This window comes from Trichosurus vulpecula, chromosome 5 (assembly GCF_011100635.1).
Source record: "Trichosurus vulpecula isolate mTriVul1 chromosome 5, mTriVul1.pri, whole genome shotgun sequence".
Classification (NCBI taxonomy): Eukaryota; Metazoa; Chordata; class Mammalia; order Diprotodontia; family Phalangeridae; genus Trichosurus; species Trichosurus vulpecula.
Window position 1 is genome coordinate 272,040,706 of NC_050577.1, and position 71,065 is coordinate 272,111,770.

The 71,065-nt window shown below is 42.7% G+C and overlaps 4 protein-coding genes across 5 annotated transcripts in view; all 4 read left to right on the forward strand.

Moving 5' to 3' along the window:
- KRT78 (keratin 78) overlaps nt 1-1,083 on the forward strand; it is an 8,111-nt gene extending 7,028 nt beyond the window's left edge. The window contains exons 7-9 of the mRNA XM_036760382.1: nt 32-252; nt 512-546; nt 661-1,083. Of these exons, the coding sequence (XP_036616277.1) occupies nt 32-252; nt 512-546; nt 661-878 (474 nt within the window). The 3' untranslated portion in view covers nt 879-1,083. The remainder of the gene's footprint in view (nt 1-31; nt 253-511; nt 547-660) is intronic.
- Nucleotides 1,084-13,263: 12,180 nt separating this feature from the next.
- Nucleotides 13,264-27,305, forward strand: KRT79 (keratin 79). Its single transcript, XM_036760107.1, has 9 exons — nt 13,264-13,698; nt 18,353-18,570; nt 20,063-20,123; nt 20,211-20,306; nt 22,688-22,852; nt 23,179-23,304; nt 24,017-24,237; nt 26,126-26,160; nt 27,085-27,305. The coding sequence occupies exons 1-9, from the start codon at nt 13,264-13,266 to the stop codon at nt 27,303-27,305; spliced, it is 1,578 nt and encodes a 525-aa protein (XP_036616002.1).
- A 19,606-nt stretch (nt 27,306-46,911) lies between these two features.
- Nucleotides 46,912-55,197, forward strand: KRT4 (keratin 4). Of its 2 annotated transcripts, XM_036759895.1 has the most exons (10): nt 46,912-47,418; nt 50,243-50,457; nt 51,606-51,666; nt 52,200-52,295; nt 53,096-53,260; nt 53,548-53,673; nt 54,175-54,395; nt 54,775-54,809; nt 54,989-55,072; nt 55,109-55,197. In XM_036759895.1, exons 1-10 carry the CDS (start codon nt 46,912-46,914, stop codon nt 55,195-55,197), a joined length of 1,599 nt encoding a protein of 532 aa, XP_036615790.1. The 2 variants fall into 2 exon arrangements, with proteins under 2 accessions (XP_036615790.1, XP_036615789.1); XM_036759894.1 differs by having other exon boundaries at nt 54,989-55,197.
- A 13,986-nt stretch (nt 55,198-69,183) lies between these two features.
- KRT3 (keratin 3) overlaps nt 69,184-71,065 on the forward strand; it is a 7,699-nt gene continuing 5,817 nt past the window's right edge. The window contains exon 1 of the mRNA XM_036759821.1: nt 69,184-69,759. Coding sequence (XP_036615716.1) covers nt 69,184-69,759 — 576 coding nt within the window. The remainder of the gene's footprint in view (nt 69,760-71,065) is intronic.

A 71,065-nucleotide genomic window follows, 5' to 3' on the forward strand; every position in this document is an offset into this window, starting at 1 on the left:
AGCTATTATAGCCAATGCTTTTCCTTTACAGAATGCCACAATCCAGTCTGCCATCACTGATGCTGAACAACGTGGAGACCAGGCCCTCAAGGATGCCCAGGTCAAGGTGGTGGACTTAGAGGGTGCACTTAAGAAAGCTAAGCAAGACATGGCAAGCCTGCTCCGAGACTACCAGGAGCTGATAAGCACTAAGCTGGCCCTGGATGTGGAAATAGCCACCTACAGGAGACTACTGGAGGGCGAGGAGTGCAGGTGACTGCTGGGGCCTTGATGATCTAACAGCAATGCCATATCTGATAGGGAAACTTCCAACGAAATGCTTACCTTCATACCTTGGGTCATTTCCCCACTTTGAGTCACTATCCAGATCTACCAAGAGATTATGAATTGGGGACTGGGAATTCTGCTTGCCCTGTGGGTTGGTTGCCTTTAGAGAGACCTCAGAGCCCCAGAGGGATGGATACAGTGGATGCTGACTGAGATTTTCCTTCCCTTGTCCTTTTTCCAATAGGATGTCTGGGGAATACATCGACAATGTCAGCATCTGTGAGTCCTGGTTGGCTTCTGGGAGGGGGTAGGTGGTTTGGTGTTGCTCTGGCCCTCCAAGGGGAGGCAAAAAAGAAGTCCTAGTATTATTAACAGATGCACCTTTTTTTGTAGCAGTGGTTGGTGGAAGTACCACAAGCTCTGGAGTATGTGGGAACTCCGGGTTCAGCTGCTCCAGTGTTGTGGTTGGAGGCTCCAACTTAGTCAAAGGCTCTGGTTCTGGCTCCATCTCTGCCTCTGGTTCTGGCTTCTCTGGATCCAGTTCAGGTTCTGTCACTGGCACCATCTTGAAGAAGACAACCATGTCAACTTTGAAGACTATCACATACTGAATGAAAAGTGGTTCCCCAAAAACAAACCCTTTAATGGCCCAGACAGAATTCCACAATCCAGAGCTTTCCCTCCTCAACCAACTCAGTTCCTTTCATGTTCCTTCCAATACACATAGACCCAGACGTTGATTAACACTTTTTCTTTTTCATAAACAATAGACACTCACATTTTTATAGTTTTCATTTTCCTCACAATGTCCGTATGAGTCATGTAGTGCAAATATTGTTATAGCTACTTTAATGATGAGGAAAAGGTTGATCAGAGATTTTACTGACTTGCCTAAGGTCCCATAACTACTAAAAATCAGAACTAGGACTGGAACTGTGCTCTTCTGAGGGTGGAGAGAGCCCTGGATTTGGGCATTTGAGTTCAGATCCTAGCTCTGCCACTTACTAGATGTATGACCTTAGGCAAATTTTTTAACCTCTCTGGGCTTCAGCTTCATTATCTACAAAATGAAAGGTTTAGGCTAAATAATGGCCCTAACCACTTCCATCTCTAAATTCTATGATCCCATAACTAAATCCAAGGATCTGAGATTCTGGAACAACAATAAAGTTTACTTGTTTCCCATTCCTGAAAATCTGCTTGGTCTTTTTTTTTTTTTTCCAGAGAATTTTGAATACCTGGGGCAGGGAGAGGTATTGTTGCGTAGTGGAAAGTACCCTTACTCTGAAGACTGGGGTTCAAATCCAACTTTTTGCATGTGTTACCCATATGACCTTGGACAATTGGTTCATAGTATTCTCATATATAAAATGAAGAAGTTGTGAAATGGCCTCTGAGGTCACTTCTGGTTCTAAATCTAGGTTCTTATGAGTTTCTCCCTCACTTCTCAGCTGAGGGGTTCTCCTCATCTATGTATTTATTTGAGTATTTATCTTCCTTGCCTAGGACTGCTTTCCTTCTTCCCTTGTACATAACTGTTTCATATCCAAATGCAGAGAAGACTCTACCCAGGCCATGATCCTTTCCTACCATGTTAGTTTAAGCTAGTCCAGTCTGTAAAAAATTACTGCCTAGGCTCAGACAGAGTCTAGTCTAGACCAATCATAGAAATAGAAGGAATAAGTGAGGAGAAATCATATGGTCCCACTGACAGATAGCTGACGGTACGGTGGACAGAGTGGTGGGCCTGGAATCAAAAAGACCCGAGCTCAAATCCAGCCTCAGACACTTACTAGCTGTGCGATCTTGATCATTTAACCTCTGTTTGTCTTAGTTTCCTCAACTTTAAAATGAAGATAATAATAGCCCCTTCCTTTCAGGGTTGTTTTGAAGATCAAATGAGATAATATTTGTAAAACACTTAGCATGGTGACTGGCACATAGTAGGTACTATATAAATGCTTATTGCCTTCCTCTTCCCTTCCAAGACTAAGAGTAAAGAGAATTGGATTTCTTTCAGACTTCTATTCCTCCCTCATTGTGTCACTTTAGAAGACATTGCTTTAGCTCTCTGGGCCTCCATTTCTCTACTTCTTTGAGGGGAAGCAGGGTCTGATGACTCTTGTGGGCCCCCTTATCTCCTCATCTGCCTCTGGCATCTATCTTCCAACTTTAAGCTGTTCTCAGCTAGGTCATTTTACTTAAATGACTTTCTGGATGTCTCCCTTCCCTATTCTAAAACTTATAGTAGCTCCAGTTGCCTCTTGTGACAAATTTATGCTCTTCAGCCAGGTAAAAATTACCTCTATTTAGCATCCCATTTGATCTCATCTCATAGGGCAGGCTTGATCAGACTCTGGTTATATCTTGAAATCCTAACTGATATCCCTCCTCCTCTATCTCCCTCTCTGATGCCTTGCATTGAACCCTTGGGCTCTATATTAGATGCTCTCCCCCGCCTTCTTCTTCTCTCTCTCTCTCTTTCTCCCTCTCTCTCCCTCTCTCTCCTCTGTCTCTCTGTCTCTCTATCTCACCCTTTCTCTCTCTATGTCTCCCCTCTCTCTTTTTCTCCTCTCTCTCTCTCTTGCTTCTCTCTCTCCTCTTTCTCTCTTGTCTCTCTCTGTCTCTGTCTCTCTCCCTTTCTCTCTCCGTCTATCTCTCCTCTCTTTCTCTGTCTTTCCTGTCTCTCTCTCCTTTCTCTCCTCTTTCCTTCCTTCTCTACCCCTCAAATCCCAAATACTTGATTCTTCCCTTGTAACAAAGGAAAACAGCAAAACCAACCAAGAAAGTAACCACATCTGAAAGCATATGAAACATTCTCCGCTGGTAGTCTTCTGCTTTTTTGTTTCATCTCATTCTCCATGACCAAGATTAGTCATTGAAATTAATTTGAGTTAATTGCCTTTTTGTTTACATTATTTTTTTTTGGAGTTTGTTTACATTATTGTAGTCACTGTGGGTATTGTTCTTTTGGTTTTTCATAATTTCGTAAACATCTTCTAATTGTAACCTATAAATAGAGTACCTCAAGACTCTAGTTTCCCACAAACTGGGTTAAATCTGGGGGCTGACCCAATAAAGGTCATTCCCATTCTTTGACTCACTGCCCCAACTTGGAGATGTTCCAGGAAAGATTCCCAATATACTGAAGGTGTAGCTTATTTCTAGACTCTTCAAATTGGTCGTACCCAGCTCTGAAACAAGTTCTTAAAGCAAAAAATGCACATTGGAAACAACATAGTTCTCACTTTACCCCATAGAAAATGGGGAACTTGCAAAGAACACCCAGAAACACACAGATACAGAAAACACATACAGCACATTAGTTCTCTTCAGGGATATGTCAATGAATATCTAACAATCAGGTTTCCTAAAAGGCACAGAATATCTTTAATTTTAATCTGTTTAATTAACATTTTATTAGTTACTTTCTTATGTATAAATAATTAACAAAATAATAGATCAAGTCTTGATTTGTAGTGTTTGCTGATATCTAAAGTGAAACTGCTCACACTGAAAATTTAACAATTGGCTCATGTTAGCAGGTTAAGAGCTGGCTCCAGCATACCCCTCCCTGAAAGATAGAACTTACAGTCACCATCAGGGCAACTCTGACATTTTAGTGATGCTCTCTTTCCCAAAGTTCCAAACATTCTCCCTAAAACCCATAGTACCACCTTGTGGTTTAGAATCCCTCTAGAAGGTAGATATTCTTTGGGGGGGCTGTGTATAAGCAATTCTTTTTTCAACAGACCTTCACTGTCCTCATAACTCACTGTCTTTGCTCTCCAAATAAACAGGAACTATGCATACTATCGGTTTTTTCCTTTTCTTCAAGGAGCATCAGGAAATCTTTTCTGATTAGAGGACTAGATTCTGAGACTCTGATGCCTGGAGAATCCTCCTTCTCCACAAACGAGGTGGGAGTTCATGAACATTATACATGACATACTCTCTTGGGTCAAGTTGGCATACTGACCAAAGCCATGTGCTTCTGCTAGAAATCTATCAGTGACCCAGCTGTAACTGTTTCTTGAGCTGGGAATATTGACTCTCTGGATCTCTCCTCTTAGACTGACTGCAAGCACATGACCACCTCTGCCATGTGTTACTGCCACCACTTGACACCAACTGTTTCTGTGGGGGAGGAAATTGTAGTGGGGCACAGGTTCTCCTAAGTGAGGTTCTAAGACTTAAGGTCAACTCGAAGTCAATCCCCCACCCACAAGTGAGAAATCAAACCATCCCGAATGGATGGGTTTTTTTTTTCCAGTGGATCCCTGCAGCACATAGGGCAACCCAAAATAGAATTTCTAGATAAAAGTTTCACCAATGGATCCTGGCAGTGCATATGAAAATCCAGCTATAAATCCTGGGGTAAGTTAGGATTGATGAGAAATCAATGTTTTATCTTTTGGTGAAAATTAATTGATTGAACTTTCCCTTCCAAAAGGGAAAAGTTGGTATTTCTAAGTTACCAGGCAACCTCCTTCCTAGGAACCTGGAATCTTTAAGGATCACTGATCAGCTTCTTATATTCTTCTAATACAGGGCAAACCACTGAGATCTATGTGTTTATAGCTAACAAAAAAATCACGTGCAACAAAGGGATTAGATACTTGGTAGCTATTGGAAATCAACCCTTCACACACAAGATGAACTCCAAGATGTCACATGTGGCTCAGGGTCCTGAATTCCTCATATTTATAATTTTTTATAACATTATTCCATTATTCCATACTAATTTGTTCCTCCATTCTCCAATCAAAGAGTACCCACTTTGTTTCCAGTTTTTAGTTCCACAAATAGTGCCGATGTGAATAATCATCACATGTGGGCCATCTGTTTTTATCACTGAAATTTTTGGGGGTGGTGGTGGTGGTCTATGCCTAGGAATGGGGTTTCTGGGTCAAGAGGGATGAATAATTTAGTGACTTATATACTCTCAAATTGTTTTCAGAATGGTTAAACCCAATTCATAGCTCCATCCATAGTTTGCCCATCCTCCCACAGCCACACCAACATTAGCTATTTCTATTTTTTATGGTCTGTCAATTTGCTGGGCATGGTGTGAAACCTCAGAATTGTTTTAATTTTCATCTTATTATCAGTGCTTCGGAGCATTTTTCATGTGATTTTTGATCATTGGAGTTTTTTCTATTGAAAACTGTATCTTCAAGTCCTCTGAAAGTTTGTCTCCTAGCTTCCCCATCCTTTCTCCTTAGGTCTATCGCTTCCCTCCTACCTTGCTATATGTAACCACATTTCCTGTCCTTCAAGAATCTTTCCTTGTCTAAGCCTGCTGATTTATCCTTCTGGTCCTTCAGCATTCTAATACTCATGTCCAGAACTCTGAATAGATACTTTTAATTTTGTCCTTGTCTGTGTTTTGGAAATATGCTTGACATCACAAGACTGGAGGTTCTCAAAAGTTTATCTCTCAGAATCTAGGACGTAGTGGTGGTGGTGGTGGCATCCAAAGTAGGACAAGGATAATGTTGATCAAAATATATGTATCTCTTGACTCACTTTTTAAAGAGGCCTATTCATTGAATGGGTGTTGCCTCGCTCAAAATGAGAACTCGAAAACACCTTAGCTTAAAAAGGCCAAGATCTCCCACTGCATCCTAGGCCATCTCCAGTCATCTTGATTCATATCTGGCCACTGGACTTAGATGGCTTGGGAGGAGAAAGTGAGGCTGGTGGCCTTGCACAGCCCTTCCTCCCTCAAATCAAAGTCAATTGCAAGTCATGTCATCATCTCCCTGTTGTCATGGTCCTCTTCAAGAATGAAGGACAAACTATACGTGTATTTAGAGAAGGTCCCCGGAAATAGGCTTTCCTGGCTATGGTTTCCAAAGGGGGGATCTTTTCCCAAACAAAGATCATTTTGAGTAGAGAAATGTTCTCTAAAAGTACTTCTAAATTCCTTGTGTTTGGGGTTTGCCTCACAGTATATGTGACACATCTGGAAATAGTAGTCCTTTGGACTTTCAATCCCAAACAATGATATGCCTAGTTGTCAAACAATGCAGGAAGAATGGTAACTTGGGAGAAACCTTCCCTTTCCTTTCTCATTATCATAGCATGGGATAATGGAAAGAACACTGGATCTTGAGTTCAAGAGATCTGGATTCAGATTCTGACTCTTTGCTACTAGATATCTGTGGGACTTTAGAGACATTGAGAATCTCTCTGGTTTTCATTTCTCTCAGTAAAATAAGGGGATTTGCTGCTAAAGACATTTATATACTTCTTATGGTGTCTTATGTCATCTCCTTTCCTGCTACAAGAGAACATGGGGCAGAAGCTATTGATACTCCTCTCTACCCCTTTCCATCTTGTCTCCCTTCCTTTAGCCCCTATGAACTTGAGTCCAGAAGTTCATTGTCCTTTCCCTTCTCAAGGCTCCTAGAAGTTGTGTGGGAATCTAGGACTGGTTGTCTTTTCCTCACCAGTCACTCCAGCTCTTCTCACATTACATCCATCCACACACTTCATCTTGGGCTGCTGGAGGACAATACATCAACGACTTTCCCTCACAACTCTGGGGAGGTGTGCACCTCCCTTACTCCCTTGAGCTTCTTCCAGACTACTTAAGAGGTTCTACAGCCTTGTTTCTTTAAGTCATAAAGCTGTGTATCTCTCCTAGACTGTAAGCTCCCTGAGGGCAGGAATCTTGATTAAATATCACTCGATCTCTCACAGTGTCTTATATATAAGCATATAGTTCGCAGTTGTTGAATGAATAAGTTAATAAACAAGAATAGTTGCAGTCTGCTTCCTGTCATCTTAGGTTCAGTGGGCAGGGAACAGGATCAGTGTCATCAGCACCACAGAAATGTAGGGCTAAGAAAAGGAACTGGATGCTTCTTGTCCCCCACCCTCAGGGACAGCACCAAGAAGGGTTGAATGTAGATTTCACACACCAGAAAGGAGTGAGGTTGGAGAGTTTGGAGAAAAAGAAGGGATGCACTTCTGTTTGGGCTAGGGGGACTTAATCTGTCCTGCCCAGAGGCCGGGCAATGGGCACAGTAACTCAGAAGAGCCAAGGACCAGGATGACGACCAGAACCAGGACCAGGACAGGTGTCCCCAGGGTGGAGTGGAATGTGTATCTACAACCCTTCACTCTCTCCCACTCGTGCTTCTCCCACCCCAGATGAGTAACTCGGAAAGCTGACATCACTCATTTTTTAGCACCCTGGGCCTGGTTTTGGAACCAGATCTCACTCAGCTGCTTTCCTGGACACCTACACAGCTAAGAAGGTAGATAAGAGTGTCTGAGAAAGTGATTGGAGCCTCAGGGAAAGGAGAAGACAGGTCGACTGGAAGTGAAGGCTCACACCCCTGATAATCCTGGGCCAACTCCTTCCTCAAGGACTTCCTCACTGATAGCTCTTTTTACAGGTGGAAGAAGGTAGGGCTAGAAAGGCAGAGGGTATGGAAGGAATCTGGATTCTGGACTCAGGTCTCTCAGTTTCCAGTTCTTGACTTCTCTCATTTTCTAGCTTCCAAAATCCCACAAAGGGAAGAGCATTTATATATTTAAGAGCCAAATTTGTTTGACTCAATTAAATCCAACAAATACTGACTATGTGGGGCAGCTAGGTGGTAGAATGAATAGAGTGCTGGACGCCGGGGCCAGGAAGACCTTTGTTAAGACCTTTGTTCAAATCTAGCCTCAGACACTTACTAGCTGGGTGACTCTGGGCAAGTCATTTTACCCTGTTTGCCTCAGTTTCCTCACCTGTAAAATGAGCTGGAGAAAGAAATGGCAGACTGCTCCAGTATCTTTGCCATGAAAACCTCAAATGGGGTCATGACTGAATAACAACTGAACAACAGTGTGCAAAGGATTGTGGAGGGCACTGGGGAAAGAAAGATGACACAACAGTCCCTGACCTCAAGGAGTTGACATTCCTAAATGAGAGGAAAAGACATGCACAAGGATAACTTCAGAAAAGAGAGAGCACTAGCAACACGGGGGTGTGTGTATAAGGGAGAGGAGAGAGAATGAGAAAGGAGGAGAGAAAGGAAGAGCATGAGAGGATAGAGAGAGAGGAAGGAGAGGGAGGAGAGGGGAGGAGAGAGGGAGGGAGAGAGAGGAGAGAGAGAGAGGAGAGAGAGAGAGAGAGAGAGAGAGAGAGAGAGAGAGAGAGAGAGAGAGGAAGAACATGAGAGGGTAGAGAGAAAAAGAGAGAGAGAGAGAGAGAGAGAGAGAGAGAGAGAGAGAGAGAGAGAGAGGAAGAGCATGAGAGGAAAGAGAGAGAGAGAAGAGAAAGAGATGGAGGAGAGAAAAAGAGGGAGGGAGGGAGAGAGAGGAGAGAGAGATAGGAAGAGCATGAGAGGGGAGGGAGAGAGAGAGAGAGAGAGAGAGAGAGAGAGAGAGAGAGAGAGAGAGAGAGAGAGAAGAGAGAGAGAGAGGGAAAGAGAGGAGAGAAAGGAAGAGCATGAGACAAAAGAAATGGGGGAGGAGGGCTTACAGAGAAGGTGGTTGGAGTTGAGCTTAAAAGGAAGGTGAAGATTCTGAGTGGTGGAAGAAGGGCATTTTAGGCATGAGGCCCGCTTGTTTGAACACCTAAAGGCAGATGATGGAACGCCAAGTTCAGGGAAAAGCCAGTAATCCAGTTTGATTGAACTGTAGAGTTTATGAAACATCAGGTTAGTATAAAAACAAAGTTGGAAAGGTAGGCTGGAGTCAAATTGGGGAGGGCTTGAAATACCCGGGCTCAGGAGCTGGTCTTTTATCCTAGAGGCAGTTGGGAGTCACTGATGATTTTTGAGCAGGAGGATCACTTGTTTGACAGCTGAGTGGACGATAGGAAATTTATCCCCTGTCATCACAATTACTGCAGCTTGACCAGTGGGAACTCCACATTATCAAGCACTTTGAGGAAGAAGTTTCCATAGTCTCCTTTGCTAGCACTTTGCTTTGTCTCACATGCTTTAATCTCTTTTTCTGGGCCTTGATTTCCCCTCTTGTAAAAGGAGGGAGCTGGACTAGATAATCTCCAAGATGTCTCCTAGCTCAAAGCTTGATGATCCTTGGGAGAAAAGATAGTTTGCCTCTTTCCCTACTACTTCCCTCCAGTTAGTCAGTCAATCAAAAAGCATTGATTAAGCACATACTATGTACCAGGCACTGTGCTAAGCCCTGGCCCAAAGAATCAGTTATTATTATCATTATTTTTGGAGGCAATGGGGTTAAGTGACTTGCCCAGGGTCACATAGCTAGTAAGTGTCTGAGGCCGGATTTGAACTCAAATCCTCCTGACTCTAGGGCTGGTGCTCTATCCACTGTGTTACTTAGCCACCCCTCTGGGGATACAAAGAAAGCCAAAAGACAATCCCTGCCCTCAAGGAGTTAACAGTCTAATGGGGGGGGGGGCGGGAGACAACATCAAAACAATTACGCACAAATAACATGTATATAAGATAAATTGGAGATAATTAATGGAGAGAAGGCACTAGAATTAAGAGGCATCGGGGAAACCTCATAGAAATTGGGGTTTGTAGCTGGGACTTGCAGAAAGCCAGGGAAGCCAGGATGAAGACGTGAGGAGGAAGGGCGTATCAGGTGCGAGGGACAGCTAGTGAAAATGTCTGGAGTCTGGAGATGGAGTGTTAACAAGGAGGCCGGTGTCACTAAGGAGATGTCAAATGAGGACTAAGAAGGTCGGGTTGTGAAGGTCTGTGTGCCAAACAGAGGATTTCATATGAGATGGCCAGATAAGGGACAACTCCATCTCCTCCTTCCTTGAGGCCTACTCATCTTTATTTTGGAAGATAAAGCACAGGGTAGTAGGAATTGCTTTTCCTGGAGAGAGCAGCACCGGATGTGACGAGGAGAGCATTGGATTAGGAGTCATCCTGAACACAAACAAGATATTATTTTTGTTACTATTACCCTCTAGTACCCTGAAAAATTGAATCTCCGGACAAGGAGCGACCTTCATGGACATCTGGTCCAGCTTGCCTCTTAATAGGAATTTCTTCTACCACGTCTCAATAAATTGTCTTCACTTGAAGACTTCCTATGTTGGGGAACTCACTGTTTCCAGTCATGGGGCTTCCATGACCTCCCTGTGGGATTTTTGGCAAATCTCTGAGCCATGGTTTTTTTTTATTCTGCAAGATAGAAGTTGGACACAATGTCCCCTAAGGTCTCATTTATCTCCTCTAACAGTCTAATTCACTAAGTCTGAGGTAGGGTTTAATTCCAGTCTCCTAGAAGTAGAGGAATGGATGAAATGACCTCAAAAAGACCTTGCCATGGGTCTGGATTCATCAGAAAAAAGGGGGAGGAAAGGCATAATTTTCTTTCACTCAGGGAAGCTAGGTGGTGCAGTGAGTAGAGCACCGATGCTCAAGTCAGGAGGACCTGAGTTCAAATTTGGCCTCAGACACTTGACACACTTACTAGCTGTGTGACCTTGGGCAACTCACTTAACCCCAATTGCCCTGCCTTCCCCGCTCAAAATAAAATAAAAAAAAGTAAAAACAATTTTTCTTTCAGTCTTTTGTATCTCATGGTATTGGTCTAACCCAGATCTGTTTAGGTGCTATACCTGACCCCTACAGTGTTGGACATAGGGATTTCCTGGATCCTCTATCCCTTCTGTAATATTCACCTGGCTCAATGCTTTATCTCCCATGGTTCCTCTGGTTGGAGCAGGGAATTTTCATACATATGCCTGCCTTTTCTAATCCTCAAACTTTGCTGAACATTTCTTTTTCCTGACACTCTTTCCTCTTTCTCTCCTTCAAAGCCAAATGTGTCTTCTTCGTCCAGACTTTACTCTAGACCCCTCCTTCTAAGATGCTTTCCTGAATGAAACCTGCCTCGATGTCTCTAGGTTCTGCTCTTCTTTCTTCATCTCTGACATCCTTAGGCATGTTTTGTTTCTCTCTCCAGACTGGGAGTTTCCCAAAAACAGGCCCAATGTTTCTCCTCCATCTGTACCATTTCCTAGCTGTCCTGCCCTGCCCCACCCCAGCATCCAGGACTGGCGGAGGGACAGGCCGACTGATATTCTCCGTATCATGATGAGATGGATAGAACACTGGACCTGGAATGACAAAGACCTTAGTTAAAATCTCACCTTAGAAACTTATTAACCAGGAGAAATCTTTCCTTTCCTAAGAGGAAAATCTTTGACACTGGACAAGCCACTTAATCTCTTTTTGCCTTAGTTTCCACATCTGTAAAATGGGAATAACTTTCCAGGGTTGTTATAAGGATAAAATGAGATACTACTTGTAAAGAGCTTTGCAAATCCTAAAGTGCTACATAAATGCTAACTTTTACTATTATAAATAGGCAGCTAGGTGGTGCAGTGGATAGAGTGCCAGGTCTAGAATCAAGAAGACTCATCGTCCTGGATTCATATCTGGCCTCAGACATTTTCTAGCTGTGTGACCCTGGGCAAGTCACTTAACCCTGTTTGCCTCAGTTTCTTCATCTGCAAAACAAACTGGAGAAGGAAAGGCAAACCACTCCAGTATCTTTGCCAAGAAAACCCGAAATGGGGTCATGAAGAGTCAGACATGACTGAGAGAACTGAACAACAAAAACAAATTATTATTACTGTTGTCATTACCGTCTAGTACTCTGAAAAACAGGATCTCAGGCCCAGGATTGACTTTCATGGACATCTGGTCCAGCTCACCTCTTAACAGAAAGTTCTATCACATCTCAATAAATAGTCTTCACTTGGAGACTCCCTATGTTGGGGAACTCACCGTCTCTAAAGGCAGCCATTTAATTGGGAGGAGGGATTGGAAGAGGAGGGCTAGCAATAGTGATATACACATATACATACATATGTATATAAGTGTGTGTGTGGAGAGAGATGGAGGGAGGGAGAGGGAGAGGGAGAGGAGAGAGAGAGCCACTGAACTATTTAAAAATGCATAGGGGAGCAGGAAGCAGAACAGTTTTGAAAGTAACATAAAATTTATTATATACTTTTTGAAAAAGCAAGTGGTATGAAATAGAGACTCATGTTTTCATATGCAATCCTCTGTGTTCTGCTGGGTATGTGGAAATTCTCTCCCCCCCCCCTCTCTCTCCCCCCTCTCTCTCTCCCTCTCCTTCCCTCTCTCTCTCTCTCTCTCTCTCTCTCTCTCTCTCTCTCTCTCCTTTTCTCCCTCTCTGTCTTGGTGGCTCAATTCTAAATTCAAAACATTTAAAAAAGAAGTTATTTCTTATGACAAATGTAATCCTTCTGAAAGACAAGGAGTCAGCCAACCCATAGGCATTTATTCAGCATCTGCATAATGCCAGGCACCTTGTTAATTGCTGGAGATACAAAGCAAAGAGGAAAGGGTTCCGGTCCTCAAGGAGCTTCCATCCAAATGCTTGAAGGCGTCAGCCATAGTCCTCTTAGAGTCTGGATCTGACTGGAGAGGAGAGAGACTCTGTGGGCTGCCTGGGAGGGTGGGACTGAAGCAGGCTTGGGCATCCAATCTTCTTCGGCTCCATTACCCAACCTAGCTTACCACCTGCACTGCCCTAGGGCCCTGGGACTCCTCTTACAACAGGAACAAATGCCACAGAACAGAAAGGGCCCCATTGACAGCAGTCTGGGCTGGGGCACAGGAATCTGAGTCTGTCACCAGGGTGTTGGGGGAGGGGAGGGAGATAGTAGTTTGAACCTCGTGTCGTATTCCAAGTTAGGAAATGTGTTGGGGGTGCGGGTGAAGGTGGAGGTGGGGGAAAAAGTGTCTTCCCCACCCCAGACAGTGATTAGTCTTGGCTCTTCCTCAGAAGAGGAGATAACACCAAGGGAGGCGTGGGGGGCAGGGGTGGATATCCAGACCCACAGCTGCCCCTCCTTCCCTCTCCTCCTTGGGCAATGAGGCAGGAGTGTCTGTGGGAGCCCATGAGCCAACTTTTTTGGGAGCACATAAAAGGACCATCTCTTTGCACTGCTGGGTTCTTCACTGCCCTCTCAGCCTAACACTACCATTCTCATCTTCTTCCTCAGCATTCATGAAGGCCTCCATGTCTCGCCAGACCTATAACACCAAAGGGGGCTTCAGCTCTTCCTCGGCCTGTGGCAGCCGTGGTGTGGGTGGCACTCACACCCACACCACCGTCAGCTCCATGACAGTGTCCAGAGGTGGGAGCAGGCTTGGGGGTAGCCCCAAGACTAGCTTTGGCAGCCACAGCCTCTACAATTTGGGTGCTAACAAGAGCATTTCTGGCAGTGTGGTTCAGAGGGCTGGTAGCTTTTTAGGTCTCGGCACCATGAGGTCAAACTTTGGGGCCTCCTGCCCCTCTGGAGGCATCCAGGAGGTGACTGTCAACCAAAGCCTGCTAACTCCCCTTAATGTGGAGATTGACCCAGAGATTCAGAGGGTGAGGATGCAAGAGCGGGAGCAGATCAAGACCCTCAACAACAAGTTTGCCGCCTTCATTGATAAGGTGAGCTGGGGAGGGTAGCAAGGTGAAAGGGGCAAGGGGGTTGATAATCATGTGTGGAATTTTGTCTAAGTCTATTAGGAGATAGAACCTAGACATGAAACAGGACTGGCCCCACCTGGAGTTTTCTTCTTCTCAGTCTCATTCAATTTTTACTGGCCAGTTCTGTTGCTACCCCTTTTGTGGAGCTGTGGAAAGAATACTGGACTTGGACTCAGGAGACCCGGATTCAAATACTGGATGTGCAAGTCACTTTATTACTCAGTTTTCCATCTGTAAAATGGGGATGTGACAATGCTTACACTATTTACTCTCTCCATGGTTGTTGTGAAGTAATGCTCTGAGGGCCATGGAGATGGTCCTGGAGCGGCTCTTAGCTGTCTCCAAACACCTGAAGAGCTGACATTTGGGGAAGAGGCATTAATTGGACTTGTGCTGCCTGGCTCCAGAAGGCAGAACTCAGAACAATGGGTGGGAGTTGGAGCCTGGGAAATCTTCCTAACAATCAGAGCTGTCCCCAAGTTGAATGGGTCACCTCAGGAGGTAGGTCTCCAAGGAAAGGTTGAATGACCACTAGCTGGGGGTGGTGTAGACTATAGGGAAGACCACAGGTCAGGTCCAGCTTGGACTAGGAGGCCTCTGGGGTCCCTTCCCAACATGAAGAATCAGTGAAATGTTTATTGTTGAAAGGCAATGTTCCTGTGTATAATGGGTATCCTATTTTATGCCCTCTCAATGAGTGGGGGAGGGGCTGGAGAGAATTCAGAAATGAAAATTAAAAAAGAAAAGAAAAGAAAGACAGTGCTCCAAAGACCTACTTTGACCATGGAAAGTCTCAGTGTCTGACCACATCCTCTTCGGGTCTGTTAAATTGTCCTGTAAAAAGCATTTATTAAATGCTTAGTATGAGCCTGGCACTGTGCTAAGCTCTTGGAGATACAAAGAAAGAAAAAAACATGGTTCTTGCCTTCAAGCACATTCTAATGGGGGAGATAACATGCAAACAACTATATGTACCTAATTATGTATGTATGTGTGTATGTGTCTGTCTATTCATCCATCCATCCATCCATCCATCCATCCATCCATCCATCCATCCATCCATCCATGTATCCATGTATCTATGTATCTATCTGTCATATTTATGTGTGTGTACATATAGTGTATGTATGTATAATATATAGTATATGTATATAATATATAGTGTATGTATTATATATAATGTATATGTGTGTATATATTTCTCTCTTGCTATATACATACATGTATACGTGTATATGTGCATACATATATGTACACAGACATATATGTATACATAAATATATGTGTGTATGTGTGCATATATATAGATGGATATAGATATAGATATAGATATAGATAGTGTAAAGAAGAGGTAATCTCAAGGGGAAGGTATTGGAACAGGTGTTAAAACCATGGGTGGAGCGAGCTGAGTCCTGAAGGAAGCTAAGGAAGCCAGGAGGCAGGGGTGAGAGGGCAAGGCATGCCAGGCATGGAATGTTTTCCTTTTTACCTACTCTTAACAGAGCCCTGGAAATAGTAACTGGGCACAAACAATGTAAAGAAATAGAAATTGGTGGGTGGGACTGAGGGGGAGGGGATCTTGAAGCTCAATCCTGGGCACCCCCAAATGCTTTAGCGTGGTTGTAGAATTAGAAGCAGAAGACTTTGGTGGGCATCGCAGCGGGAAGGCTTGTCTAATCTTAGAAAGACTTCAGACTGGGTGGATGGTAGCGGGGGGCCAAGGAACGAGACGCGATCTCCAGAAGACAGGAAGCTTTGTCTGGTCTGGGGGCCAGGAATTGATTAAATAACTTCTTGCCTGAGACAGGGATTCTAAGTCATGAGGATTTGCATTTGCAGAAGCTGTTAGTCTGTTATTCTTTTAATAACAGATAAATCATGTATACACTTACTATGGTCATATGGCCTCCCTTTTTGGCTAATTATGTTCCATTAATGTGCAGAATGATAATTCCCATATGGCTCTTTTAATGTTTGTGAAATACTTGCCTCATAACAACCGTGTGGGGCGGAAGGGGGAAAAAGCATCATTATCCCCATGTTAGAGATGAGGAGACTGAGACTCACAGCCATAGCATGACTTGCCCAAGGCCACACATCCAGTGAATAGCAGAACAAGAGTCTGAGCAGAGATCCCTAAAACCCAAGCCCCTCACTCCGTCTGCTCTCGTCATTCCTATCATTACACCGATGACACATCACTCTACTACCACAACCACATTTCAAAGGATTTAGCACTGGAAATAAACTTAAAGATCACCTGGTCCAACCCCCACATTTTGCAAATGAGGAAACTGAGGCCCAGAGAGGTAATGTGACTAACCCATGGCCATACAGCTAGTCAACAGCAAGGCTGAGATCTGAATCCAATTCAAGAAGGGTCAATCTTGGTAAGTTAACGGCCCTACCAACTCTTTCCATTTTGCGGATGGGAACACTTAGACCCAGGGAGGCTTTAGATTCCAACGAAGGCTGAGGACTTAAGAACCCTGAGGCTGGGAGCCATTCTCTTGCTTTTCAGAAGGGTTTTCCAAGGGACAGTGAGGAAAATCATGAGGGAACCAGGTAGAAGACCAGAAAAAGGGTTGTCTCCCTCTCAGCTTCTCTCATTTCTTTTCCCTCTCCTATTCCATTTGGCATCCTGATATAAACACTGAGAAAGGGAAGGGGATGGAATGACTCAATGTGAATAGCTCAATTCACCATCCTATCTCTGCCTTCCAAGCCTTGGCGCTGCCCCCTCCTCCATCTCCCAGGCACATCTGTTGGGTGCTGGCTGGGTCACGTGCTTCATCCGAGATGATATTGATGGAAATTAAAAAATCCTTACTTCTACTTGGAAGGCAGTGTTACCTAGTGGAAAGAGGTCTAGGCTTGGAATCTGGAAAAATGGGCTTGAACTCCAAACATTTACTACTTAGGCAAGCTGCTTCACCACTCTGTGCCTCAGTTTCCACAACTATAAAATGGAGACAATGCTATTTCTACTGACTACCTTCCAGGACTGCCATAAGAAAAGGACTTTGTAAGTCTGAAGGCCAGCAGTCATTATTTAGATATAGGTATTTTCATTAGATATAATAGATAGTTTCATATCTATTACCTCATCTGATTCTCAGGGTAGGGGGCAGATAGGAACCAGCCGTTTTGCTGTGTTCCAGAGAGGCTGAGTGACGAGCTATTCAGTAAATCCAAATTTCCTGACTGTAGCTGTAATATGTGCTTCTATCTGTAGCATGATACCTATGAGAATACAGAATCTGGGGTCACTGGGGAGTTTTGGATATTCCGCTGGTCAGTTGGCATTTCTCTCTCTCTGCCCTTTCCCTTGCCTCATTGTGGGTGCTGGGGCTGAACCGCATATATGTTGCTGATGTTCTGTGGTCAATGCCCCAGTGTCTTGACTTTCTTTGCCTATTGCCATGAGTGGTTTTATGATTCTGTGCAGGTGGAAGCCCCAGGGAACAGAAGAAAGGTGAAATCATGAGGCAAATCATCCCCTGCCCTCATTACCCTTTTGCTTAGTGACTCTTGACTCTAGTGAGATTGCTTGAGTCGAAGCTTACAAGCAATTCTCTGTTTACATTCCCTTTGGGCAGAATTGGGCACCATTTGAATGACTCACAAAGGGTAGATGGGTCCAACTCTCAATTGACAATCCCTTCCAGAATAATTTCCAGGAAAGTTCCTTAGGGTCTCCCATCAGAGAAAAATCCTACCCTGCTCCAAGTCTCCAGAGTGGAAGCTATTCCTGTTGAGTCATGATAGGGGAGAATGTTTGATGTGAATGTGAGTCTAAGTCCTGCTTATTGGTTGTGTGATCCTGGGCAAGTAATTTAATATTCATGAGCATCAGTTTCCTCATGTCTAAATTGTGGATAATGATACTCATGCTACCCGCCTCAGATGGGTTAATTTCAAGTGCCATGTAAATGTGAATTGGAGTTGTTATTGGTAGACCAGGTTATAGACCGATCACTTGAGTGAGACTGGGGCAGGGGAATGGTAGAAAGCTTGGGTCCCTTCCCACTGCCAGGCATGGATTGCTCAAGCCCTTTCTTTTCTCTCCTGTAACATGTCACAGATGGAAAGAGCATTGGAGTTGGAGCCAGAGAAATTGGGTTTGAATCCCAGCTCTCCTATTTCCTAGCTGTGTGGTCTTGGATAAATCACTGTATTCCTGGGCCTCTGGAAAATGGAAGGGTTGGACTATAGCTGATCCTCTACATCTCAATACAATTATTCCTTCCACATTGTGACTTTCCCCATTGTGGTTTTGATATATCATGAGTCAGCATAAGAAATTAAATGGGATTTTTTTGAGAGTTTTACGGAAGCCGCAGATGTCATGTGAAGGCCAGCAGGTGACACAGAAAAAATTTATAAATTCAGAAAAGCATAAAAATATACTGTATAATATCAACCTATTTTATTTTTTAATACCATAATAATTCAGACTTCTTCTTTGGCACAAAGAGAGGGCCAAAATATTTTACGTGGATTATCCAGACTGTGGTGGGGCTGGGGAGTGGGGACGATGGTGGTCATAGGGGCATCATGCCCCTAACCCCCGCCATGTGGAAGGGATAACTGTACTATGATTCCATGACCACAGGTACGATTCCTGGAGCAGCAGAACAAGGTATTGGAGACCAAGTGGGCCCTACTTCAGGAGCAGGGCCAGAGCACCAAGCTTCCTGAGGGTCTGGAGCCATTCCTTGAATCACAAATAAACAAGCTTAGCAGACACCTGGATACCCTGAAGAATGAGAAGGAGAAGCTGGAAAATGAGCTATGTAATGTGCAGCAAGATATGCACAACTTTAAAGACAAGTGAGAAAGAGGAGGATGTTGGTGGGGCCAGTGTGGAGGTGGCAGGGTAGGGGTGGGAGTGCAGCATCCTCAGAAAGCTAGGTCAGGGACAGAATATCCAGGGAGTCAGGACACCACTGTCCCTTTTGTCCCTGGAGAAGCATAAATATAACTCTCTCCTCCCTCTCCTTGGCCCTCAGACACAGGCCCCATTGACCTCTGGATAATAACTCTATTCATTTACATATTTTCCCCTTTTATGTCTTAATTTATTCACAGTTCTGAAATGCTTAATTTTGTTCTTCACACAAGAAGTCCTTTCTACACAGCCAGCATTTGTTCCTCCTTCTCCTGCCTTTTGTTTTATACCTCTGGTACTTAGCACTGTTTCGGCTCCTAAGAAATTTTTTTTAAAGCTCCTAAGAAATTCTTGTTGCCTGACTTACATCAACTTTTTTTATGTGCCACCCCTAAAGATTTCTGGGATTCTGTCAAGGAATTCCTCCTTTAGGGAGACAGTTCTCTTACAAAAGTTGCAGACTCTGTTCTGTGGGCTTATTTAATAGATATTGATTATTCTTCTAATAGTCTAGAGTTATTCTTCTATGCCTCCAAAGGTTGCTCAGAGCTGTTTTTTTTTTAAATTTTCATAGCATTTTATTTTTTCCAAATACATGTAAAGACAATCTTTAAATTTCATTTTTACAAAATTTTGAGTTCCCAATTTTTCTTCTTCCCTCCCCTTTTCCTAAAATGGTAAGCAATTTGATATACATTATATATGTGCAATCATGTAAAACATATTTCCATATTAGTCATGTTGTGAAAGAAGAAAGACCAAAATTAAAAAAAAACCATGAAAATTCAAAGTGAAAATAGAATGCTTTGATCTGCATTCAGAGTCTATTAGTTCTTTCTCTGCATGTGGATAGCATTTTCCATCATGAGTCCTTTGGAATTGTCTTGGGTCATTGTATTGCTGAGAAGAGAAGATCATAGTCATCACACAATGTTGCTGTTGCAGTGTTCTCCCGGTTCTGCTCATTTCAGAACTGTTTTGTACAAAGAAGTACAAATTGTTTTGGAATTCAATGCTCTTTGGTCAAAGTGAATGCAGCTGCTAAGCTACTTGTTCTCAGCTCTGTCTACACTTTTTTATAAAACCATTTGAGGCTCTGCTGTATCAAGAGTACTGCTTGGAGTATTCACACAGCAGCCCACTCTGAGCCAGGGTTCATGTTTTCTGAGCATTATTACTCTAATATAGTCTCCCTCCTATAACTTGCATGCTAAGGTATCTGACTCCCAAAGGAAGGAACATATGAATAAATATCACACTTCCATTTCATTCACCATTCAGCAGTACACTGCTTCTCCTTTTGGGTGAGGAGATCACAGTGAAGATTGACAGTGGTCTGGGGTGGGGGCTTGAAGTTCTCTGGCTCACCTAGTGGGGCCTCAAAGGGAATGAGACGCAGGATCAAGCCTGACTTCAGGTTGCATTATATCACAGATACGAAGAAGAAATCCACAAGCGAACAGAAGCAGAGAATGAATACGTTGTCCTCAAGAAGGTGAGTAGAGGGAGCTGGGTCTTTCTCCTAATGGGATGATGGCTTCCAGGATCTTTGTCCCTTAATGTTATTTTATTCTTCCACTAGGATGTTGATTCCCAGTACCTAACAAATGAGAGTCTCGGGGCCCAGGTCTCAATACTGACTGACTACGCGAAATTTATTGAGGTTTTCTATGATGCGGTAAGGCAGTCAGGGAATATGATAAATGGGTAACATTCTGTCTGCAATATTGAGAAGCTCCTATACATACTCTGTTCTGGATTGACCCAACTGTTTCCAATTGGATGTTTTCAAGAGAAGAATGAACCTCGATTCAGCTCTGTCCTTCCCTGCCTATGGCTGGGAAAAGCTATTGTCTCCCAATAGCTTTCATATCTTGGTCTTAGTTTTGCCCTCTGGAGCCATACATACTAAATGTGATTGTTTTTCCAGATGACTTTTCAAGTAATTGTAGAGGCCTATAGTGTCATTCCCAAATTTTTTATTCTCCAGGGATAAACTGAAGGTTCAACCCAGAACCATAACCTTTTCTCCTATGACATGGCTTCCTTTCTTCTTACTAGCCTCATCACAAGTCTCCTGGATGCACTGAAATTTGGCAATTTCTCTCAGTGTGGCACTGACCAGTAGGCAGCATAGTGCAACCGTTTACTCCTTTGACCTGGATGGTTTCTTTCAGTGAACCCTAGGATTGCATTAGTATTCTCTCCCTCCTTCTGTCTCTCTTTTCCCCTCCTTCTCGGTAACTCTTCCTCCCCTTCCCCTCTTCCCTTCTCTCTCTACTCCTCTCTCTCTCTCTCTCTCTCTCTCTCTCTCTCTCTCTCTCGCTCTGTCTCTCTCTTTCCCTCATCTCCTCTCTCCTTCCCTCCCTACCCTCTAACCACCCCCCACCCCCAACCCTGTGTGTGTGTCTCTCTCTCTTCAGTAGCTGCATTGGCTCATATTGAGCTTATGGTTGACTCATAGGTCTTTTTCAAGTGAAATGCTTGAATCTAAAATGAAGGACTTCCCATCTATCCTTGTTGAATTTTATCTCTTTGATCATGACCATCGTTCTAATCCTATCAAGACTTTTTGCCCCCAATACTGATTTTGTCCTATTTAAGGATTATCCTTTCTCTCTTGTTTGGCAGATCTGCCCATGTCCTTCCTTTCTCTGTGTTACCTACACACTTCAGAAGCTTGGCGGCCATCCTTTCAATCCAAGTCTGTTTAAAAAAACATGAAAAAGGACAAGGTCCAAATTAGAACCTTGTGATACGCCACTATAGATTTTCTTCTAGGTTGGCATCGATCAGTACTCTCTGAGTATAGCTCTTCACCTACCTAACTCTTAGCATAATAGCCCATGCTTCTCTGACTTATCTACAAAGATAACACAAGAAACTGTTATATGACTTGTTGAAATCAAGATAAAACATGTCTCTGACATTGTCCCGATCTGCCAGTCTAGTAACCCTAGCAAAAAAAAAAAAAACAACCAAACAAAACAAGGCTATTTTAGTATGATGAAATTTTTTTATTGTTTTCAATTAACAAGCATTTATTTTTTATTCCCTTACCCTCCCGCTTTCACTGGAAGGAAAACAAAAACAATCTTGTAACTAATATGCATCCATAATCAAGCAAAACAGATTCTAACTTTGGCCATGTCCAAAATTGGTCTGCCTCATTTTGCATATCTAGCCTATCACCTCTCAGGCAGGTGGGCAGCATGTTTCATCACCAGTTGGCTGGAATTATGAGTCATTCTGTATTTATAGGGCGGTTGTTATTGCATTAATTGTTTTACCAGTTCCTCTCCCTTTTAGTCTGCATCAGGCATGACTTTTTTTCTACCTGGCTTCCAGTGAATATCATTTCTATTCCCAAGTTTTCACAAATTGTTAGCCTCAATCGTTTGTTCTAGAATTTTTCAGAGCAATGATGTTGCAATTGTGAATCTGTAATTTTCAGGACTGACTTTTCCCCCTTTGAAGGCTGGGACATTTGCCCATCTCTAGTCCTTTCTCTCTTCTTTATTTCATAATCCCTATAAGTCAGGGACTAACTATATGATCATATAATTAGTCATTCTCAACAAATTTTACTTGGGATTTATTAATAATAATTATAACACAACTGATAGGACAGGGTGTGACAACAGAGGAGATTATAGATTGAGATCTAGAAGGAATTATCTAGTCCTACTCCCTCATTTTATAGATGAAGAAACTGAGGCCCAATAAGTTTAAATAACTTACCCAAGGTTATAGTTAATAAGTAGATGAGTTAGGATTTGAACCAAAGTCCTCTGTCTCCAAATCTTAGACATTAGTTTTGGAACAAGAAGACCTGGGCTCTGCCAATGACTAGCTTTATGATACTAAGCAAATCATGTCACCCCTTCCAAGAATTTTTTCCCTCATTTGTAAAATGAAAGTCTTCCTGCTTCTTGGAAGCTGTGACCCTAAAAGAACACAGGTCTTCTGCTGCCCATTTTGATGTTACTTCCTGAGGAGAGGAAGGTGGGGAGGTTGGAGGGATCTGAACAGAATCTGTAGCTTCTTTTGTCTCTCTAGGAGCGGGAAGGGACCCACACCCATACTTCTAATACCAATGTTGTCCTGTCCATGGATAACAATCGAAACCTGGATCTGGACAGCATCATCGCTGAGGTAAAAGCCCATTATGAGGAGATCGCCAAGAAGAGTCGAGCAGAAGCAGAGTCCTGGTACCAGACCAAGGTGAGTGAGTGAGTTATTGGTTCAAGGGAAGGAGGAAGACTAAGCCTGACCCCCAGTACTAAGGGCTAGACTGGAAATAAGAGCCCCATTCAGAGTGGCTGGACACTTGTAAATTTCTTGAAGGCAGGGACTGTGCTATTTTCTATCTTTACTTGGGTCATAGATTTCCTGACTGGTGAAAATGGTCAAAAAGAGAGGCTGGTTCCCAAACAGGTCCCTTGAAGGAGGCCCCTAAGACAGACAGGGTGGGTCCTTTTGGCCAGTTGGGTTTCTTCTGGGCATGGGGGCTGGGTATGTTGTCTATGTGACTCTCTTTTGACCACCAGTATGAGGAGCTCCAGGTGACAGCTGGGAAGCATGGGGACTGTCTCCGGGACACCAAGAATGAGATCGCTGAGCTCACCCGTGTCATGCAGAGACTGCAGGGGGAGATCGACTCAGTAAAGAAGCAGGTGGGGATGACCTCAGTCAGGAGGTTGGGGGATAGGTGGTCTCAGGGTCATGACTACTGACATGCACAGAGGCTGGGGACATCTTCATGAGGCAAGTCATGACCTGCCACCTGCCACTCTATTACTAAATTGGGAATGTGCTAACTATACTTGCAAAATATCCTGGGTCCATAATGTGAACTTTAGGGTTGCTTAGTTTGGAAAAGAGCACACTAAGGGGCGAGCAAATGGTGAGTTCTTCAAAAAAAAGCTCGGTCCATCTCAAGAATGCAATTCCATGCCAGTCCAGAAGCGATCAGTCAGCCTCTTCTTGAATACCACCAATGACAGGGAGCTCACTATCACATGAGACACACTATTGCATTTTGGGCAGCTCTCATTGTCAGAGAGCACCCTAGTTCAGAGTACACAGGGGGTCCCTGCCCCTAAGGGAAATGTGGAAACTCTAAGTGATCTTGGAGTCATAAGACTTGTGTTCGAGTCTTAACTCCTACTCTTGTGTATCTCTGGGCAAATCCTTTTTCTGAACCCCCTATTTGTAAGCTGAGAATAATGATACCTGCATTATCAACCTCACAGCATTGCTGCATCTCCTTTTCACAGGAGAATGTTTCTCTTTTCCCTCTTCCCTTGTCATTTTGGGTTGGGTCTGGAGGTCAGAATACAGAGAGGATGATATTGGAAAGTTTTCTTTATACCTTCCCCCCTCCAGTGCCAGGAGCTGCAGACAGCTATTGCCGATGCGGAGCAGCGTGGGGACATGGCCATCAAAGATGCGCAGAAGAAGTTGGGAGACCTGGAAAAGGCCCTCCACCACAACAAGGAAGAGCTGACCAAGCTTCTGCGGGATTACCAGGAGCTCATGAGCATCAAACTGGCCTTGGATATGGAGATTGCTACCTACAGGAAGCTGCTGGAGAGCGAGGAGGGCAGGTAACCAGGCTGGCCACGATGGTTGGAGGATGAAATAAGGGACACATATTATATCTGAAATAACTGGATATGTAGAATATATAATATGTGAAATAACTGAAATAGGAAATAATTGAATACGTATAATATAATTGAAACTCTTGACAATTATTTTTGTAATGGAGTTCAGATCAGCGTGGAGCTAAATATCGTTTGAGATACACTATATTTTTTCATATTTATTTATCTTTTTTTTGGAGGGGGGAAGGCAGGTCAATTGGGGCTAAGTGACTTGCCCAAGGTCACACAGCTAGTAAGTGTGCCAAGTGTCTGAGGCTAGATTTGAACTCAGGTCCTCCTGACTCCAGGGCCAGTGCTCTACTCACCGCGCCACCTAGCTGCCCCAGCCCTTGGTGATTTCTACCAGGCTGGGGAGGTTTGGGAAATGGGCCAAGTGATAGGATGAATATGTTGGTCATGAGAAAACAGACGGAGCTTAAGTGAGAGAGGCTTTGTTCTGAGAAGGTGGGCCACCGAGGAAAGGTGGTTTTTGGCCATGGCAACTCATTTAGCTGTCTACTGAGGCATTGAGAGACTGTGACCTGCATTCAGAGTGGGATTATCCACACCAAAGGAAGACATCATAGCTCCTTGAATGAACAGCTCCTTGAAGCATGGGGTTAACTCTGACTCATTCAGGAGATAATTACCAATGTGGATCATGGCTCTGTCGACATTTTCCTTTCTCGTGTTTACTTAACTCCTTGGCTGATCTGGTCAGCTGCTCTGTTGACTTAAGGCACTGACTGGTTGCATAACTCAACTGGGGGAAAGGGCCCTCTGAGATCCCCTTCCAACACTTAGGCTCTACTATCCACAAAAGGCCTTGCAACCAAAATAATCCCCTCTCCTATTTCTCCAGAAAATGTGACCCAGATAGGTAGTCAGTTGGTCAGTCAATGAATGTTTATTAAGCAGCTACTATGTGCCAAGCTCTGTGCTAAAAGCCAGTAAGAAGGCAGCTCTGTCCTGACTGTTCCGTATTCACTTTGTCCTTGTTCTTAGTTATAGATGTAAAGCTGGAAGGGACCTCAGAGGTCCAAGCCCCTGATTTTACAGAGTGGGGGTAGAGAAATAGCATTTGTCTAGTGCCTACTATGTGCCAGTTACCTTAGTTGATCCTCACAAATGGGAAGTGGTGCTATTGTTCTATCCAATTTTACAGATGAAGACCTGAGGCAGAGGTTGAGTGACACAGTTAGTAAATGTCTGAGACCTGATTTGAACTCAGCTCTTCTTGACTCCAGGCCCAGCACTCTATCTACAATGCCACCTAGCAGCCTCCCAGGGGGAGAGATTGAGGCCTAGTTAAGTGGCTAGTGACTTGCCCAAAGTCACATACATAGTAAATGTTAGAAGTAGAATTTGAACCTGGGTTTTACTCCAGAACCATCCTTTCCATTGAATCGCATTGAAGGATGATGCCTTCAACACCTGCCTTGGAGATAGGGAGAGAACTATGGAGTAGAGAATTGGATAGCTTCCTAGATTTTCCTGAATAGGGTACCCCCCAAAATGGCTTCATTACTTGGTGGAAAGACTTGTTGATTCCCAGAACATCATGTCTCACAGGAGCACAATTTTTTTTTATGTCTCACAAGAGAACAAAAGCATACCCAAAGCCAAATAGAAGGGATTCTTATGCTTTTTGCCATTTTGTATAATACCAACTTATAGGCCATCAATATGGCTGATTCTCTACTGAGTACTATTGCTCAGAGAGTAGAAAGGTCTGGCCACTGGACAGAGAGCTCTTATAGCATGGGGGAAAGGGGAAGAATTTTCTTTCGGACCTTTGAGCTGGCAGCTCTCGGACCTGCTAAGACTTCTCTCATCTTTTCTTCTACAGAATGTCTGGAGAGTATCCCAATGCTATTAGCATTTGTAAGTATCCTCTGTGAATTCTTCTTCTGTCCTTAATCCCGCCCTTCTTTGAGGGAAATAAACCAGTCCTACAGGCAGAATCCAGACATAGATCTAGGTCTTACTCTGTTGCTTAGTTCTTTCCCTGACTATGAACTATGACCCCTTTCCCAAGACTCTTCCCCTTGACCTCTGCCCCTGCCCACCACCTCCAGAAAAGATTAGCATCTGTAACACACATGCTCAGATTTCCCCCTCCTCATATAGAGTTTCTTGCAAACCTGTGGAATCTTAAGAATTAGGGGCACCACAGATTTTATCTATTCCAAATCCTACCTGAACCACTAATCCTGTCTAAAATATCACCTAATAGCCCTCCAGCCTCTGCTTGAAGACCTACAGTGATGAGGAGCTCCCTACTTCCTGAGGCAGGCCATTTCATTCATGGCTCTCTTTGTTAGGAAGTTTCTCTTTACACCAAACATGAATCTGGCCTCTTGTAACTTCTGCCTACTGGGCCTTCAGAGTCTGACAATACAAGCTGAACTCCACCTTCATGGGACAGCCCTCTAAATACTTGAAGGCAGCTGTTGCGTTCCTGCTGAGTTTTTTTTCTCCAAGCTAAACCCCTCTGGTTCTTTGAACCATTCCTTATAAGACAGACACAGTCTTGAGACTCATCACTGTGATGGACACCATCCTCTGGGCTTCTTCCAGTTTGTCAGTGTCATTTCTGATATGTCACCAATGGAGGTGTACATGCTATTCTAGAGACAGAGGGAATTTTCTTATCAAACCCTGCCCAGTTTCTTTAGTTCACGGCCTGATTTCTCTTAAATTCTCCAGTTGATCTCTATGAAATCTCCCTCCCCTTCTCATTTAGTTTGGTTTTTTCCAGTGACCTCCCTGGCCCACATGTCCTAATGTTCTCTCTTTCCGTTGTAGCTATGACCGGCAGCTCGACTACCGTGTGTGGTGGGGGCAGCCAGGCAGTTGGCAGTGGCAGCTTCGGGGGTGGGTTGTCCTTGGGCAGCGGTGCTGGAGGAGTGAAGGGGAGCTATGGCTCTTCCAGTGGCTACACCAAGGCGGGGCCTAGTGCTGGAGGAACCTCCATCTTGAAGAAGAGCACAAGTACCACGATCAAGTCATCCAGCCGGAGATATTAACCATCCTGTGATGTGTCAAGCTGGTGCTGACCATTCTGGTTTCTTGCAAGCTTTCCTTTCCCACCTCCCAGCCCACCTTGAATCTTCTTCCTTCCTTCATACCCCCCCACTCAGACCTTTACAGAGCTCCCTATTCAAGAGCACAAACAACCAGGAAATTCACATTTACATATGTTGGCACACTGTATCATTTGTATATTATATTGGCTTTCTAAGAGTTTCAGCACAGCTAATGGAAGAGGCATTGAGGCTATCAGTTAGAATGAAAAAGTTGGATTGGTATAGTGGAAAAACTATGGGATTTGAATTCAGAAGATTTGGGTTCAAATCTTGGTTTTGCTGTGTGACTTTGGGCAGGATGCCCAAGTCTCTCTGAGGGGTTTGGATTGGATGTTCTCTGAAATCCCTTCTAGCACTAGATTCTATGATTAGCTGTGGATTAGCTTCTGCTGAATTCTCAAGGCAGCCTCAGTTTACCTCAGTCTCACTGCCTGTGCATGCTGAGTGTTTTGTTATACATGCTGGTCTAATCATAAAGCATCAGGTGTAAGGAGAGGGGGAAGCTCTCTTGCCCTGTTCTGCCCCCAGCCCAAACAGAACCAAATCTGAGTGTCTCCCAGACCATTCCTCTAATTACTCTCCTCCCTCCTTTCTGTTGCCTGTGATGTATCTCAATAAACAGCAACCATGTTTTTCATTGTCTCTTGAGTCTATCTTATCCATGGACCCAAGCTTGGGTCAAGCCAACTAACTCCTTGGTAATACAGATGTAATCAGAGTGGAGGTGACCAGGCCTTTGACCAAGGGCATTGAAGATGGAGGAGACTGAGTGCCTGTGTAGCTTTCAACAGCTAGAAAAATTAAAATAAGAAGTGGTGGGCTGGTGTGTGCTCCTCCCCTCCTTTCCTCCTCCAATCAGTAGCCTGTCCACCATGCTGAAGGACCTTGGAAGGTGGCTGTCCTGGAGCCCCTTTTCTTCTCTCTCTAGACTCCCTCACTGGGTAACCTCTTCACCTCTCATGGGTTTAATGAACTATTTAGATAATTCCCACATCTCAGTACTCAGTGCTAGTCTGTCTCCTTGGTTCTAGTCCTATTGAATGTCTCCAACTGGATATCCTGTAAGCATCTCAGACTTAAAAAAACCCTTGCTATCTCTCTCCTTACATCTACTTCTTTTCTGAAATCCCCTAATTCTGTCCAGTACATCACCATCTCTCTGATCATCCATGTTCACAACTCTGGTGTCATCCACAACTCCCTACTTTCCATTCACTCCACATATTCAATCAGTTACCAAATCTTATTCCTTCATCCACAAAATCTCTCACCTGTCCCCTACACAGCCAACATCCTAATTCAGGCCTTGTCACTTCTTACTTGGACAAATAGAAGAGCCTTCTAATTGGCCCCCTTCCTCAAGTCTCTTCCCACTCCAATCCATTCTCCATGTAAGTACTAAAGTGATTTTCCTAAAGCCTAGGTCTGACAATATCACTCCCTTACCCAATAAACTCCAGTGGTTCCCTCTTACCTCTAGAATGAAATAGCACAAATAGTATTAAATAGTATAAATAAATATCTCTGTTTGACACCTTTTGAAACCTCTTCCCAACATTCTTACACACTACTCCACTTTATATGCTCTATAGCACAGGCACTGTTTCTTATACATGGACCATTTCCCATTTCTCTGTCTTTGCACTGGTTGTCCTGCATGTCTGGAATATACTTCCTCCTTGAGTCTTAGGATCTCTTTAGAATTCCTTTAAGACTCAGCTCAGGTGCCACCTTCAATATGCAGCCTTTCCAGATGCCCCCAGATCCTTGCATCTTAGCTTCCCAAATGTCCTCATCTCTAGTTTTTAAATGCCTGTATATTCATTTGCTGTGTCCCGTGATGGAATGCAAAATCCTCCAGGACAAGTTCTGGTTCACTTTTTTCTTTGTATCTCCAGAGCCCAGCACAGTGGATGGTGCATAGTGTGCATTCAATAAATGCTTGTGAATTGATTGGCTGCTGTGATGGGCAGCCTGATCAGTTCAGATGTTGATAAGTATCTTGAGAATGACCTTGGGAAAATTGCTATTCTCTTAGGATTAGGTAGTGGGAGTGGGGAGCATGGAAGGGAAGTCTAGTGAGGTTTCTTGTAAAGTAATAAGGGGAAAAACCAAACAGTTGAATCTAAATGTGTAAGCTGTGAGATTGTAGGATTTTTATTACCCTACTGTAAGGTTAATGGGGAATAAGATCTTCCCCACCCATCAATAGGCCTCATGTGGAGCCCATTAAGGGAAGCTTGCTTGCTTGTAGGAAGCATCTTTTGTTGATTTCTAATTAGGCTCTGAGCCTATTAGATGAAAGAGTATATATTGTGAGAGGTGAGCTTTTGCTTTGGGGGCTCATTTATGAGAAGGATCTTGTGATTCCCTGGTTGAGACTCTGAGTGGCCGTATGTTCAGAGCTCCCTGACTCCTCAGAGGTAAAGGCTCTCTTGATTCAGTGGTGGATGTAAAGCTTTGATTCAGGCAGTAGAGCCCTGTGTGTTGGTCTTTATTTCTCTTTTTTTTCATGTAATTAAAGAAGATCATTGACCCTTTTAAAGTTGCTTTCCTTAGTAAAGCAGATCTAAGAACCTGGACTAGCGGCCATCCTGGGTATGCCAGTTTGATTGTTGTTATACCTACAAAGATGGGAAGGAAAGAGGATGTTGGGTCAGGGGGAGCGAAGCCTGGGAATGTTAGTTGGAGGACTTCTTCATTGGGAAGGAGGTGAAAAGGAGAGGTAGTGGAGAGTACCCTAGGCCAGGGGAAAAGAACATGAGAAGATTCAGAGGTGTTAGAGGGCAAGATTTAAATGGAAGATTGAGTTGTTTGCATTCTGGAGTAGGCTGTTTAAATCACTGAATCTCAGAGATGGAAGAGGCCTTAAAGGTCCTGTATTCTAACTCCTACTGAAGCATCAACACCTTCTATGATAGCTCTGAGGAATGATTAACCAGCTTCAACTTGAATACCCCCAGTGATAGGGGGCTCATTTCCACCATTACATTTTTGGACAGCCCTAATTGTCAGAAAATTCCTCCAGTTGAGTTAAATTTTGCCTTCCTGTATTTTCCATTCATTGGTCCTAGTTCTTCCTGCTGGGGCCCCAAAGAGAACAAGTCTAAGCCCCCCAGTTCTTCAGTATTATGTACCCACTTCTGTAGACTAAACATGCCATGTATCACCCAAATGACTGGAGTCGGGAACTTTGAGCTGCATAGGCAAAGCAGGGAGGGTCATGCAGTGGCAGCAAGACTTTGAAGTCCCTCCTTTGGAATTTGAGGGTGACAAGAATGATGAATGGAGCCTTCAGGGCTTTCAGAGCAAGGGAGAAACAGAGTAGTGTTTCGGGAAGACCAGTCTTGTTTCTGGGAGATGAGAAAAGGAGTGAGGAGGGTGGAGGCAGGGCAGACTGGGAGCCAGAAAGCTGAAAGGTTAGTCCAGGGGTGGGGAACCTGTGACCTCAAGGCCACATGTGGCCCTCTAGGTCCTTGAGTGTGGCCCTCTGACTGAATCCAAGTGAGTGTGAATTGGATTCAGTCAAAGGGCCGAATTTGAAGACCTGGAGGGCCATAAGTGGCCTCGAGGCTGGTGAAGTTTGGATTCATTCAAAGGACCACATGTGGCCTCAAGGCTGCAGGTTCCCTACCCATGGGCTAATCCATTCTAATTTATCTGTGCCCTCAAGGAGGCCTTGGTATAATTGGGGAACAAAAAAACTTGATTTTGTCTTTAGGCCTTGTCCAACTGTTGGAGGTGACCTCTAGAATGATTAAGCAGAATGATGACTCAATGATCCCCACCTCTAGTAATACTGGAACCCTCTTAAGGTTCCACTGCCAGAGGAAGACATGGGGGATAGATACCATGAAAGATTTTCTACCATCTCAAGTGTGTGGGTGGGCAGTAGCAACACAGGGAAACAAGGAAAGGTGGGGGCATCTCAGTACTGGCAGGTGTGGAAGAAAAGGAGTCAGATTTGCATTTATCTGAGCTGGAATGAGTTCTGCCTGCAGGAGGACAGGAGATGGACAGGACTTGAGGACCCTGAAATATAGTAAAAGAGTTTCCAAGCCACTTCCCCAGTTGAGGGAGTACTTGGACCTCAACCCTAGAATCATGTCTGTCCCCAGCCCAAAGACCCTATATCTGGCAATAACTCATTAGTGCACCCCAGTGAGGCAAACTACGTCTCCCTGTTACAAGAACAAGCTGGTTTCTGTAGAATTTCTTTTGTATAAACAGTACTATCTTATACCAGCAGAACTATCATGTACTGATAAAGCAAATCCAGAAGCTACCTGGTTACAGCTATAGCAGACACCCCCAATGCCCTGCCCCCATAGGGTTTCTGGTAGTAGTAGTGAATGACATCTGCACTCAAAGTACAGAAATCATATGTTCCTTTGGGAGCTGACCACTCCGTGATCTCATCCCAGACCACCTAATTAGCATACTTGGCATACCACTCACTGAACTTTTTCTATATAAGCTTTAGATTCACCCCCATTAGGTTCTGAGTTCACTGCCAGCTTAATTAGCATTACAATAAAGTTTTGCCACTTGACTAGAAGACCGCTTGAGTCCTTCAGTTCTTTCCAGGCAACTCTGCCCAGTACCTCAATAGTTTTGGGGTCCCTGCACCTCTAAACCACCACAGTAACACTAATGTCCTCCCTAGAATCACAACCTGAAATTACTTTCTATTCTGCCATCATCCTCCAATACCTAATCCATCATCTAGTCCTGTTAATTATTCCTCTTCAGTTTTTCTCAGATTTGCCTCTTCCTTGACAGTTCCCCAGCTACCTCCTTCCCTGGTTCTAATTATTCTCTTCTTCCATCCAGATGACTACAACAGCTTCCTCTGTGGGCTGCCTTGCTCCAGTCTGCTCCTGTTCAGTGCACCATGCACACCACAGAATTCCTAGAACTCTGCCTTCATTATATCATCCCCCAGCTCAGAAACCTGCAAAGCCTCCTTCCTATTTATCGGAGTGATTACACATCCCTCACTCTGACATTCAAGGCTCTTCATTAACTCTCCACCTATTCAGACTCACCTCCTGTGCCTTGGGAAGTCAAAGAGAGTCTGCCTGTGTACTTACACTATAGCACTAGAATGGGGTTAGGATGTGGACCTCTGAATTCGCTGGCACAGAGAACTCCTGCAGTCCAATCAAGAAGCATTTCTTCAGCTCTTACTACATGTCAGGTATGATGCTAAGTGTTGGGTGAGGAAATGGTTCCTCCATCAATGCACTTGGTAGCCTTTCTGTAATTTATACTCCTAGAGAATTGCCTAGGGCACCGACAAGTTAAAAGACTTGAGCTGGCTCATCAACTAGTATGTGCCAGAGATCTTCCTAGCTTCAAGGCCAACTCTATCTTCTGTGTCATTCTTCCTCTCTATAAGTCAGTCAACTAGCATTTATTAAGCCTCACTCTGTGCCAGGCACTGTGCTAAGCACTATGGATACAAAGAGCTCTTAAAGACTCATGATCTCATGGGGGAGACGATATGAAAGCAACTACGCAGATAGAGATACACCAACAAATAAGTTCTATGTAGAACAAACTTGGGTAGTCTTAGGGGGAAGGCACTAAGATCAGGGAAAGATGCCAAAGACTTCAATTGCACCAAGACTGGAAGGAAGTTAGGAGGTGGAGATGAGGAGGGTAAGTGTTCCTGGCACGGGGCAGAGCCAGGGAAAACCCTCAGAGTTAGGAGATGGAGTGTGTGTGTGTGTGTGTGTGTGTGTGTGTGTGTGTGTGTGTGTGTGTGTAAAATAGTAAGGAGGCCAGCGGCACTGAATCAGAGTACATGGAAGGAGTAAGCTGTAACACAACTACTAATCTGCTAACCTTGGTCTCTTTCTACTGTCTTTCTTCCCAAGGGATGGTTGTCTTAGTTGACAACCTTGAGGTGTCAAAGTAGAATTTTTCTCTTCTACTCAGAATCAAGAGAGAATTGGGGGGCAGCTAGGTGGCGCAGTTAGTAGAGCACTAGCCCTGGAGTCAGGAGGACCTGAGTTCAAATCCAGCCTCAGACACTTAACACAATTACTAGCTGTGTGACCCCAATTGCCCACCTTCCCCCCCTCAAAATAAAAGGAAAAAAACAAGAGAGACTTGGGTTTAAGTCCCAGTCTTGTTGTCTACCAGGAGTATTTGTCAGGAAAGTAGTTTCTGACTTTTTATTTTCTTTTCACATTTATCATGTATTTATTTATTTACAACATTCTTTTCTTTTTCAATTTTGAGTTTCATCTTGCCTCCTACCATCTCCCCCACCCGCTGCGAAGACAAGCAATACGCTATCAATTATACACGTGAAAGCATGCAAAACATTTTTATATTAGCCCCATTTCAAAAAAAGCAAGAGAAATGAAGTGAAAAAATTATACTTCATTAGGCTTCATTTTGTACTCATTATACTCATTTTGTACATCATACTTCAATTTGTACTCAGAATTCACCAGTTCTTTCTATGGAGCTAGAAAACATTTTTTTTTTTCCCTCATGAGTCCTTTGGAATTTTCTTGGATCACTGTATTGACCAGAGTAGCCAAGTCTTTCACAGCTGATAGTTATTTACAATGCTCCTGTTTCTGTGCATAATGATCACCTGGTTCTTCTCATTTCACTCTGCATCAGTTCACGTAGGTCTTGCCATGTTTTTCTGAAACCGCTTCCCTTGTCATTGCCCACAGCACAAAGCATTCCGTCACAATCATATGCTACAACTTGTTTAGCCATTCCCCAATTGGTGAGCCATTCTTTGCCACCACAAAAAGAGCTGCTAAAAATATTTTTCTACATATAGGTCCTTTTTATTTTTCTTTGATCGCTTTGGAATCCACATCTACTAGTGGTGTTGCTGAGTACACAGCCCTTTGGGTCTAGTTCCAAATTGTTCTCCAGAATGGTTCAACCAGTTCACAACACCATCAACAAATTTATTAGTGCATATCTCTTTCCCTCATGCCCTCCAGCATCTGTCATTTCTGATAGGTCTGAGGTAGCACCTCAGAGCTATTTTAATTTGCCTTTCTCTAATCAATAGTGATAGAGCATTTTTTCATATGACTATAAATAACTTTGATTTCTTCTTCTGAAAATTGCCTGTTCATATCCTTTGACCATTTATCAATTGGGGAATGGCTCTTATTTTTATAAATTTGAGTCAGTTCTATACTCAGTATATACTTAAGAAATGAGGCCTTTCTCAGAGAAACTTGCTGTAAAATTTTTTGATGTTACTTTATTGCCTATGGTATCTTTTAGCAAAATATAGCTTCTCTGAATTTCCCTTTTAATTAGGTCTATTTTGGCTTTTGCTTTGAGATCATGATTGCTACTCCTACCTTACATTCTATTCTAGCCCTTTATTTTAACTGTGTGTCTTTCTGTTTCAAATATTTCTTTTTTAAACAAGATATTGTTGGATTCTGATTCCTAATCCATTCTACTATTCACTTTCATCTTATGGGTGAGCACATCCTAGTCACATTCACTACTAACTTACTAACTCCCATTTTCCATCCCATTTGCTTCTGTTTCTTGTTCTCTCTTTTTATCCTGTCCCTCCTCAAATGTCTATTTTGCTTGTAACCACTGCCTCCTTTAATCTGACCCCCCTTTTGTCATTCTCTCCCCTTTATTTTTCTGTTTCCCCTTTACCCTCCTATTTCCCTATTGGGTAAGTTACATTTCTATACACAACTGAATGTGTATATATATTCTTCCCTCTTGAATCAATTCCAGTGATAGTATGGTTCAAAAATTATCTCTTTCCTGCATGCCTTTTTTATGTGAGAAAATTCTCTCCATTCTACCTTTCCTCTCTCATTTCTTCCAGTGTATTCCTCATTCTCACTCCATTTTTTTTGGGAGATCATTCCAATATAATCGGTTCACATCCATACTCTCTGTCTATGCAAACTCTTTTTAACTGATAAAGTTCTTAGGCATTACATGTATCATCTTCCTGTATAGGAGTGTAAACAGTTTAATAGTTTTGAGATCCTTAGGATTATTCTTTCATGTCTACCTTTTTATGCTTTTCTTGAATTTTGTGTTTGAATACGAAATTTTCTATTCAGTTCTGGTCTTTTTATCAAGAATGCTTGAAAGTCCTCTATTTCATTAAATATCCATTTTTCCCCCTGAAGGATTATACTTAGTTTTGCTGGGTACATAAGTTTTGATTGTAATCCTAGCTCCTTTGCCTTCTGGAATAGAATATTCCAAGCTCTCTACTCCTTTAATGTGGAAGCCACTAAATCTTTTGTGATCCTGGCTGTGAATTGTTTCTTTTTGTCTACTTGATGTATTTTCTCCTTGACCTGGGAGCTCTGGAATTTGACTATAATACTCCTGGGAGTTTTCATTTTGGTATCTCTTTCAGGAGATGATTGGTGGATTCTTTCAATTTCTATTTTACCCTTTGGATCTAAGCTATTGGGGCAGTTTTCTTTGATAATTTCTTGAAATATGATGTCTAGGCTCTTTCTTTCATCATGGCTTTCAGGGAGTCCAGCAATTCTCAAATTACCTTTCCTTGATCTATTTTCCAAGTCAGTTATTTTTTCAACGAGATATATCACATGTGCTTCTATTTTTTTCACCTTTGACTTTGTTTTATTGTTGTTTGATGTCTCATGGAGTCACTAGCTCCTACTTGCCCAATTCTAATTTTTTTGAATCTTCTTTTTTATTTGAGGGGGGAGGGCAGGGCAATTGGGGTTAAGTAACTTGCCCAAGGTCACCCAGCTAGTAAGGGTGTCAAGTGTCTGAGGCCGAATTTGAACTCAGGTCTTCCTGATTCCAGGGCCTGTGCTCTACTCACTGTGCCACCTAGTTGCCCCCCTCCCCATTCTAATTTTTAAGAAATTACTTTCTTAGTGAGATTTTATATCTCTTTTCCATTTTGCCAATCCTGCTTTTTGAGGAGTTCTTTTCTTCAGTGAATTTTTTTGCTTTTTTTAAAACCAAGCTGTTAATTCTCATTTCATAATTTTCTTGCATCACTCTAATTTCTTTCCCCCATTTTCCTCTACCATTCTTATCTTTCTTTAGCTCTTCCAGGAATTCTTGCTGGGCTTGGGTCCAATTAGCATTTTTCTTTGAGGCTTTGTTTACAGGTATTTTCACATTGTTGTCTTCTTTTGAGTTTATGTCTTGTTCTTCCCTCCCACTCTAGTAGCTTTTTTTGGTAAAATTCTTTTTTTTTGTTGTCTGCTCATTTTTCTAATCCATTTCTTGACTTTGAATTTTCTGTTAAAATTGGGCTTTGCACAACTTGGGTAGGGAGGCACTGCGCCAAACTTCAGACTTTTTTGTGGTGCTGTTTTCAGAGCTAGTTCTTGGGGTCTGCAAGTTTTTGATGCTTCCAAAGTGTTGTGATCCTGAGAGATGTGCGGACACTGCTCTTTTGGTCTGCACTCTGATCCAGAAAAGAAACTTTGTCCCCTGCAGCAAGAAGTACCGGCACTCTGCAACCAAGGTCCCTGGTCCCTTGTGACTGACCCCCAGTGCTCCTCCCTGTTCTGTGATTGTGACCCAGAACTATGTATGGGTAATAGAGTTGCCAATAAATCCTAGTTGTACCCAATGCCAGCAAATCACCCTGATTTTTTGTTGTCTCTGCCACTCCAAGGTTTGATTTAAGGTGTTATTTTAAAGTTGTTTGGGAAGGAATGTTGGGAGAGTTCAGCTGGATTGTTTCTTGGCTCTGTCCTCACTTTTCTGACCTTTTAAATGCTGTAGAAATGTTATTGGCATGAAGTGTTGGTCAATAGCAAGTGTGTTCAATTTGTAGTCAGAGGATCTGGGTTCAAATCTTATTTTTCTTCTTTTGCTATCTATGTAACTTTGGACAACTGAATTAACCTTTCTCAGCCTCAGTTTCCTTATCTGTAAAATGAAGGATTTGGTGTAGATAGTGGCTAAGGTCTGTTCTTCCTCTAAGTCTATGAACCTATTATTATTGTTATTAAATATTCTAAGTTGGAGTAAGGCTCTTATATCACCCTAAATTAGGGCCATTCACTACAACAGCTGGAATTAACGCTTTCTATATGATTTGAAAAACATTTTTAAACATTTTTTTTTAACTTTTAAAAGGAGACTTGATCATTTTGTCCTATCCGTTTCAATTCCTGCATCTGTCAGCAAATACCTCTCCAAATGAGTGATTATGTGGTAACCCAGGACCATGTAGAGAGGGAAAAAGGAGAAAACTGAGGTACAAGACTTCCATGTCCAAAAGAGAATGGTTGGAAGACATTGTTTCCATCTGTCTGAAGATGGGCTGGAGGTGGTGGTTGCTGTGGTGCTTCAAAACTGTGTCCACATTGGGGTGGTAGTGTGTTAGCATTCTCAAGATGGCTTCAAACTTTTATCCCTGGTGCTTCTGGCCTTTTGTGGCTTCCAGAAGGTGATTAATGGGGAACAAGTTGTTATGTTATCTCTGCTTCCAGATCTGCTCAATGAGCACAGTAATTGATTGAGAGGCATGAGAATATGAGATTGGAAAATTTCCTCCTTACTTGAGACTAGTGGTTATTATCCCAAGTACTGTGGGGCTGTTTGGACCCTGATGGGTCCTGTGTAAAGAACCCACTTCAGGTCATTGTCCATACACTTCAAGAGATAGCCTCCAGGGAGGTATTGGAGAGAAAGAGATGAGGTGGGAACATCTGAATGGTAGTTTGGAGCCCTTGGTGCTGTATTCAAAAAGGTTTTTATATAATATTGACATGCAATACCCTATACAAAATATGTATTTAATAAATATATCAATATAACATATATAAAATATAACTATAAGCCACATAAATATGGTTTATATAAAAGATATAAGTTTATAAAACACATTTTACATAAATATATGGGTTGAAATATAGAAATATGTTTTATATAAATATATAACATAAATACACATTTTATATAAATATAGAATATAAGCATATATTTATATAAGTATAAAATACAAATCTATATTTTATGTAAATGTATAAAAGATGAGTCTATATTTTATATAATATATAAAGTACAAACATATATTTTATATAAACACATAAAATATAAATATCTTTTATATAAACATAGAAAATATCTTTTATATGAATGTATAAGTTATAAATGTTTTATACAAGCATAAAACATAAATATGTTCTATATAAACAAAATATAAATATCTTTTATGTAAACATAGAAAATATACGTATATTTTATATAATCACAAATATATATTTTATATAAATATAGTTTCTACATAAATTTTTTTTCAGCATGCAATATCAGCTTTTATTCATTGTCTGGTACATAATAACCCAGACCACAGTTGCCTAATAGTGTCTTTAAGTCCTCCCTGATCTGCCAGGGCCTGGGGCTCCTGTGTGAAGATGCTGCCACCTCCTGACCCTCACATTTGTGCCTCCCCCTTACTGAACTACTGATAGTTCCTTCCCCATGCATTCACCCTGAGAGCTAAGCTGGCTTCAAGTCTCTGGGTGACTCAGGGTGACTGAATTCTGGGTGACTGAATGGAGAGAGGGAACAGGTTTGGCCGAGGGCAGGAGCATTTTCCCGTATCACCCACCTGGGTTGGGGCTTAGGTTGTAAAGAGGCTTTTTGGTATAAATAATCCCAGAGCTGAATACAAGGGCTTACCTCAGAGCCCTGCAAAGCCTTTAGCAAATAAACAATCTTTTACCCTTCTCACACCCTTGACAGCTTCTCATGTCCTTGACAGTATGGAAAACAGAGGTGCCAAGGGGGAAAGGGAACAAGCAATTTTAAATCACTTGCTATGTACCAGGCACTGTGCAAAGCACTTCATTGATATTATCTCATTTGATTCAGGGGAGGAGAGGTGCCTGAATAGATCAGTGCAGTGTGTAAGCCTGGTGAGGAACTGGGAGGGAGGGAGACAGCAGTTCAACTGAGGTTTTTGAGGTCCCAGTTCTCTGTTCTTACCAAGAGAGAGCAGCAAGAGATGAAGGGCCATTTGGGATAGACAGTCTGATCCAAATGATACATTCCAGGAAGCATGGTGGAATTTCCTTTCCGAGGGGAGCTTTATGGTATAGTATAGAGCTTCTAAAATTTTTTGGCCTCAGAGACTATATATTAACATAAATAACATTTTTAATAAAATTATTTTGCGAAACAAAAAAATTAGAAGAGGCATTATTTTACATTTTAAAACTCTTTTTACATTGTCTTTTATATTTTGTAACTCTCTCTCTCTCTCTCTTTTTTTTTTTTAACATTTTTTTGTGATTCTTTAATGTCTGGCCTAATAGAAGACAGTTGGTTCTCCTTTTTGCTTCTGCATTTAATCTCTCATGGTATGTCATTTTGGTTGAAGTATACAAAGAAAATCTGGTCTCCATTGGTACGTAGTTGGAAAAGGGAATATTCTAGTAGGCAAATAACATCCTAGTCTTATTTTGAAAAGTTTTTACTTCATAGATCCCCTGAAAGAGTCTCTGGAGACACCCAAGGATCTGAGGACCACATGTTGAGAACCTTTGGTGTAGTGGGAAGAGGGTGACATCAGGAGATCTGAGTTTGGAGCTATACTTTGCCGCTTATTACCCATATGACTGTGGGCTTGATGGAGTCTCTATTTCCTCTATTTCCAAGGAGTCCCTTGCATGTAAAAAAGGGACCATTATACTTATTTTAATTCTCAGAGTTAGAAGGCACTCCCACCTGAATTAGAACTTTCCCTACCTCTCAACATTCATATCAAGTGGGTATTGGGGCTTGACTTAGACACCTCCTGTGATCTGGAAGAACAACAGCTCACATTTATAGATGGCACTTGATGGCAACGAGCATTTGTTAGGAAAAAAATTTATTTTATTTTTCAGTTAACAAATATTTATTTCTTTTCCCTCCCACCACCCACCCAATGGAGGAGAACCTTCAAAAAACTCCTGTAACAAATAAGCAGAGTTAAGCAAAGAAACTCCCATATTGGCCATGTTCAAAAATGTGTGTTTCCTTCTGCATCCTGAGTCCTTCACCTCTCTGTCAGGAGGCAGGTCGCTTGCTTCATTCAGGATCCTCTGTAATCATGGTTGGACACTGCCTTGGTCAATGTTCCTAAGTCTTTCAAAAGGTTTCAGAGCATCCTCTTTAGACCCTCACAGCAATCCTGGGAGGCAGATTTTTGTAGCTATTATAATTCTTACTTTTCAGATAAGGGAACTGAGGTTTGGCGAGATTACGAGAAGAGAAATGAAAGAGTTGAGATTCCTTCTCTGTACAATGGGGGTGATAATAAGAAGTTTGTTGCTGGCCTCAGAGAGTTGTTATAAGGGCAAGTATTCTGTAAAGCTGAGAGCACTGCCAAAGTGTGAGTTGTTAAAGAAGATGCACTATAGTACTTAAGAAAAACTGCTATTTCTGTAGCATTGTAATGTTTGCAAAGCACTTTTCTTATAACAAGACTATGAGATCATACTGTAAGCATTTTGATCCCATTTTGCAGATGAGGAATTGAGGTCCAGAGGGTTGTGACTTGTCCAGGATCATGAAGCTGGGACTTGAACTCAGGTCTTCTCTTCACTACAACAGGATACCTTCCTAAGAGACGATACAGAATAGAAAGGTATCATTGGGTGCCATCTTGTAGCTTCAACTTTATTGTTATAAACTCTAGCTCATAAATATCTCCAGTAAAGCAAACAAGGGATGTCCATCAATTGGGGAGTGACTGAACAAGCTGTGGTGTATAAACGTAATAGAATACAATTGTGCTATAAGAAATGATGAGCAGGGGGATTTCAGAAAAATCTCAAAAGACTTATATGAACTGATGGAAAGTGAAATGAACAGAACCAGGAGAATGTTGCATACAGTAAGAGTAACATTGTGTGATGATCAGATATGGTTGACTTAGCTCTTCTCAGCAATACAATGGTCTAAGACAATTCCAACACTCATGATGGAAAATGCTATCCACATTTAGAGAAAGAACTAATGGAGTCTGAATGCAGATCAAAGCATACTATTTTCACTTTTTCTGTGTGTTTTTTTCCTTTTGTTCTATTTCTTTTTTTTCAAAACATGACTAATGTGGAAATATGTTTAACATGATTGCACGGACATAACCTATATCAGATTGCTTGCTGTTTTGGGGAGGGGGGAGAAGAGGGAGGGGGAAAAATTTAGAACTCAAAATTTTTCAAAAAATGAATGTTGGAAATTGTCTTTGCATGTGTGGAAACTGGAAAAAACTACCATTAGATTAAAAACTCTAAAAAAATAAACTCTAGCTCATAAATATCCCCAATAAAACAGACAAGGGATAGCTGGAGGATGGAATTGGGGTGAAGAGGACAAGGTAAGCCATCAGGAGGGTGTGATATTAGGGTAATGTCACTGAACAGGAAGGATTAAGGGCCTGGGGAGTTCATTTCCAGTTTATCCACCCCTGGCTTAGGTTCCAACCCACCTTTCCACCTTTCATTTGGAAAGAAAATAGAGAAGAAGAGAGAAAACTCCTTGAAGTTGGATTTACTAAGTTCATTCAGTTCACACAGCTGTTGGTGCCTGCCCACTGACATTCCTAGCTAGGCCTGTATGGACTATACCTAGTATAGAAACCATGCTATTTTCCAGCTTTTCCTCATATTTGTTCATACTAAGGGAGAAATACCTCTGAGGAACCAGAAAAGGGATATGAATTTCTCTGAGAAAAATCTTATCTATACTATATGAAGCAGAGCTTAGGGCACTATGGCTTTTGTTTGATCTGTCTGGAAAGAACGTATTCATTTTGGCCCTGAAACCTTTAAAAAATTGATTTCAATTAAAGCATTTGTTTTCTATCTTTTTCTCTTCCCACTGAACAGCAAAAAACCAAAAAGTAAAAAACAAACCAAGATATCCATTGTAACAAATATACACAGTTAAGCAAAGCAAATTCTTGAATTGACCATGACCAAAAATGTGTCTCAGTCTGCATTTTGAGTTTATTACCTTAGTGTCAGGTGGTGGGTATTGTGTTTCATCATCAGTCCTCTGCAATTACATGTTATCATTTATTCAGTCATTCCCCAACTGATAGATATCCCCTTAGTTTCTAGTTATTTGCCATTGCCAGAAAAGTTACTAGAAATATTTTTGTACATAGGTGTCATTTTTCTCTGTCTTTGATCTCTTTAGGGATGGGGTCCTAGCAGTGGAATCACCTCATCAGAGTGTTCAATGGTTTAGTTATTTGGGGGGCACAGTTTCAAATTGCTTTCCAGAATGGTTGAATCAATTCATAACTCCACTAATAGTGTGCTAATATCTGGTGCCCAAATTTAGATTGGGTAAGTGAATTTAGCTATGCAAATTTAGCCCTCAGCCTGTGAAGAAAAGCAGGGTCAGTTGTTGGGGAAAGGAGCCCTTCGGTAACCAATACACTATCTTCAGCAGAACCCCTATAATGAGTCTGAGTGGCTGGGTGGAGATCTAGAGGGAAGAGGAGACACAGTCCCTTGTCCTTTGGGTGATGGGCACACATTTTTTTTTCACACAGATGGAAATAGATTTAGCAGCAGCTGGTCAGAGATCCGGACATCAATGCTGGTGGAATGGGGAGTTAGGCTGGGATGAGGAATTGGAAAGCAGCTAATCTGGGAAGGCTTCCTAGATGAAGCAAACTTTGAGCAGAAGTTGGGATGAAGGGAGAAATAGCATTTAGTGACTGGGTCATGCCATGTGCAATTGGAGTCCAAAGATCTGGGTTCTAGTCCTGGTTCTTTCATCTACCTACGTGACCTTGGATAAATCGCTACCCCTCTCTGCGTCTTATTTTTCTTTTCTTTAACCTAAAGGACCTGGATTAGATGATCCCTACCCAGGTTCTTTTGGAAGGAAGGAAATTAGCATTTATCAAGTTCCTACTATCTGCCAAGTACTTTACATGTATTAGCTCATTTAACCCTCACAACAACCCTGGACGGTAGGACTGTTATTTTCTTCACCACAGTTGAAGAAACTGAGACAGACAAAGGTTAAATGACTTTCTCAGTGTTACACAGCTAGTGAGTGAAGTTGGATTTGAACTCAGGGCTTCCTGACTCCAGGCCCAGGGCTCTATCCACTGTGCCACCTAGCTGCTTCTGGGAGAAGGCAACCTTGGTTGGTGGGGATGTTGGGGAATAGCCTCTAGGGACAAGAGAGCATGAGGGGTGTGTGTGTGTGTGTGTGTGTGTGTGTGTGTGTGTGTTGGGGGTGGGGAATGAGGAAAGAGTCTAGCTGGAAATTAAAAGAAAAGACTGGCTGAAAGGGCTGAATGGTATAGAAGGAGGGGCCTAGAATTTGGTCCTCATGGCAGGGATAACATGTGAGTGATAAAATGCAGCCCTTGTGGTCCCCAAAGGCTTAATGAATAGGTGTTGACTGACTCACTGCCTATGTCTCTCTCTCTCCTGGGGGGATGTTGAGGGTCTGTCAACCCTGTCTGCCTTTAGATTCCTAAGGACCTCCCCTGCCCTCACTGTCTAGCTTTCTGAGACACCATTGATGGAGTAGCTTTCTAATTCCTCTTTCTGGGCAGGGGCAGGGGAGTTTACAGAAAGGACATGATGGATGGGCAGAGAGAATTCAGTGTTCAGCACAGGGTAAACAGTGACAGTGATTGATCTCTGGACCTTCTTAGGTCTTTATAAAGATCTTAAGGCCTTTTCAACTCCACTCTTTTCATCCTTACAATGAAGAGGCTCATTCCCATTTTCTCTTTGTTTCTTTTAGACTTTTCTCCTTGGTTTGTACAGCTCACAGCCGTTTAGGAACATATTACTCCTGTGTGGATTATCCAGGCTCTAGATCAAGTCTCTGTCTTTTTTCCACTTTCCCCTCCTCAAGAGGCTGCCTGTCTACTCAGGCCTAGATTAGTAGGGCAGGGAAAAGACAGGGGAGAAAAATCCCACTTCTTTGCTTCTCACTTGCAATACTTTCCAAAAGCAGGACGGGCAGTTAATAGGTAACAGCACCAATTGTGGCTGGAGTGAAGATTCAGATGAGGATTCACGTGTCTCTATTATCCAGATTCCCCTAGTCAATGGGAACATTAGGAGAGACATATCATTATGTGGTAATAAATTATGTATTCTTAATAATATCATCTTGGCAGCTGGGGTGATTTATTTATAATGCCTCAACATTTTATGTGGACATCAAATGGACCAGATAGGACAGAATAGAGAACACTCTATAGGAAACAGACAGACTGGTGTGGTGGTGGTGCCTGCCTATAATTCCTGCTACAGGAGACGCTGAGGCTGGTGGACTGTTTGAGTTAAGGGGTTCTGAGATGAAGTAAGGTTAAGTCTGATTGGGTGTCTGCTCAATCTGCTACCACAAAGTCTGCCGCCCATATGGTAAGCCTCTTGGGATTGGGGAACAGGACACTCAGCTGCCTAAAGTGGGGTTAACTGGCCCAGGCTTTTGTGCCAATTAGCAGTGGGACTGAGCAGAGATTAACTGCTACATTTCCAGGTTGCGCAAGATAGGGAGATTGAGTCTCACCAAAAGACTCTCCTAAAAACAAACAAAAAACTTGGACTGCAGACAGATGTATACTTTTGAAACTCCATGATTCCTTAAGCACAAACGAATAGTGCCTACCATAAGCAGAAGTGTTGAGAGCAAAGTGGTGCAAAGAAGTGATTGTGAATATGTTATCAGTTTCCTTTTTCAAGCTTTGAGGATGCAGCAGCTCTTAATCAGAGTTTGGAAATAGTAATAGGAAAGTTGCAGAAGATGCTGGAAGGGATTCCTGTATAGAGTAGAGGCTGAATCAGATAGAGTACGCAAGGGTGTTGGAGCCCATTCAAACCAGCTCTCGAGACCTGATTGTTTAATCTTCAGTGTGAACATTTATATGCGGGAAATCAGCAAATGCTACAAAACAGAGCCTGATTTATTGTTTTGTTGATTATTTAGACTTAATTAAGAAAGTGATGGAGAAAATGGTAACAATGCAGGTTAAAGCGTGTCATGTGTACACGGCCCCCCCCCCCAAATGGATTGCTAAACATTTACCAGTGCAGCCTTATGGATGACAAGCAACATGGGGAGCATGCTGGATTTGGAGTCAGAGGACCTGGGTTAGAATCGTGGCTTAGCCACTTAGTGCTTGGAACAAGTACCTCATTAAGCGTCACTTATCAATTCTCTAAAATGGAGGCTAATAGTGGTTACATTACATATCCCAGAGTGGGCATGATGATTGATTGAATTAGATAAAGCATCATATTAACCATATAAAACCCTGCCTGCTTATTTTCTATATGGTCTATGATTGCTTCCAGCTTGACAATCCTTGTTGTTGGGGATAGGGAAGGGTGGAGTGGACTGTGAGAAGCTGGGAAATGGAAAATAGTTGGTGGTGTCTCAGATCATTTTGGTCAGAACCAAGAATCATGACAAAAGAGGCTGATGAGATGGGGAAGGGGAGGAAGCAACATATGAAGGGGTCCCAAAGGTCACTTGAGAATTTATAGACTATTAAGAGACTCAGGAATCATCTAGTTCCACCCTTACTTGTATATCTATCTATCTATCTGTCTGTCTGTCTGTCTGTCTATCTAATATATGTATATATACATGTATATATATAATATACATATACACACATATACAAAACCTAGACTTGGACAGGTGAAGTAGCTTGCCACAAGCCATCTTCATGGTATAATGGAAAGACCAGTGGCTCTGGAGTTAGAGGAACTGGGTTTAAATTCTGTTTTAGACTTTGTCACACCAATATCACTTAACGCATCTAGATGGACTTGGGATCTGGAAGACCTGAGTTAAAATCCCACCTCAAATATTTACTAGCTCTGGTCAAGTCACTTAACCCCCATCTGCCTCAAGTTTCCTTAACTGTAAAATAGGATAGCACCTGTCTTCCAGGGTTTCTGTGAGAATCAAGTGAGATCGTATTTGTAAAGTATTTTGTAAACCTTAAAGTGCTGTGTACTAGCTATTTGTTATTATATTATTATTATGTTTATTATTTGACTTTCTTGGGTCTCAGCTTCCTCAACTGTAAAATGGTGTTGAACAAGATGGCCTTTTTTTTCTCTTTTAGCTCTAAGCTCTACATTCCTATGATTCTAAAACTAGCCAGTGAATGGCAGAGATAGGGCTTGAACCCAGGTCTTCTGACTCAATTTCTTGCTGAGCAGTGTCTGGTTCCCTAATATTGCTGAGTTTGCCTTTGATATCAGTGTCATAGAGAGTCCCTGCAGGCTATCAGGCAGGTGCAAGTGATCTGATCCAAGTAACTGTGCCCTCCAAATGACTTCTGTAGGTGTGTTTAGTGACAAGGCAGGTACAAGAAAGATGAGCTCTTGCCAAAGACCCAGCCCAAGGGATGTTTCAGATTTTTTTTTCCTTTTATGCCCCTGCAACCAAACCCAAGTGCTCCAGCACATATATAAGAGCCCTGAATAGAGGTCTGTTCGTTCACTGGCTCTGGCCTGATTCCCCTCTTACTGGTGGCTACAGTTCTCTGAAGGTTCTCTCTTCCCCACCAGCCATGACTGCCAGAGCTCAAGGCATCCGAAGCAGCTCTAGGGGCTTCAGCAGCGGATCAGCAGTGGTGGGAGGGGGCAGGCGGGTTGCCTTCAGTTCTGCTTCCATCTCTGGGGGTGGAGGCCGCTGCTCCCCTTCTGGAGGCTTTGGCAGCAGGAGTCTTTATAACTTTGGAAAGAACAGAAGCATCAGCATAGCAGGGGGCCGGCAAGGGGCTGGTTGTGGATTCAGTGCTGGAGGCTTTGGTGCTGGAGGCTTTGGTGCCGGAGGCTTTGGTGCTGGAGGTTTTGGTGCTGGAGGCTTTGGTGGAGGATTTGGTGGGGCATTCAGTGGCCAAGGGGGATCCAGCTTCCCTGTGTGCCCTGCTGGTGGGATCCAAGAGGTGACCATTAACCAGAGCCTGCTGACCCCACTCCACCTGGAGATTGACCCAGAGATCCAGAAGGTGCGGACAGAGGAGAGGGAGCAGATCAAGACCCTCAACAACAAGTTTGCCTCCTTCATCGACAAGGTGAGCTGTTTTGAGTCTAGATAAAAGGCATTAGGCTGTGGAACTCTGGAGTCTCAGGCTGAAGGAATCCTGGATTCTAATTCAGAGTACTTAGGTATAAGGGTAGGCTCTGACAAGTACTAGTTGTGTGACCTTGGGCATGTCACTTCCTTTCTGGGCTTCAATTTCCTCATGAACAAAATGACCTCTAAGACTAAACTCTAAAACTCTGTGATTCTTTTCTAATATGCTATGTGACGTGAAGCAAGTCACTCACCCTTTCTGGGTTTCAATTTTTCCTAGCTACTAAATGGAAAAATTTCTCTAACTCAAGGAATTATAGTTCAGTTTCCAGATAGATGACTACCTGGAGCACTCTACCTGGAGTCAGTAAGACCTGAGTTCAAATCCTACCTCAGACACTTACTAGTTGTACGGCCTTGGGACTGTCACTTAAACTCTGTTTGCCTCAGTTCCCTTATCTGTAAAATGGAGATAATAGTAGCACCTACTGCCTAGGGTGTTGTGAGGATAAAGTGAAATAATATTTGTAAAGTATACTTTGTAAACTAAAGGTTTTAGCACTATCTAAATGTCATATGCGAATGCTACCTACTGGAACTGGTAGGTGAACTCGGGATATTATAGAGACCAAAGCAAACCTGCTGGTCAAGTTTGAGCTCACAGGATGTGCTGTGACATATTGGAGAAGTCCTACATTCTTTGGATTCCAGTCCCGATGGTTTTAAAGTAGAAGTCATCATTCCACTCAATGGCCTCCCTATTTTGAGAAGGTTTTGGCTTGGGAAAGAATATGGCTTAACTCCATTGAGGAGCTGACTGTGAAGACAAATCTGGGAAGAACTGGCCTATGTCTGGTCTAGCCAATGGGCTGATTAAGAGCCAAATATGATGGCTGGTGGAGTGCTAGTCAGCCTTCAAACAGCTGAGTCATGTATTGTGAAAGAGTTGGATGAGTGTGATGCCTGATGCCCTTTCCCCTAGTGGCTAAGACAACTCTTTCATGAGTTCTACTCAGACAGACTTTTAATAATATGTCTAAATCTTGCTCATCCTATATACAAGGGCCAGATCAAGAAGAGTTTGAATGTATCTAATAAGAAGTTGACAAAAGAGCCCTGGATTTGGAGTCTAAAGACCTCTGTTCAAATCCTGCCTCAGTCACTTATTACCTAAGTGATCTCTAGCAAGATATTTAACGTCTCTCTCTGTGCCTTGGTTTCCTTTTCTGTAAAACAAAGTGGTTGGATTAGAAGATTTCTAATGGTCTCTCTAGTTCTAAAATCCTGGTTCGTAATGATTTATTATTCTTGTTAAAGGTCAGGAAGTAGGGAATGTTATGGCTTTTTTGAAGTACATATTAGTGTTAGAAGACGTAACACATTATGCGTTCTAATACTAATGTATAATGTCCTAATATATTACTAAGTATACATTTGTATTAGAATGCATCTGTGTAAACTTAGGAAGTATCATTAACTTTTAGTGCTTACAGATCTGAAGGAGACTGGTTTTGAAGCCACTTTAATCTTACTTTATTTCACTGAGCTCAAATCTAAATCATTCAAAACATTTACACACTACATATCTTCTATGCACAATTATTTTTTATTATTAAATTTTATTTTTATTATATGGAATAAAACAAGCATTTCCATTATACAATATAATAAAAAGATGATTGTGCATGAAATTGCTAATGTTATGCATAACTTGCTATTCCTTTCAAATATACAATAAATTATCATGTAAATATCTTCCCCCCCCCCCATGGCTACCAATAGACACACAAGGTATATATGTAAAATTATTCTATACATATTTCTATACATGCTATTTATTCTATACATACTATTTATCAGTTTGTCTCTGGATGCAGATAGCAGCTTTCTTCATGTGTCCTTTATACTTAATTTGGGTATTTATAATAGTCAAAATGACCTATTTGTTCAAAGTCATTCTTAAAATAATATTGCTGTTTTTACATACAATATTGTCTTGGTTGTGTTCATTTCACTCTTCATTATTTCATGCAAGTCTTTCCAGTAAGTCTTAGCACAGTAGTATTCCATTGCAATAATATACCACAACTTGTTCGGTCATTACTAGTTATGCACAATTATTTATATGTTGCCTTTCTGTTTAGGATGTGAGCTCCTTGAAAGAAGGGACTATGTTTTTGCCTTTCTTGTTATCTCTAATACTTGGCACAATAGCTGTTCACATAGTGATCAGTGCTTAGATGTTGACTGACTGTCCTTCCACTGGCACATCCAAGGAACATAGTGAGGGACCATTTAAGGCAGATGTTATTGCCGAAACCAAACTAAGAACTCACTCTTGAGTAGTAATCTAAGCCCTTACTTATCCTGGTGTGACCTGCCAAGCTCTTTTTACTAGAGGAAAGCTTGTAGTTACAATAACTCTCCTGGAAATCAGAGATCCATAGACCATAAGTATCAGAAAGAGTCTTAAAGATGCGACTGTTTCATTTAAGAGATAGGGGAATTGAGACCTACCTGTTTCTAAGATCCCTTTGACCTCTGAGTTTATGAGATTAGATGACTCATTCTCCGCCTCCCCTTCTTTTCAGATGGAAGGCAGTTCTCTTTCAGGAATTCAGTTGCTGGAAGAGAAGAACTGTGTTCTTTCCATGAACTCAGTGTTTTCAAATAAACTATTCCAGGGTGCTCGAAGTCAGGAAGTTCTTTCTGTTTCTAAATGGGGGTTCCCTTCTAGGGCTTGTTTGGGTTAGCTGAGCTGCACTGCCCAAGGCTACAGCTTCTGACACTTGGCTTCCTTTTTTTTTTTTTTTTTACTGTAGGTGAGGTTCCTGGAGCAGCAGAACAAAGTTTTAGAGACCAAGTGGAATCTCCTACAACAGCAGACAACTACTACGTCTAGCAAAAACCTAGATCCTTATTTTGAGGCCTATCTCAGCTGCTTGAGGAAGAAGCTGGATGGCTTGCTCAATGACAAGAGTCGCCTACAGTCTGAACTGAAGTCTATGCAGGACAGTGTGGAAGACTTCAAGAGCAAGTATGTAGGGCCTGGAGTAGTGGGGCTGGGGCTGTCAAGCTGCCAGGAGCTGGGCTAGCTGATTTCTGGGGTCTCTTCCCTGGTCTAACTTTCTGGGAGCCCAATATCATATGCAAATGACCATTCTCAACCCAGGTCCACTCTCTTTAAGCTCCTAGACATTAGGAGTTGGAGATACTGAAGGGTCATTAAAGGTTACTGAGTCCATCTTCCTTCTTCTAGACATCCACATCTTTGTGCACTCAATAAGTTGGATGGTTAAATAAATGAGTGGATGAATTGATAAACAAATGAATGAAAAAGTGCTTTCATACCACCAATGGCCTATTTGACATCTAAAACCAAATATCTCAAAGTCAACAAGTCCAAAACAGAACTCATTATCTTACCACCAAGCCCAGTCCTCTTCCAAGTTGAGGTTCAAGAATTAGAGGCAGTTTTGATGTGATAGCATGGTCAAATAAAAGGCTTAGAGTAGTGGAAATCGGACTGGCTTGGGAGTCAGGAGAACTAGCATCTAGTTTCAGCTCAGTCACTGATGAACTGAGTGACCTTGGGCAAATCACCTTTCTGGGCCCAAGTTGTCCTCATTTGCAAAATTAGATGAGATGATAGTTAAGGTCCCTTTCAGGTCTGACATCTGTGATTCTGATTTCCCTCTCTAACAAGCAGAGTCAACTAGTGTAACTTATCACATGAAATTGGAGACCAGACAGGCATGTGATGGTGAGAAAATACACGTCCTTCTAGTGTTAAGAGAGGCTGTTTCTACCCTGCACCAAAGGGGCTCAAATATCAGCAAGCCATCACCAAGATGGCCAAATTGGATAGAAATCCTGAATTCTTTCCCTCTGGTAGCATCAAATTACCTGGATGAGGGCTGGCTTTCCTCTGTGTAGCATCGTGTAGATACAAGCCCTCAATTCCTTTCCCTCTCCCTTTGGAACAAACTTTCAAATTTTCTCTTTGCTTCTATAGTGTCAAGATTGATTTCCAGGGTTTCCATCTTATGGGAGAATTCTGGAAAATTCAATTTTCTGGACATTTTCAACTATCTGAGTGTTTGGTAGCCTCTAGATATGTGGCTCAAGAAACAGTAGCTAAGCATGTTTTCCCTCTCCTACCCCACTTCTCTCTGAATCCAACAGATATGAAGAAGAGATCAACAAGCGTACAGCTGCTGAGAATGACTTTGTGGTCCTCAAGAAGGTAGGATGTGAGCTCTCTAAAGAACTGTGTGTGTGTGTGTGTGTGTGTGTGTGTGTGTGTTTGTGTGTATCTATGGAGCCTTGAACAGTGGTTTGCACATAGTAGGCAGTCAACAAATACTTATTAAATTGAACTGGTGATGAAGAGGGCAGAAAAATGCCTGTGATACCTTCTTTTTCCTTTTTTTTGGGTCGGTCTTTGACTTGATTCATCTACTCTAGCTATCCCTATTGAACCAAATCAATATTCCAAATTCCAGTCTACCTAATGCTGCCTAGGTCTGTGTAGTCAAAGGGAATTGGGGAACTGAGCCAGGAGCTGAGAAATCTAGGCTATACAGGTGGCCCATTTGGCTAATTTATCCCTTTTCCCCCAGATGGACTTTAGAACTGTCTCTACAGGTAGAATTTGATACTGTGCTGGCCACTGTCCCCTTCAATTAGCTTTTTCTATGTACTTCTTCAAATATAACTGAAATATTTCCTGTTGTGGTTCCAGTAACAAAATGCTACCTTATCTACCCCACTTTGTAGGATGTAGATGCTGCCTACATGGTCAAAGTGGAACTGCAGGCCAAGGTGGATGCCCAAAATGATGAGATCAACTTCTTGAGGGCCCTTTATGAATTGGTGAGGACTCCTTTATTCTCCTCTGGATCTGTGATACTGCTGGTTAGAAACAAGGCCTTTCCATTTAAAGGAACTCTTTTTCCTTGTCTGGAAAATGAAAACTCATTGGAGAAGAGCTCAAAATGGTAGAAGTGATCATAAGCCAGAGAGTCTATGGATGGAAGGGATTGGTTCTGTTAGTGGAATTCTTCAGGGTCAAAAATTCCATGGGCGATAGTTACCCATTCCATTTTATACAGTGCCTTCTGAGTTAAGGGCAGAGTATTCTTTTCACATGGAAGATAGTCAGAGAGTACTGAACTAAATTGAATTAATGACTTTTGAAACAGTTATTGTAGGACAGCACAACTATCCTCCTACAGAAATAAATAGCTCATTCTGCTGTTACCACTTTAAAGGTGCCAAAATATTTCCCTTACAACATCTCTATGAGGTATTTAGTACAGTGGAAATATTCTCATTTCTATTTTACAGATGAGGAAATTAAGGTTCAAAGAGGTTGTGACTTGCTTCCAGTCACATAGCTAGGAAATGCATGTCTTAGGTGGGACATGAATCCATGTCTTTTGATTATGAGACCAGGACCTTTCCCACTATGCCTTGCTCCCTCTCAGTGAGTCTTCTCTTTCCTACTGCTTTCCCCATATAGTGTTCTCAAGGGGTTAGAAGCTTTAGGCCAATCCAAACCTCTATGGTCTAGTCCCACTTAAATTGAAAAAGCAGGTTTTGAACAATCAGAAATAATTTAGAAGGATATACCTTAGGGCGCAGGGGTGAACATCTATCTTTGCACTTTTTAGGAATTGTCCCAGATGCAGACTCATGTCAGTGACACCTCTGTGGTCCTCTCCATGGACAACAACCGATCTTTGGACCTGAACAGCATCATCAATGAGGTCCAACTACAGTATGAGGACATCATCCAGAAGAGCAAGGCAGAGGCTCAAAATCTGTACCAGATCAAGGTGGGTGATGGAAGACTTGTGTGGTTGGGGATGGGCATGGTCTGTGGGGCTCTGCTTCTGGAATTTCTAAGACTACTACACCATCCCTCAATAAGTTCTTGGCAAATTTAAGCAAAAGCCTCAGCTAAGCAGAATGGTGGTTAATCTGCTCCAAAGGGACCACATAGATATGTCTCCAAACCAAGCAGAGATGATTAGTGATTATTTAATATTTGGGTATGGCTATTCACGCCACCCAACTTGGAGAAAGGAGAGTTGACCCAACTTGGCATTTCCCTGACCTTCAGGTCCAGCAGCTTCAGAATTCTGTTGACCTGCATGGTGATAATCTGAAGAACACCAAGAGTGAGATCTCTGAGATCAACAGGATGATTCAGAGGCTTCGAGCTGAGATTGAGAACGTCAAGAAGCAGGTGAGTCCCAGCTCTGTTCCAGAGCCAGGGAAGATGGCATGGGGTGGTACAAAGGTGGGGGGTGGAGGAATGACAAAGCAGAGTAATGCTAGAGAGGCAAATGGGTGAAGTGGCTAAAACAAATCAGATGGACACCCATCCTCATGTTAATAAGGCTAGAGTAAGGAAACATGGATCCAGGTCCTAGCTATGCCCTAACTGGGGGGTGACTTTGGGTGAGTCATTTTCCTTCACTAGCCCTCAGTTTTCTTTAATAACAGTAATAATGAAGGATAACTGACAAGTATCTATCCCTTTCAGGTTTTCAAAGTATGAGAGGCAATATAGTATATATAGTGGTGAGAGTTCTGGTTTTGGAATCAGAGTTAATAAGCTTTTTTAATGCTTTAAAGTCAAAGGATTTGCAACACCTGGCTCTACTAGGCATTACTCTTGTCTAATCTTTTGCCCTCTCTGGGACTCTGCACTCTCTGACAATTAACACTTCCTTTCCCCCCATAGTGCCAAACTCTTCAGACATCAGTGGCTGATGCTGAACAGCGTGGGGAACTGGCCCTGAAGGATGCTCTCAACAAACAGACTGAGCTGGAGAGTGCCCTGAGGAAGGCCAAAGAGGAGCTGAACCGGCTGTTGAGAGACTATCAAGAGCTGATGAACATCAAGCTGGCCCTGGACCTTGAGATTGCCACTTATAGGAAACTGCTGGAAGGAGAAGAGTGCAGGTGAAGTGGTGGCAGAGGTGGGGAGACATAGGGAGAAGGTGGAAGCCAGTAGGCAAGGAAACTGAACTTGGCTTGTGAGCCCAATTCTCTCCCCCACTGCCTGGTTTGCACCTTCCCTGGAATGTTCAGAATTCAGGTCCGGGTAGCTAGCTAGATCTGCTCCAGGCCAGAATAGTTTTCTAGTGAGAAGCATCAGACAGCAAAAGGGCCTTTAGTTAGACCTAAAGATTTCCTTCAGAAACTGTTGTTCGAATGAAACAGGAGGTTTGAAAACAGAGTATTCTCATTTGCTCAGGAGGGTGAGAGGAATAATCCTATCTAGAAGCAGGGACTGGACAGAATGACTTATGACTCACTAGGTATTTTTCTTCTCCCACAGAATGTCTGGAGAATGCCAGAGTGCTATAAGCATCTGTAAGTAACCCTCATGTCCTCTTGTTCATATGTTGAGTAAGATTTAGACTTTTGGAGCCTTGATCTTAGATTTGTTGATTAATTAAGATTGTTTATTAATTTATTTTTATTAATTTTTAATTTTATTTCTTTGTGTTAGTACTTTATCATATATGTATTTTTTGCTTCTCCCCCTACAGCTGTGGTTGGTGGCAGCGTCAGCTCTGGAGCCATAGGAGGAGGCTTTGGAGGCCATTCTGGGCTTGGGCTGGGTAGTGGTTTGGGCAGCGGTTTAGGAGGTGGTTTAAGTGGTGGTTTAGGCAGCGGAAGTGGCTTTGGGATTAGCGGTGGCAGTTCCAGCACCAAGATCATCTCCTCCAGCAGCCTATCCAAGAGGAGTGGCCGATAGTGGGGAGATGGCTCCCTGTACCCACCTGCGCACGCTGCAAGCCTATCTCCTCAACTTCTGTGCCTCTTTTGCCTAAAGCTCCTACCTCTGCCCTATGCCCTCTGGGCCTGGCTCATAGGAACTGCTTGAAGATAAGAGCACCCTCTCTTCTCCCCCCTTCCAAGGATATTCATGAGGGGATAGTGTCTTTGGCCAACTCTTTCTGAGTGTTTTATTGCCTTGTTGCTGCTCTGGGCTGGCTTCCTGACTGGACCAGGAGGGAGTTATCACTTCACTCTCCATCTTGGTCAGAGGAGAAAAATAGCTAGGAGGTTTTTTCCCTTCCTTTTGAATAATCATACCTTTTTCTCAATAATATGTGCCATCTCTTACTGAAAAATGGAACTTCTCAAACTCTTAACCAGATGTGCAGTCTTTTAGCCAGACCATGGTAGGCTTTGCATTCTTTCAAACAGACATGCCCTTTCCCACCCGGATATGATTTCTTCCACCCAGGTTGGGGCTTGTTTACATTCCTGCAATAGGGTTAGGGTTCTCCCACTTGAAATAGGTGATCTAATACTTTTACCTCGTCTATGTCAGTCCAAAGTTCATTTTCCATCACCAAAAAGTAAAAGTCCTGGTTCTTCAAGGTTGGCACACAGTCAGTTGTCCTTTGGTCTCCTCCTCTCTCCCTCAGTGCTCCCTCACTATCTTGTTCTGTTTCTGTTTTGGTGTATCCTCAATAAAATGCACGTATCATTCATTCTGAGTCAATTGTGTTTGTAATTAGGGCATAGGGAAACATATGGCTGAAATTATTCAGATAGTTCATACCACTGAGATAAAAGTGGCTTCTGGGGGGAATGATTTATTTATACCAGGGATTCTTACCCTTTTAAAAAATTTCATGGACCCTTTGACAGTCTGGTGAAACCTATGGACTCCTTCTCAGAATAGTACTTTGAAATGCATAAAATAAAACACATAGGATTAAAAAGGAAAACAATTATGCTGAAATAGAGCTGTCACAAATTTTTTTAAAAGCAAGCTCATAGACTCCCAGGTTGAGATCCCTTAATCTAGAGGCTTTCCCCTGACTTAAGTTATAGCATCTTGTGTCTTCTGGCACTGAGGGCCTAGAGGAACAGAGAACAGTGAGAAATATCCATCAATAATATTGATGACAAGTCTCTGGCAATCCAATCGAACCAAATCTCCCAAACAAATAAAGAGGCCAAGACTGAGAGAGAAGCTCTCCAATTGGTCAGACTCTCGAATAGCTAAATTCAACCACTATAAACATTTCAGCTTTTTCACTGAGCTCCATGTAGGAAGGAGGTTAAAAATCCATTGAATGGGGGAGGTCTTCCTATCAGGAACTTGTTCTAGCATTCAATTATTGAACTCTACTTCAGAGAGCTCAACTGTGATGGGCTGGCCACATTGTTCGAATGCATAACATATCACTGCCAAAAAGACTACTTTATGGAGAACTCACACAGGGCAAGCATTCACATAGTGGTCAGAAGAAGTGATACAAGGACACTCTCAAGGTCTCTCTCTCAAGAACTTTGGATTGATTGTGTGACATGGGAGACACTGGCACAAGACTGTTCGGCATGGCATTCCCGCATCAGAGAAGGTGCTATGCTGTATGAGCAAAGCAGTTGAAATAGCTCAAAAAAATGCAGGATGCTCACATTTAGAGAATCCACCCCAAATGTTCACACAGACTATTTGTGTCTGACGTGTAGTAGAGAATTCTGAGCTTGTATTGGTCTGACCAACCACAGTGGGACACATTGAAACTTGACCCTCGCATAGTGATGTCATTTTGGTCCTCTTCAAGAACGAAAGTGACCACTGAGACATCCATTGTTGTCCTTTTTAGGTGATATTTATTATCGCTTCTGAAAGACACACAGGATCAAGAGACAGCCATGTCAGACAGTCACATTGAGCCCTAGGACTCCCAACTCTGGGGTACAGCTGGTAACCAAATAGATGACCTTGATTGTCATCATTTGGGACAACAACTCAAAGGGGTTCTATACAAGATATTGCTAATAATAGCAATAGCAATCTTGTGCCAATAGTATAAGAAGGTGCTAATGGAAAATTCACTTTAACCATTCTTTGACTTGGGCTGGGACTTTCCCATTATGATAAGGAACTTCCTTCCCCTTTCCCTATCAGTACAATCTTCTTTTAGGCGGAGGTCATCACTTAGGAAAGTAATAATAATAACTCTGTATAGGTTTCTGGCCTGAGATGATCTACACAGGCCTATGAGTACACTGCCATTCATTTTGTCAGCCTTCTTTAATGGAAAGGTCTTCTTAGGTGACAGAGGGCCTCCTTAGTAGATAAAGTCTGGAAGACCAGAATTCAAATCCTGTCTTGGATACTTGCTGTGTGACCCTGGGCAAATCTCTTAATCTCTCTGTGGCTCCATCCCCATCCATAAAATGAAGGATTTGAATTTGATACCTTCCAGCCCTAAATCTAAGTCCAAGAAAATTTCTAGTAAAGGGAACTCCACAAGCTCTCGGATGTACCCATTTCTTCCTCCCCACAATGTTGCTTGTTCTTACACATCCTAGGTAAACATCACTATTCTCCTTGACTGCCGAAAAGCTCTATGGCTCCCCCCAACTGGATAATTCATCATACTTTTTGATTTCAATTCACCTCACCCCAATGATAGTTGGTCCCTCTCCTTGCTATGCACATCTCATTGCTTCTCTTGTGATACTCTCCATCCTCTACTTCTTCAACCCCTGGCCTGTGAAACCCCTTGGACATTGGTGCATGGCTCCAATTCTGCCTTGGGGCATTGGGTGACCAAACATCCAAATGGTAAATTCCAAGGGGTAGATATTTGGCAGGTGATTTTTATTGAGAAGCCCAAACCTGCTAGAGGGCTCTGTCCTTCACATACACCACTAATCTCCTAATTGTCTCTGTTTCTTACTGCCCCAGCTTCTCCCAGGCATGTGTCAGAGGAGGAAGTCTCCACAATGCTGTCAAACTGCTTCAGTGTCTTCTCAACATTGTTCTCTGCCTGCTGCTTGGCCCCTGGGAAAATACCAGTTCAGCTCAGCTCCAGATGTCACAGGCTGGGGGAGCCTGGGCTTTGGCAGGGGTGGGGCTTGAGTTTCTTAAGCCCTGCATTCAACCATGGCACACCTTGAAAGTTGCAGGCTGGAGTATCTTCCCTTCCCCACTTAAAAAGGAAAATACATAAATAGCTACATTTTGCATACTCTTTTTGCTTCCATTTAGGGGCTAATGACTATGTCACTCCTGGGTCTTTGTATGTGCATGGGAAAGGGTGAGGCTTTTAATTTAGGACTAGAGAATGAAGAGAAGACTTATGATTTCATGAGCTTAGTGAATTCTCAAATGAGGAAGCTTTCTCTGCCAAATGCAGGGCAGCACCTTCTTTGTAATTAGTAGTCTTAAAAATTTTTTTTAAGTTAAAAAGCATTGATTTTTTTTCTTCCTCTCAATCTCTGCTGGGTGGGCAGAGAGAGAAAAATGAGACTTCCTTTTTTAAATGCATAGTCAAGCAAAACATATCCCCACATTGGCTGTGTCCCAAAATGTGTCTCATTCTGCATTTTGAGTTCATCACCTTTCTGTCAGGAGGTGGGAATTAAAAAAAACACATCATCCGTGCGCTGGAATCAGGATTGGTCATTGTGTTGACCAGACATCTTAACTCCTTCAAAGTTTTAAACTAATAGTGTTAAAGAATTGCCTAGAATATTTAGAGGATCATAGTAACATGGATTTAGATCTGGATTTTACAGATGGGGAAATGTAGGCCCAGAGGAGTTAAATTACGATGGTCACGTGGCTAGCAAGTGTCCGAGACAGGATTGAGCCTCAGGTCTTCCTGACTCTAGTTTAGCTCTCTGTCTGCTCCAAGAGGACAAGTAACTTGCCCAGGATGACACAGGCAGTGTTTGTGCCAGAGATGTGATGTGAACCCATGTCTTCCTGGCACCAAGAACAGTTCTCTGTCCACTGCCCTACAATGCTTCTCATTCTAGTGTTTTAATTGAAGCTCTAAAAATCTGATTTTAAATTAGAAAACAAGTAAAAATTATTCGTGGCACAGTCTTCTGGTGGGAGTCACATATTAGTCAAGACACAATTTTACCTGGCCTCTGTAGTCAGTCAGATTGGATCATCTGGGTTGAAAAAAAAGCCATTTTAAAATTGATTCTGAATTGACACGTCTGTCAAGCTGGACTGGGGTCAATGTTACCCACTAGAGACTTCACTGTGGAGGTACAGATGTCCTTGTCTGCTTGCTTCTGAAACCAGTTTAGAAATCCAAGATTCGGTGGCACAAGGTCTAGTCTCCAAAAAGGCCTTAGAGATCCCCTCCTCCAATTGCCTCATTTTATTGATGAGAGGAAGTGACTTTTCACTGAAAAACAAGCTTACCCATTCTAGTAATAAAACTACTGTTTTTGTTGTAAAGACGAAAATGACACAGGACTTACCAATAAAATATCTTAGTATCTTACGTATTTATTGTATGTTTAAGATTTGTTTGTGTACTGTTATAAAATTATAATAAACTCATAATTTTATATGAATGCCATTTTGTAGATTGTTTTGTGGAAAGTACAAGGTTCTTATTTTTTTTGTAAAAAAAGGAAAACCTTCTATCAAGTCTGAAGTCACTGTAAGCTAATTGCTTCCTGTTAGAGTTCCAATTCCATTTCTACTAGACTATAAGCATTTTGAGATTCTATTTACATACAAAGGGTATATTTTTATATCCCAAAGTCAAACGGATATAATCTTTTGATAAAGCATACTTTTCAACTATATCACCACTCCTCTGTGTATGTGTGGAGAAGCTAGAGTTGACTATATATACCCATGCTATGAGATTATTTCCAGAGAATTATGGACTTCATGTCATCTAGAACACCATATACTTGAACAGGCATTCCTCCTGCAACATGACCATTTACAAATGAATAGACACCTACCCTTTGCTTGAAGATTTTCAGTGATGAGGGGCAGCCCCTTCTATTTTTGGATGGCTTGAAATTTTAGGCTTTCTTTTGTCGTTGTTTAGACGTTTTCAGTCACGTCCGACTCTTCGTGACCCCATTTGGAGTTTTCTTGGCAAGACATTGGAGTGGTTTGTCATTGCATTTCCTTCTCCAACAGTAGCAAAGTCAAGTGCAGTGGGATGTTGGAGAGTGATGTTTGCTGGCATATATAAGATCCCCAGTGTACTTTGACCCAAGGACCGAGGGATCAGGCCTGGTGTCTGAAAGGATAGTTGTCTGTCTGTCTCTGTGGGCGTTGGCTACTGCCACCAAGCAAACACTCGGGCCTTAGAAACAGCCTCATTGGAGATCAAACAGCCTGATTAAGGGACTGAGACCAGCAGAAGGGATAGAGAGTAGTTGTTGTGGAAGAGATAGAACTGCACTAATGAGGTCAATGAGGTCCAAATGTGTAGTTGTCTCCAATACTCCTTATATATTGAGTTCCTTTGTTGAATGAACACCTAAAGCCTGTATCCAATGATGTTATTTGCAACATTAAATATGATGTTATTGCTTATCCTTATGTAAATGGAATTCTGGAAAGCTAGGTGATACAATGGAGAGAACACTGGGCTTGGAGTCAGGAAAACCTGAGTTCAGATCCAGCTTTACACATTTTCTAGCCGTGACCCTGGGCAACCAACTTAACTATTGTCTGTCTCCGTTTTCTCGACTGTGAAATGGTGATGATAATGATAGCACCTACCTCCTAGGGCTTGTTATGAGGACAAAATGAGATAACATTTGTAAAGTGTTTAGCATATAGTAGGTGCTATATCATGGTGGTCACTATCATTTTATTTGCTATTGAAGTTCAGAATATTAAAAAGATAGAAAAAGGGAAAGATAGGTCAGAATATGAAGAGACTGGTAATTCATAGCAAGGTCAAGGCTGGGAGAGGCCATTTGGCTAGTATTTATTGAATCATCTGATCTATGAGGATCATTCAAAAATCCCAGATACGACGACAGTAGGAGACATTACTTGGGAACTTATCTGCACTTGCGCTCCTGAGGAGTAAGAGTTAATCAAGAACAAAGAGTCCTTCACAAGCAAAGAATGGATGCTGTGTAGAGAATTCACTGAGTGGTAAATTCTCTGAAGAAAGTAAAACCTTTCCCGATCCTGTTGGCACAGTGGATAGAGTGCTAGGTCTATGGTCACGAAGACCCAAGTGCAAATCCTGCTTCAGATTCTTACTAGCTGTGTGACCTTGAGCAACTGACTTAATCTTTGTGTTTGCCTCAATTTTTTCATCTGTAAAATAGGCATAATAATGGCACCTACCTCCCGGGGTTGTTGTGAGGATCACATGAGGTAATAATTGTGAAACGCTTGGCACAAAGCCTGGCATATTTTAAATGCTATATAAATTTTAGCTATTATTATTATAAATGTTAGCTATGCACAATAGGAGGTGGATTTCAACTGCAGTGGGGGGGGATGGAAGTCCGGCTCAAGAAGGAATTTTCTCAAGTCAGGGTGGGGGTGTCAGGCTGGCCTGGATGAGCCCAACAATCTGATGAATCTTCTTCCGAGGAGATCCCGGAGAGTCAGAAAGTCCAGTGGAGGTTATAATCCCTGAGGCGGGAGGATGGTCTGAATAACCTCCTTTCCTGTATCAGCATCCCTAGGAGTCTCTGATAAATTGCCTTATGATGATTCATTCTTTTTTCTAGGTGAAAGGGACTTGGGACTAACCCAGATCCACAATCTAGGTGGAATTAAATGATACAGAGTGGAATGAAATGATGCAGATGTTTTTCATGATGGGCACACCCTAATTTTATTTTCTTCTAGTAGTTTTTGGGCAGGTTTCAATTAGAAATGCTATCTGATCTTAAAAAAATAATAATGTTCTACAGGTGCTCTTTTTTTTGACATTACTGTCACTTGCCAATGACTGTACATCCCCCATTGAGCTCTTCTTTGTAACAAAGATGTGCATACAAACAAAACACCAAATGACCATAGAAAAAGCAACAGATTGGGAGCCAGAGGACCTGGGTTTGAATTCTGGCCACCATTTTAGTCAAATCAATTCATCTTTCTGGGATTTGGTGTCCTTATCTATAAAAATTGGGGGGTTGGTTGGACTTGATGACCTCTAAGATCCTTCCCCAGCTCCAAATCCATGATCCATACCTATAGTCTAATACCTGACTTCTCAGAGGTAAGAATATATTTCACCATCAGTCCACTTCCTACACCATGCTGCCTGCACTGCAGGCCATCACCTTCACCCTCTTCCCACTGGAACCTTGGACTCTTCTCCTGGGATGCTGGGTTTTGATAGGTGAACTTTCTCCTGATCTTGCTCAGAATCAGATCTCCATGTCATAACACATAGTCCCAGCTTCTAGCTCCCTTTTAAACGCTGACCTCCCCCATTAGAAGTTAAGCTCTTTGAGAGCTGGTACTGCTTTGCTTGCTCCTGTTTATGTCTCCAGAACTTAGCACAGAGCCTGACACATAGTAGGTACTTAATAAATGCTTTCTTAATCCATCTATTGTCTACCATCAGGATTGGTCATTCCACTGATTGGAGTTCTGAAGCCTTTCATGGTTGTTTTCCTTAACGTTATTGTAGTTATCATGTAAACTGTTCTCCTGGTTCTGTTTACTTCAGTCTGCATCAGTTCATACAAGTTTTCCCAAGTTTCCTTAACTTCCTCACATTTGTCATTTCTTATTGCCCAGTAATATTCTAACACACGCAATCACAATTTGTTCAGTCATTCCCCATGTGCCTGATCTTCAAGACCTTCAAGACTTGCTGCCTCACTCCTATTTTTACCTTTAATTTCTTCCTTTATCCCCTTGACTCTTTTACATTTAAAAATTAAATTTTTTTCAATGAATAAGCATTTATTTTCTCTCCCTTCCATTCCTTTCCCCTCCCCACTGGGGGAAACACACCTTGTGACAAATACACATAATCAAGCAGAGCAAATTCCCACTTTCGCCATGTCCATAAATGTGTGCTTTGTTCTGCATATTTAATCTATCACCTCCATTTGGAGGTGGGCGTCAGTGTAGAAAGATATACTCTAGCTAAAGTAATCTGCTTCCCATCCCTCATATTCAAACCACCCCTTCCCACCTTTGACCCCTGAACAGGCCTTTTCTTCAACTTGTATTAAGAAATACATTGAGCACAAAACTAGGAGCAAAGGCCCCTTTATTCTGGTACATAGGATTTGGAGTTGGAAAAGAGTAGAAAACTGTGTTTTAAGTCTTTCATTTTCCAGTTTGGAAACTGAGGCTCTAACAGTTTAAGTGACTTGTCTGTAGTCACATAATTATAAAGCAACAGAGCCAGGTCCTCTGATTCCAAATCCAGAATTCTCTCCATTCTACCATGCTTCCTGGACTTGCCAGTCATTTACCTCTCTGATCCTCAGTTGTCCCAACTCTAAAATGAAAGGGTAAATATAGGGAGATATAGAAGAAACAGTCCCAGAAGAATATATGCTCCTTGTGGGCAGAGATGTATTGCTTCTGTCTTTTGTCACACATATGGACCCTGGGAAGTCTGTAACAGGACAAATGGCAGGTCGGGTGTCCAAAGGGTAGTTGCATCACCCCCTCAGAGTTCTAGGTGGTAACACTAAAGGGTTGGAGATTATCTTTCTGAGGCTATGGGCTTGAGCCCCTGTTCCGGGGTGTTCTCTGCAGTATCAGTCTCTAGTATTACACTATTGAGTAGTGCCCCACTATCCTCTTAACCAGTTCACATCTAGTCTCTCCTTTTCAATCAGAACATTTCCCAAGACATCAGGAATGTACTCTGACCTCAACTGCTTCAGATCTTGAAGAAAGTGAGTTCATACTGAAAGCAGTTGGCTCAGGGGATTTGCCCCGACCAAGGTCACTTCCAGACATGGCATAGCTGTTGGGTGAGAATCTTAGCCACCTCACCAGAATGGAAATAGTCACTGAATACCTGTGCACACCCATGGGAAGCCAGGCCTCTCCATTCAGTATCATCACAAATCCCTAGAGGCAGGCTCGCCTCCCCAGCCTCCATGTAGGAGACTGCATCAGGAGGAGGGTGCTTGGTATGCTCCCAAGCACTGGGCTCACCCAAGGATGGTCCAGTCCCCAGCACCTAGCTCTGTAGTCCCAGCACCTAGCTCATGTTCAACATTTGTTGAATTAAATTGAAATAATACCGAATCAGGAGTCAACCATGGGTCCTACCAGTGACTATCTATGTGATCTTAGGCAAATCACTTGACACCTCAGGGTCTCAGCTTCCTCCTGTGTCAAATAAGGAGTTGGATGGAATGATCTCTAATGTTTCTTCCTACTCTGATGATCTGTGACTACAATTTTATTTTCTTAAGGTCTGAAATCTATTGATTTGATTTGATACCACATCATCTCTGCTAAGCCATGTCACTGTCCTCTCTTGTAAAATCAGCTCAATGCTTCCTGCTTCTGGGAAGACTTACCTGGTTTCTGTCCCTTGAAGTTACTCTATTTAAATAATTTATGAAGATCTATCCCCTTAGATCTGATGGACCCGTGGCTACTTCTTTTCCATAGAAATGTCCAGATTGTAAACATCTTCTCTGGCCACTTCCCCAAGTATCTGGACCAATCTGGGGCACCACCCTGGTTCTGGTCCTCATCACTTCTCATCTAATAATGGGTCTCCCTGCCTCCAGCTGCTTCCTTTTTCAATCCATCCTTCACACAGGTCCTAAATTATTATTCCTAAAGCACAAATCTGACCACATCACTTTCCCTTGCTCAGAGACCTTAATTAGTTTTCTCTCTTACTTCTAGGATAGGGACAGGGACTAGACCTCTGATTTCTTTGGGATAGGGAACTCCTGGAAGAGGTAATCCCTTCTACCTTTGTAGGCTGGAACCTTCTCTCCAATTCTTAGAGAATCACTGAGGGTGCTGAGGGGTTAAGTGATTTGCTTAATGTCACATAGCTAGCATGTGTTGGAAGGCAGAACAGGAACTCAGGGTCTTCCTGGTTCCAAGTCTAGATCTTTATCCGGTGTCTCATATTGCTTCCAGGCTAAAACGCAAAGTTCTCTGCTTGTCATTTAAAGTCCTTCACTGTATGACACCAACCTATCTTTCCAAATTCATATTACTCTCCTCCATATATATTCTGAGGTCTAGTCAAACTGGCCTTTGTTGTTGTTCATTCATGTTGGATTCTTCATGACCCTGTGGACTATACTGTCTATGAGGTTTTCTTTGCAAAGATACTCGAGTGGTTTGCCATTTCCTTCTCCAGTAGATTAAGGCAAACAGAGGTTAAGTGACTTGCCCAGGTCACATAGCTAGTAAGTGCCAGAGAGACAGAGTGAGATAAACACACACACCACACACATATACACACTCAGATTCAGAGAGAGAGGGAGAGAGAGAGAGAGAGAGAGAGAGAGAGAGAGAGAGAGAGAGAGAGAGAGAGAGAGAGAGAGAGAGATAATGGTCCAGATTAGGGGAAGTCATAGGGATGCCAGTGGGGAAGGGAGGAGGGCTCAGAATGGGGTGTCCAAGACAAACTTCACTGATGGAACGATTTTGCCAAGGTCAGATCCTGCATGGAGACTTCAGAAGAAATCCTTTCTCATATTTGAAAAACTCTTGGCACTGGGCTTGGTGTGCTATTGTCCTCTCCACTGAATCCACATCAGCATTCAGAGTTAGCCTGTTGCCAGGGCTATGCCAGCTACCCCATTGGCAAGGCCTGACTAAAGCTTGAGAAGAGAGCTTACTGCAAAGGGAATTTAAAAAGACCCATCCTGAAGAAATAAGCAATCAGCTTGGCAGGCTCTCGAGGCACAGAACAAAGTTGTTTGAGGAACCAAACCCAGTCCCTAAGCCTTTGAAAAACACCAGGCAGGCAGAATCTCTCTTTCTGAATCAGGCATGTTCAGTGATGTTGCCAAGTCCAGAGATCTGGGATGTGAGGAGTTCTGGAGACATGAAAGCTATGACAAGATCACACAATAGCCAACAGAACTAATGCCTGCCTCCCCTCTGCCCCCTTCCAGATATGCTAGCCTGGCTGGGAGTTTTCTACATCACTACCTGCCAGGCAGGGGCTGAATACACAGGGTAAGGCAGGGAGAAGGAGGAAGAAAGGGAAAAGAAAGAGACACAACTTGGTTAGCCCTCTGTAGGGTTAATCAGCTCCTGCATAATGAAATAATGACTAAATTGTCATCTCTTGAGTGTTAGCAAATGGCCCAAGATACTTACTCATGAGACAAGACTGTAGGCTCTTGGCATGCCAGAGGCAGAAGGGACCTGTAACCCAATCCCTCACTTTACAATGAGGAAAATGAGTCCCATAGAGGTAAAGTGACTTACTTGAGGTCACATAGTAAATTAGTGAGAACTCAGGACTCCTGACACTCAGGCCAGTGTCTTTCGAAACACTTCATTCTCCACTTCAGTCTTTGGAGGTTTCTGATCTGGAGCTGGCATTCTTAACCTGGGGACCATAGATTTCAGAGAGGTCTAAGAACTTGGATGAGAACAAATATTACATCTTTAATTTCATTTACTTCTAACTGAAATTTGGCGTTTTCTCCAATTATTTGAAAACATGATTCTGAGAAAAGATCTACAGGCTTCACCAGACTACCCAAAGGGTCTGTGCCACACAAATAAGGGTAAGAACACCTGATCTGGAGGAAGGTAATTTGCTTTTTCTCTAACCCCACCAAGAGCAGAGAGGACATGGGTTTGTCAGCAAGCAGTGGGGACTGAGGCTAGACATAAGGAAGAACTGTCAGCCACAGGATGGTAGCTACAAAATATGGTATAATTCAAGCTCCAGAGGACTTTCACAAAAGAATTGATGTTAGTTGATCTGGAATGGTTGAAGTAAGGCCCTGCCTGGCAGATAACACAGCCTAGCTATACAGTGTAAACTGTCAACAAGGAAAACATTTAACTTCCTCAGGGTAGAGGGGCTCAAAGCCCCTGCCTTCTGTCTCAAAACGGGGGAAAGGGGTCAGGGTGGGCAGGAGCAGGCTTTTAGCTGGGTTCATTCCTCAGACTCTTTTCTCAAGAATATTACCAAATGAGATGATATTTGTAAAGTGCTTAGCACATAACAGGTGCTTAATAAATGCTAGTCACCCCCCATCCCTTAAACACAGACCTTCAAAGATGATGTTTTATCAAGAGGAAGGGAGGTCCAAAGATCAGAGCCAAGGAAGAATTGCTTTGCATCTGTTCTCATAATGTCACATCAAGACATTTTAAATGGTTATCAGGGTAGAGTGAGAACCCATCTGTTTTCAGAAAGGGAATTTAGTTGACCCATTTCTGTCTCTCTGTGCATTAGGTACTCATATCCTTCCCTGGCTCCCTAGTTCTCAGTGCTGGTACTTGCGGCTATGTCTACACCGCACCCAAAATATCTGGATGAAAAAAGTTTTAAAAATTCACTCTGATTTCACATTGCTTCCTTGTAAACATACTACTTATGTTCCAAACAAACTAGCCTTCCTTCTGTTCTGCATCCTCAGCATTCCATCTCTTTATGCCTCTGTTCTCTATGCCTAGAATGCCCTCCCCCCTCACTTTCTGCCTTGTGGAATCTCCAGCTACTTTCAAGGCTTGGTTCAATGGGATGCTTGGAAATACCTGGGTGACTGAATTGGGTTGTAGTGAAATTCAGTTAAGTGGGATTCAGCTTTAGAAGTATTTGTGAAACACTCCCCATGTGCCAGGGATTGTGCTTGGCACTAGAGAAACAAAGTAAAAAATACTTAAACTATTCAAGGATTTTACATTCTATTGTACAAAGATAAATATGAAATATTTACAATTCAATAAACATTTATTAAGTTGCTACAAAGTACCAGATACTCTTCTGTATGCTTTACAAAAAAGAATATAGAAAATAATTTAGGAAGGGGATTTCTGCATGAACAACTGGGGAATCAGAAAGTCCTCTTGTAGGAAGTAAGTCCTGAGCTGAGCTTTGAAAGGAATTTGGGAATTCCATGAGGTGGAAGGTGAGAGGGAGAGCTTTGTAGGCATAGAGAATCAAGGCAGGAGACGGAATGTTGAGGATAGAGGACAGCAAAAGTAGTGACTGAAACATAGTGGCCTTGGGGGGAATCAGTGTGAAATGAATCGGAAAAAACTCATTGGAGCCAGATTATGAAGTAAAGACTACTCCTGGGGTTGGTGTCAGAGGACTTGGGTTCGAATTCTGACTTTGCTATTTACTGCCTGTGTGACTTTGGGCAAGTTGTCTGGGCATGTGTAAAATGAATGAGGCTCTACCATCTCTTCCAGCTCTAGATCTGGTAATATGGGACCTACCCGTGTCCTCTCCTCCCTCAGGGTCTTCCACACTTCCCCTCTGTCCCTTCCCCAGGAAGCCCAAATGGGGCTTTGCACACAGACTGTGCTGGAGGGCCAGGGAGACCCTTGAGGGGACCAAACTCTAAGCTCAGATCAGCCCCATCGTCCTGCCAAAGGCTCTCTCTGACCAGCCCTGTCAGGGCCCTAGGGCAGCTGACATAAATGGTGATATGGCTTCTTGACATAGCCTGATGCTTCTGGGAGAAGAGACAAAGCCCGAGAGATGGCCTTGCCCATGCATGGGGCAACCCTGGGAGTCACCCTCTCCTCCACCCGCTCCAGGCAGCTCTGTCACCTTAGCACTTTTACCATTTCAGATTATTTTCAAGGTGTGTTTGTGAGCTTGGAACAAACTTGTTGCCTCCCAGGCAAACCCAGCCCTTGAATTTTTGGGATTAATTATCTCTCCCTCATTTGAGCCTAACAACCTCTCCAAACATATATAAAGGGACTGGTGCTGCAGAGGTCTTCAGTTTCTTACTCTCCTCTGTCTGTCTGCCTCTCAGTATTACTGCTCCTCCTGCCTCACTGCTTTTCTTGCCATCCAATTCATTCACCATGAGCAGACAAATCTGCAAGACCTCAGGCGGTGGGAGCCAGGGCTTCTCTGGCCGCTCAGCTGTGGTCTCTGGCAGCAGCCGCATGAGCTGTGTGGCCCGAACAGGGCGCTCTGGTGGAGGAGCTTGTGGGTCCCGTAGTGGGGCAGGCGGCTTTGGCAGCCAAAGTCTCTACAGTCTGGGTGGCAACAAGAGCATCTCCTGCAGTGTGGCTGGTGGTTCCAGGGGTGGGGCCTTTGGCTATGGTGGTGGACGCAGCAGCTATGGAAGTGGCTTTGGGGGTGGCTTTGGAGGAGCTGGTGGCTTTGGAGGAGCTGGTGGTTTTGGAGGGGCTGGTGGCTTTGGAGGAGCTGGTGGCTTTGGAGGAATTGGTGGTTTTGGTGGCCTGGGTGGCTTTGGAGGAGCTGGTGGCTTTGGACCTGGTGGCTTCCCTGGTGGGATCCAAGAAGTGACTGTCAACCAGAGTCTCCTGCAGCCCCTCAATGTGGAGATTGACCCCCAGATTGGTGCTGTGAGGACTCAGGAGCGGGAGCAGATCAAGACCCTCAACAACAAGTTTGCCTCCTTCATTGACAAGGTGACACTCTGACCCAGATCCCTTTCCCCTAGTCCTTAATGTGAGGGACTTGTGCCTGGCATTTAAGGAACCTGTTCTGGTACATTTCTAGAGTAAGTAGCGTGAGTAAGGGGAGTGAGAGAATAAGTAGAGGGGTAGTGGTTGAAATCATAATTATAGAATTCAGAACTGGAGGGGCCTTAGAGCTCATGTACAGGTTTTTTATTTTATGGGTGAGGAAACTGGGATCTATAGAGAGGAAGTGACTCAACCAGGGTCACGCAGGTACTCAGGATTTGAACCTAAGGTTTCCTGACTCCAAACAGTGTTCTTCCCTTGTTTATGACTAACGATCTCGATGGATTGAGGGCAGGGCTAGATTCACAGAACTTAGATGGACAATGATCTGGTGAATTTTGATCTGAGTCAAAATTCTCCCATAAGGGGAAAGCCTTATACATGCAGTGGACCTTAAACCTAATACTTTCCTCCCTGTTAATGACTAACTTTTTTTTGATGTGTATATTTTAGAATTAACTAAGTTGAAAAAAAATATTTTAATTGATAGAGCCTCCTATAATGCATTCCTATGAACATTTTCTTGAAATGCACTTTCTGTTCCATGGAATGCTACATTTCTTTCTAAATTGGATATGAATTAAGCTTGATTAGACTTCCAGGCCCATTTTCAAAGTGGGGGCTACACGCCAAGGACACAGGTTCATCCTGGGAGAAAGGACAAAGAGGAATGAGAACCAGTGACTCACTTGTCGTTCTATGTCTTCCTGGGTTTGTCAGAAAGAGACCTGGGATTTCAAGGACTTTTGAGACCAATGTGATATTGGCCTCTCCCAGGGTCTGAGTAGAAGTTGGGTTTGCCTTCCTCAATATAACATGTCAATCAGTATTATTACCACCAGCCCTGCAGACACACCCTCAGCAAGAGTTTTCAAAGAAGCCTGAGAATGAAGTGTGTGCATTTTAACATAATCTGTTAAATTTTTGCAAATGAGTCATGGAGTTCCCAGGGATTGCAAGGAGTCAATTCATCCATCCTCCTCCCTCTGAGCAGAGTTGATTTTCATTCATTTATGCCTTGCTCTCCTCATTTGGTGATTGTAGCAGGAAGAACCCTGGGTTTGCCATAAGAACACAGGTTCCAATTCTGACTTTCACTTGTTACCTGTAATTTTCCCCTACTTCCCCTTAGTTCCCTTTATTCTAAGACAAAGGAATTGAACTAAACAATATCTATGAGTCATTCCAACTTAAAAAACATCCCCAAAATTTTCTCTGCCTGCCCAGCGTAGACTCCTGGCATCGCCCA

Excerpts from the sequence above, each read along its gene's own strand:
- KRT79 (XM_036760107.1), top strand. The coding sequence starts at position 13,264 with ATGAAGGCCTCCATGTCTCGCCAGACCTATAACACCAAAGGGGGCTTC. Across the intron at positions 13,699-18,352 it reads TTGCCGCCTTCATTGATAAG|GTACGATTCCTGGAGCAGCA; the intron begins GTGAGCTGGGGA and ends CCATGACCACAG. Across the intron at positions 20,307-22,687 it reads TTGAGGTTTTCTATGATGCG|GAGCGGGAAGGGACCCACAC; the intron begins GTAAGGCAGTCA and ends TTGTCTCTCTAG.
- KRT4 (XM_036759894.1), top strand. The coding sequence starts at position 46,912 with ATGACTGCCAGAGCTCAAGGCATCCGAAGCAGCTCTAGGGGCTTCAGC. Across the intron at positions 53,261-53,547 it reads AAAATCTGTACCAGATCAAG|GTCCAGCAGCTTCAGAATTC; the intron begins GTGGGTGATGGA and ends CCTGACCTTCAG. Across the intron at positions 54,396-54,774 it reads CTGGAAGGAGAAGAGTGCAG|AATGTCTGGAGAATGCCAGA; the intron begins GTGAAGTGGTGG and ends CTTCTCCCACAG.